At 40.2% G+C, this 67,266-nt stretch overlaps 1 protein-coding gene and 1 long non-coding RNA gene across 3 annotated transcripts; one reads left to right on the top strand and one right to left on the bottom strand.

Moving 5' to 3' along the window:
* Positions 1-15,095: 15,095 nt before the first annotated feature.
* On the bottom strand, positions 15,096-15,915 carry LOC131680627 (chymotrypsin-2-like). Its single transcript, XM_058961341.1, has 2 exons — positions 15,745-15,915; positions 15,096-15,685 (listed from the first exon to the last, which is right to left on the bottom strand). The coding sequence occupies exons 1-2, from the start codon at positions 15,809-15,811 to the stop codon at positions 15,096-15,098; spliced, it is 657 nt and encodes a 218-aa protein (XP_058817324.1). The 5' UTR covers positions 15,812-15,915.
* A 1,087-nt stretch (positions 15,916-17,002) lies between these two features.
* Positions 17,003-18,119, top strand: LOC131681377 (uncharacterized). Of its 2 annotated transcripts, none has more exons than XR_009303912.1 (3): positions 17,003-17,470; positions 17,637-17,839; positions 17,902-18,119. It is a non-coding gene; the product is annotated as an uncharacterized LOC131681377 (long non-coding RNA). The 2 variants fall into 2 exon arrangements; XR_009303913.1 differs by having other exon boundaries at positions 17,585-17,839.
* The last annotated feature ends 49,147 nt before the right edge of the window (positions 18,120-67,266 follow it).

Raw genomic sequence — 67,266 nt, 5'->3', positions numbered from 1 at the left:
GTATCTATAGGTATACATTGTTAAGTGATTAATTCACCTATAAGTAATATACGAAATTTATTTTCTGTACTGTTTAAGATAGAAACTCTGTGTCTTCGACAAAGTTGTAGAAACTATTACTACAAAATAAATTGCTGAAGACACTATATATCTAACTTTATCTGTTATATCAAAGACTCATTAAATTAGTTTTTTCATGATAACTTGTCTAGTTATGCTAGCACTTTATTGGAATCTTCCACAGAATTGTTTGCGGTGTCGAATCACATGTTTTTGCGGAATAAAGTTACTTTTTATGTGTTGTATTTGAAAATACATAGCAAATTTTGTGATATTTTTAGGGTAACTTTCACCTTAAATAACCCGTTAAGGAGCAACAAGTAGCAAACAAATGTTGCTAAGATGCGGAAAGTACTAGCTTTCTGCTCACTGAATCGCAGAAGCATTATCTCGAAAATCGATTCTTTTAAAATCTTACTAAATAACTTGAAATGCGATGCATTTACACTATTCGAGATATGGCGCGCTTCAGAAATAGACCAACACTTACAATTTTAATATTATTCGCTTGGATCGAGAAGACTCTTACGGAGGAGTACTTTTGGGGATCAAGTGCTATTCTTTCAATCGAATCGACCTCCCCTCGACACCAAGCATTAAAGTTGCATTGCTTCCACCTACATCCCCCCTAGAGCCACAGTTAGCAACCGACGGCCTTTCGATATTGCGGAACTCTTTCTTACACCGAGACTAGTTTTAAGTGATTTCAACTCCCACGGTACGGCATGGGGTTGCCTTCATGACAATAATCGATCTACCTTACTCCATGAGCTTTGCGACAACTTCTATATGACCATTTCGAACACGGGAGAAATGACACGGATTCCTGCACCTCCAGCGCGTCTGAGAGCCTTAGACCTGTCCCTCTGCTCGACATCGCGGCGGTTAGATTGCATGTGGAAGCTAGTCTCTGATCCCCACGGCAGCGGCCATCTGCCAATCGTAATTAATATTGCTAACGGTTCAGGGCCACCGAATAAAATCAATGTTTTGCATGATCTCACACGAAATATTGATTGGAAGAGCTAAACGTCCGCGATACCGGACAAAATCGAGTTCACTCAAGAGCTTCCTCCGGAGGAAGAGTACGGGTTCTTGGTTGGCTTGATTCTCGATACCGCGATTCAAGCTCACCCTTAACGCGTACCCGACGCGACCTCTCGAGGGCTTCCTCCCAACTCATGCATGGCGGGACAAAGAGTGCTCAGATAGACGTGTACGCGGAGAAGGCGTATAAGACCTTCCGGGACGACGGGCTACCAGCCAGCTACCGACAGTACGCGATGGCAGAAACGCGCATGAACAGTTTGATGAAAGCCAAAAAACAGCACTGGCTACTAGCACCAGTTCGTCGACGTGCTAACGAGAGAAACTCGATGAGCGCTCTTAGGGGTACGGCCCGGCGTTTACGAAACCGAAACAGTACTAACGAGAGCGTGGAATATTCAAACCGCTGGATACTCGATTTCGCCAAGATAATTTGTCCGGATTCCGCCCCGGCGCAGAAGATCTATCGCGCCGCGTCCACTTACGATAACGCGAACGAAACACCGTTTTCGATGATGGAGTTCTCACTTGCTCTCTTATCATGTAACAATAAACACCCAGGGCCAGACAGAATCAAATTTAACTTGTTAAAGAATCTGCTAGACTCTGCCAAGAGACGCTTGTTGAAATTATTTAATAAGTTTCTTTTAAATATTGTCCTTCAAGACTGGAGGCAAGTGAAGGTCATCGCCATCCAAAAACCAGGAAACCAGCCTCCGACCACAATTCGTATCGATCGATTGCAATGCTGTCCTGTATCCGAGGTTCGAGAAAATGATCTTGTTTCGCCTCGACAATTGGATTGAAGCAAATGGTTATCTGTCAGATACACCCAGGTTTTTCTACGCGGTTTTTTGCGCGATTTTTTCACGAGGTTTTTAAGGCGGATTATTACGCGTTTTTTACGCGGATTTTCCAATTTCCGCGGTTTTTGTAAAAATATTCTAAGTCCTTTTGAATGCAATAGACAATAGATGACAATAGACTAGAGATAGAATAGATGGAAGAGACGGGTCTGGAAAGACTCCTTATGGCCCGCACCCCTACAATATGGGTATTTGCGGAATGGTCTTGAAGAGTAGGTGCCAGAAATTGATTTTTGACGCCATTTTGAAATCAAAGATGGCGACTTACGATTTAGCTGAATTCGCTATAACCCAATCAATTTTCGGAATAGACTTGACGAGTAGGTGCCAGAAAATTGATTTTTGACGCATTTTGAAATCCAAGATGGCGATTTCCGGTTTAGCGAAATTCGCTATATTCTGGCACCTACTCTTCAAGACCATTCCGAAAATACTCATATTGTTGGGGTGCGGGCCACAAGGAGTCTTCCAGACCCGTCTCTTCCATCTTTCCGAAAATCTTCTAAGTCTTTTGCATTCAAAAGGACTTAGAATATTTTTGCAAAAACCGCGTTAATTAGAAAAAAAACTTTATTGCTTCGGCAAAAATGTGCATTTACAAAAGTTATAAAAACCTGTAGAATAAAGTAATTGCGAGAAATTAACACATAAAAAGGTATAAATGGAAAACCAAATTTTCAAGAACTATCCTACCTTAATTATTGCAAAAATCATAACACTTGAAGCATTAGAGATAGCCATATTTCTTCAGAAAAACTACTTCAATTTAATTGATTTATAACTTTGTAGAACATTATGCAGCTGAATTTTACATATAAAAAAAATGATACTTTGAACAACCAAACCACAAAGACCACCCTAATTCAACTAATTTAAAAAAATCGGCAAGAAAGTTCTAAGAAAGTTTGCTGAAGATACTATATATCTAAAACCAACGGTTTGGGCGCAAACAGTTTTATCTTCCTAAATACAGCTTTGGGAGCATAGTGCATTGCTAAACTGAGAGAGATAAAACAGCCTAGCCAGCGGTTTTCAGAGAGCGACTGCATATCGGGGCCAGCAGCAAAGGATAGCTTCAATTTTTGCATGACAGTCGCCTTCATGCTTTCAGTTATATGCGAAATACTGTAGTCGAACATGTCACGTGGCATTTCACGCGTAGCTTCTTCTATCTGCATTGAAGTGGCGGAACTATCATGCTTAAAATGTTCTGCGAACAAATTGCACTTCTCGCTTTCCAAAAACATGGAGCGTAGCAGGCCAATTTCCTTTCGCTTTGAGTTGACAAACGAAAAAAAATTGGGGTTGCGACAAAGGTTGTCTCCTGTGCGTTTCACATGTCGATTGTAGAGGTAGCGGTTGTAGTGACGGTGCCGGTTGCTTGTGATGTTCAACTGTTATTTGAAGTAGTGCGAATGAGAACTGCAATATTTCCGAAGGGAAGCCGATCGTGCCCGCTTGAGCGCACGTAATCGTGGATTTGACCACGGGGGTTTTTCCGGGGACGGTTCAGCTGAAACAACACTTAAGACAGCATTCTCCACAATGGCGCTGAAATGCTCTACTGCCTCATCAATGCCGGAAGACGATTCAATGAAGTGTCAATTGATGATAGATAACATAGCATTCAATGCGGTGTAATCGGCTCGGCGAAAGCCCAACAATTCGCTAGGCTCTTCATAGACAATTTGAGTGGACATACTAAAGGTAACAGTAAGAGCAGAGTGATCAGCATCGAGTTCAATTCAATAAGGTGTGAATCTGGATGAATGCCTGTAGGTTGAACCCGTCGATAAGACCGCAGCTGCCGGCCGGAATATGCGAGAGCAGTGGGTCAATGAACGATAAGTCTCTCTCAGGAGAACGCCATTGCAGGTTTGATTGGTTATAGGCGCCAAATAGAATAGCGGGGGTATGGATGCCAAATATACTCACCGCAATCATCGAATCTTCGGTCTGGTGGCAGGTATATAACGCCGATGAGTGTATTTTGCGGTATCAACAAGGGTATTAGAGATGGTTGCGGGATCATTGTAGGAATTTAATTACAGTCATACTGCCACCAAAACGCCCCCGCCGCGAGTCTTAGGGCTGCTCAAGAGGGATCGATCAGTTCTGAATACGGCGTACTGATGTCCAAAAAGTTGTGCAGTATAGATTTGCTCATTCAGCCACGTTTTGCAAATAGACTTTAAATTTTTAAAACCGATTTTTTCAGTGTAGGAGTCTATGAACAATTTTTTAAATATTTTTATTAAAAAATTTGACTAATTTTGTAAGAATCGGTCCTACAACCTTTTTTGTGGGATTTATCATTTATTTTGACTCTTTTCAAAAGACAATGTAGATCACTTTTGCAAATCTAAGTATGCATAGTGGCTTTTTGTGACAAAGTTTTCATGTACAAAAAGTTTCATTAAAATCTGAGGGTGCTGCTAACATTTGTTAGAGTTGACGCGAAATTCGTCATCACGGTAACGTGATGAGAAATTACGAAAATCGCAACAATGCTCCTGAAGTCATGGTCATCGATCAACAGTGCTCTTAGTTAATATGTTTTGTACAAACCAGTTTATCCCCACCTTATGAACAATAGTCATAGTAAAAAATTAACATGTCCAGGGAACAACCACAATAACCTAACTAAACATTAGAATATAGCGCCATGTATAATATACATTGTATATTTTTGGCACCAACTAGTTTTTTGAAAACCCAAATAGTTTCATGAATGACGGGCTTATTATCCATAATTTCGGGAGTTTGGTTACGATTTTCACAAATCCTTCATTCTCGAAATCGTGATATTTGATCATAAATTGTTGAACGGGTTTTTCCGTTCAATAATATTTAAAAAATACAAGAACAGTTGTTTCTTACACAGTACCCATTGTACAATAAACAAACAAATATTAAGTCATATTTTTTGTGTTTCTGATTCTCCTCGTCAAGAGCTAACAGCTGACTGGGCCACTAGCTAGACAATAGATCCAAAAAATGACACATACACTACCAGTTAAAAGTTTAAGTTCACTTCCTTTTTTTTAATTTCATATAATTGAGTGCGTTTCTCAGAAGACAGGGAAGAGGGTTCTAAGTTAAGCACGTGCGTCTTGACTTTATCATGTTGCTACACGTCACTGGTCAGATTATACGAGGGGGTTTGACGCCTTTGGGTGACGCGTAGATCACAAACAAACTTGTTATGACAGGTTATCTTCTTTCGATGCGTCAAGTACATAGTACGTGTAACATCTTAGTGCTACGAGAGCTGACTCCAAAAATGATATCCCAAATTTTTTATTTATATTTTTCTTTATTAAAAAAATAAGTAGAAAGTTTTTACCTTGCTCATATAGAAAGGTTATGCAATCACTCTGAAAACCGTCAACTTAATCCCGGCCGGAGGGCCGAGTGTCATATCCCATTCGACTCAGTTCGTCGAGATCGGAAAAAGTCTGTATGTGTGTGTATGTGTGTGTTTATGTATGTGCGTATGTGTCAAACAATGTCACTCATTTTTCTCAGAGATGGCTGGACCGATTTGCCGAAACTTAGTCTCAAATGAAAGGTACAACCTTCCCATTGGCTGCTATTGAATTTCGTATCGATCGGAATTCTGTTTCCGGAATTACGCGTTTAAGAGTGCGGCCACACAGAAATTTCCCATAGGAAAAATTAAAAATAGAATTTTAATTTTTGATGCCAAATGTCTTTCAAGTGCATAAAACGTCGAGATTTGATGCAAACTCGAAAAAAAATTTGACGAAAGTTCACTTTTTTGGATTTTGCACATTTTTGCCTTTCTCATATGGAAAGGTTATGCAATCACTCTGAAAACCGCCAACCTAATTTTTTTTACTGACGTAAGGATTCTGGATTTTTAACAGGGGCATAATTGAGGGTATACGGAGAGGGGTTACCCCCCCCCCCCCTACTGTTCACTCCCCTCCCTTTAAAATACCCTTAAATCATTCCTCAGACCACCACCCCATCCAGCCCGGGTCCCCCCCACCTTCCTCTCAACCCCATCATCTTTAAACCATCACTATATCACAAAGCATACCAAATTAAGCTGGGGAGTCGTTCGTTTGTGGGATTTTCGCCCTCCTCACACACCCACCCCCGCATGACAAAATGAGTTAGCAAGCAGATGACATTGAACTAATGCTGATTAGGCTAATTAAGTATGATATTTTTTTGTTTCAAGTGTTTCACCATCGACACGTAGCTCATCAAGTTCGTGGCTGGCAAGCCATTGTGTATAAGTGCAAAAAGTACTAAGAATGTAATGGGCATTTCCACAATTATGTTGAACATAACCAGCCACCGAACCACAGCCCAGTGGTCCCAAAGAGCAAAAAAGGGGGTTTTTTAGATTGCGTCAAATCGGTTGACTTTAGCAATATTATGTCTTTGAGAAAGTTTCTTGGAGTAGAGCTCCCCTTCTTTCTGTTTTATCGGATTGATGATTAATCCCCTTAATAGTGAGTTACGAAATTTATTTTCTTCAAAAATTCATATAGACAAATACTTACTTCAGCAAGGTTGTAGAGAAACTCGTTACAAACATTTTACCTGAAGACTTCAACTCTCTAACTTTTGAGCTTTTTGAGAAATGGGACATTATTTGTAAAAGGCTCCTTAAAAACTGTTTTTTCATCATAAGTTTTCTTCTAGATTTTTTCCATTATATAAATGTTCTAGAACATTGTTTGGACTATTAAACTGCTTTACTTTGCCGAAGACGGAAACTTGCTATCGCTAGTATGTATTTTTTGATTGAAAATAGCTCTTTTTCCAATGCCGATAACTTTTTTACGGGCAAACCACTTTGTAAACAAATTAAAGTGCGAGAAAAGTACACCAAATACTGGAAAAATCAGATCTGCCCAAGGCGGTCCTCTGTGGAAATACTAGAGCTGAAGTTTGTCTCATGTCTACGCATGGTTTAGAGAAATGAGAAAGGCACAATTGCACCGCTAGGTGGATTAAAACAGGTTTTTATATTGAAAATCGCAACTGCCCAAAAATATATCTATTAAAATTGACCTAATTCGAAGATTATCATTTCATTCATTGAAAAGTGAGAAAAACTACATATTCCATGTGTCCATCGTAGAGAAATGGGTCGAAAATAATTATAAATAATAATAATTAATAACAATAAATGAAGAAAACCGTAGCTTTTTGAATATTACATTAACATTGTTGGGTGAACTTAAACTTTTGACTGGTAGTGTAACTTATGTCTACAGTAAACGACTGATCGTTATGTGCTATTTTTTGGATCTAGTGTCTAGCTAGCGGCCCAGTCAGCTGTTAGCTACTGACGAGGAGAATCCGAAACACAAACAATATGACATAATTTAAGTTAGGTTATATGCACCTATGCACAGATACAGGAGTTTACCCTAATTTAGAATCTACATTAAACAAATATTCCTAAAATGAGATACAGCTCATGTTACAAAGAGGGAACGATATAATTAGAAACAAGATGCAAATGTACTGTTTGATTAAATATATAATATAATGATTATCATATAATCATATCAAAGTTTTTGTACTGCATTTAGGATAAAATCTTGATTTTCCATTTGAACAAGCTTCGCAACCAACTTTTAGCATATATGGGGCCTTCGGTGCCAGTGCATTGATTATACTGACTCGTGTTAATTTTAAGAAGTCTCGTAAAAAAAAGTTTTCTGATGAAGGATAACTGATTATTAAATTAATTTAAAATAAATAACCATTTCTTTAAAATATTCTCTCTATCTCTCTCTCTTGCTTTCAAATCTGAAATCAGACTGAGCTCTATGCAAAATAATGAAAATATTGTATAATTTTCTTGTAGACATATACAGGGTGTTTGGTTCATGATTAAGAACCTCTCGAGGGGTTATTGACTGTCATATTTGGAGAAAAAATTGTTCTACACATACCATAAAATCTCAACCGTTACAGAGTTATTGAACTTTTTGTGTAAAAAACCTTTTTACCTTAGAATAGATCTAATTCAAAAAGTATACTTCGTATCTTAAATCTTTTAGTTCCATTGGAAAGGTGAGATACATTTTCTATTGAATGGTGTTCTGGTGTCTTTCAGTTAATTAGTTTTAATTACCTTTTAATTGTAAAGTAGTAAAAAGATAGTGTTTATGATAAGGTTTTTTTAGGTCTTTGTCAAACAACTTTATTAAAAAACGGCATCTGTAAAACTTCGGGTGGGATATGAAATAATGAACTTTTCCCTTTCATTTGAAAGTAAAATTAAAATATTCTGTCGGGGGGTCTAGAACAACTTTTTATTTTAAAGTTTTTTGATTGGCAACTTAAGTTTTTTAATGAAATTAATTCGCATTTTTGTTACTAATTGGTACTATAGACATTCAAAAAATACTAAAAGTGAGAATCTGATGAACAATCTCATTGTCTACAACTTCGTAGAATGCTATAAATCGATGTAAAATCACCCAAGAAAATTATAAAAAAATTATCAGTTTTTAGGTGTGCCCATGGATTAAGAAGTTGATTAACAAGGACTTTAAAAAAAATGTTGGCTTTAAATAAACAGTAAATTCAAATAAATTTCAATGTCCCATTCTCAGTAGAAAAAATATATTTTCAGATTCCTCCAGTTCTTGGGCGAAAATGACACTTTATGAACAAGGAGTTGTGGATATCAAGAAGACAGAGTTGCCAGTTCAGTTCAGAATCTGGAGACATTAACAGCAACACGTCTTTCGAGTAAAGGTGATACTTTCTATATCTACTTTTATATTGAGATCGCTATCTTCGTACAATAGACAAAACCTTTTTTCACATTTACTATAACGATTTCTGTTCAATGTACAGCGATTCTCAAAAGTTAACAAACATGAACTGTCACTCAAGATTCTCAATCGAAATCAAATCAAATGATTGAATATATAATCGAGTTTGATCAAATATAAAGCTAAAATTTAGGCCAAATATATCCCACAAGATGCTAACGAGCAAAAAGGATGATTCAAGGTTACATCAAGCATACTCCAGAAAGAGTGAAGAAATAAAAAAAAGAAACAAATATATCTGTGACAGAAAAACAACTGATTCATTTTGCTGTATTACCCTGCAACTTTCAAAAGAGTACTAATTTCGTTCAAATTTTATCTACTCTTCTCTATATCCTCCTTGCTCCTGGTGCGCATAAAACGGTGGAATCAGGAATTATGTTTTTTCCGCTTAATGGTGAGACTTTGCTAGCATTCAGGTTCTTCTAAGAACACTTAAAATAAGGCAAGCTTTTTTTTATAAATGAAAATGTTTTTGGAATAAAGATTCTTAACCAATAGGCCCCGTGCGAATCTAGAAGCTTTGGTAAAAATTTAATAGCTTTCTCTGGCGATTTTAGATCGTGATGTAATTTTCTACAAAGTTGTACACAATGAAATTGTCCATCAGATTCTCACTTTTTGTAATTTTTGAATGTTTAAAGTACTACCTAGTGACAAAAATGTGAACCAGTTTCATTGAAAAATCTAAATTTTCAAACAAAAATAAAACTTTAAAATAAAAAGTTGTTCTTAGAGCCCCTAACAGAATATTTTAATTTTACCTTCAAATGAAAGGGAAAAACCCATTCCATCACATGCTGAAGTTTTAGTGATGCCGATTTTTTTCGAACAAAATTGTTCTACCAAACACACCGTGGTTTTTGTTAATTTTCTCAAAATAATGAATTATGATTATAGCAATATCTATTATCCAAAAGTTGGGTTTTGCGACGATTCATACTTTGTTCTTCAACATCAAATCCATATCTCTGCTGGTTTCTTTGTAATTTCATTACTAACCTTTTCCTGTCATCGACTTGCAAGTGCTTATGAGACTCTAATCTAAAAATATGCTTTATATCGTTATTTACAAGGCTTCATTATACAACAGAGAAAAATTCCTTTCGATGTATGTACACATATCTTTTAGTTAAGTGTACTAAATAACTTTTTACTAGTAAAATAACTCAAAATTAGCGTTTTGTAATTATTCTAATTATAATTAATCAACTAAAGTTATCGTTAGTGTGTATTTGATGCCCCTTAACATTCTCTTTAACTTGTTATTTGACACTTCATGAGTATCGCTTTCCATTTCACTGCAATTTAATAGTTAACACAGCATGGCCTCACCACAAATGTAATGGGTTTGAAATCGTTGTTTTGGCATATGAAACAAGGTGATAAAAATGATATAGCGTCGAAACAAAAAGAGATAATTGAATGGAGTCAAAGAAAGAATTGTAGAACTTGCTGAGATTCATTAATTCCATGATAATAATGGCGATGTTTATTATTTACTATTTCAAGAAAATAACGAAAATGCTAATAATAACAGTAACTTTACAACAATTTACTTCTAAAAGAATAGTAAATTTACTTAACTGAAAGGTATTAATACAATTTTCTCTGCAAAATATTCTTGGCTTTCGAATGAAAAGAATAAAAGATAGAATAAGTGCAATACTTTTTCAATTAGAGATAGTATTAGTAAAAATGAAATAAAAATATCCAAGCTCTATAACCCAAACGCATGAAAACAAGAAAAGATAAGTGTATCATGTCAAAGAATAAATTATGCAGCTCTTCAAGACTAACAATAAATTATTGAAAAGATGATGTTAACTATTAAGATATTCGAGATATTAGCGAAAAATCGATCAAAATTGTTTAATTTTAAATAAATTACTTTGAAAAGTTTAGTTAACCTCATTAACTAAAACATTTGAGGACATCATTCAATGTAAAATTTTCTCGCCTATCCAATGGACCTAAAAGATTTGAAATACAAAGTATACTTTTTGAGTTAGAGGTATTTTTTCACCAAATATGACAGCCAAAAAGAAGAAAAATATCCACAAAATGCTGAGACTTCCGACCAAACAGCTTTCGGTTCAAAAGCATACGGTCCAATGGCTCATTCGGCCGAAAGACATTCGACAAAACGGCATTTGGCCAAATAACTCATTTAACCAATTGACCCTTTTGGCCAAGTTGCCGTCGACCAAATAGCGTTCGACCAACTGACCGGATACCTTTGGTTAGTACAAAGCACAAAATACTACAATACTACGAAAATTAGTTGAAGCTATATATATATATATATATATATATATATATATATATATATATATATATATATATATATATATATATATATATATATATATATATATATATATATATATATATATATATATATATATATATATATATATCCAGAAATCCAGCTCTGCTAACTTGCCTGCGAATAAGCCTATTGAGTTTGCAGTGGCCGGTTAAAGCCCTGGTCAGCATGCCGCAGTGGAGCTTTGAAAAATGTAAGAGATTTTTCGAAACCACTGGGCATGGTTGTTCTAGAAACGCCTTTGTTTGGCGACACGTTTGTAGATTTCTGCAATAATTGCGGTGCTCGGACGAAGCCCAGGACCGTATTTTTTCCCTTATCCAACTTGTCGAAATTGGCAGCGTGGGCTCAGGACCAACGAAGTCAATCGCTGAACCTGCCCTGGCCAATTCGTCAGCCCATTCATTTCCAGTAATACCGAAATGTCCGGGCAGCCAGACAAGGTAGATAGTGTTGACAATGCTTAGTTCTTCGATTTGGGTTCGGCACGCGATCACTAGCTTGGACCGGGATTTGTCTGAGCTAAGGGCCTTGATTGCAGCCTGACTATCGGAGCAGAAGTTTATAACTCTGCCGGACAAACTCAGTTGAAGGGCCGATGGCACCCCGCACATAATCGCAAAGATTTCTGCTTGGAATACAGTACAGTATCTACCTAGTGAGTGAGATTGTTCCAATCTCATTTCACGACAGTAGACACCAGCACCAGCACGTCCCTCCATCAGAGAACCGTTAGTGTAACAAACCACTTGCGTTTGTTGTTATCTTTCCATAAAGCCAGACAACCACTCCTCTCGAGAGGGAATCTTCACATGGAATGTCCTGTAAGGAAAACTACAAGTGAGTGTAATATCGCTGGGAGCAAGAATATCTTCACCCCATGTAACCATTTGTGACCACAATCGTGTATGACTGGTAGCAAGATCAACATGATAACTGTTCCAAAGCCCAGTAACCTGCAGTCTGTATGCACATGATAGTGCTTCTTGTTTTAAGTGTATGTGTAATGGTTTGATATTTAGAAGTGCCTCAAGAGCAGCAGTCGGAGTCGTGGTGAAAGCACCAGTCAACGCCATGAGCGCCATTCTTTGCAGATGGTTTAGCTTTGACTGGATTGTCATCACCTCTCCCCTCTGCCACCACACAAGGCATCCGTATGACAGTATTGGACGTACAATTGTCGTGTAAATCCAATAGATGTATTTAGGTTTGAGACCCCAGGTCTTTCCAAAAGTTCGTCTGCACTGCCCGAAGGCCAAGCACGCTTTCTTGACTCTGAACTCAATGTGAGCAGACCAATTCAGTTTGGAATCCAATATGACTCCAACGTATTTGACTTGATCTGCACACAGTAGCTCAGAATCAAAGAACTGCAAGGGACGAACCCCGGTTGTTACTCGCTTCTTCGTGAAAAGAACCATTGAAGTTTTGCTTGAGTTAACTGATAGTTTAACTTGTCGACACCACTGTTCGACAGCTCTTAATGCCTGTTGCATTATGTCAAAGATTGTTCCGATGCAAAATCCAGTAATTAGTATTTGGTAATCGTCAGCAAACTCGTAGGTTGGAAATCCAAGCTCATTGAGTTTCTTCAACAAGCCGTCAGCTACTAAGTTCCATAACAAAGGTGACAGAACGCCGCCCTGAGGACAACCGCAAATACTCAACTTCCGTATCACAGCCTGTCGCAGTGACGGGCAAAGTATGCGGTTACTAAGCATTGCGTTTATCCAACCTGAGATACATGCAGGTATCCCATGACCGCGCGTCGCTTCCAGAATAGACTGGAAGGACACATTGTCAAAAGCACCCTCAATATCTAGGAATACACCCAAGCTAGATTGCTTGAGCAAGAAGGCTTTCTCAATGTTGTAAACAACATCGTGAAGCAGAGTGATCGTGGATTTCCCACACTGATATGCATGTTGCATTTCGTGCAGTGGATATTCTACTAAACTAACGTTCCTGATGCGATGATCGATTATCCGTTCCAAAGCTTTCAGAAGAAAAGAACTTAAGCTGATAGGCCTAAAACTCTTGGCTTCTTCATAGCTTGAGCGCCCCCCTTTGGGAATAAATCTAACAGTTATTTCTCGCCATGCTTTCGGGATATACCCGGTAGCAAGACTGGAAAGCAAAATCTTTTTCAAGACATGTTTAAGAATATCAAATCCCTTTTGCAGTAGCACGGGAAGTATTCCATCTTTTCCGGGTGATTTGTATGGAGCAAAGCTGTCAACTGCCCACTTGACGGATTCAGTGGAAACCAATGTGACCACGAGTCCGAATCACCAGAATGAGATCTGTGAACATTGTTCAGCTCTGGATCGATACAACCTGGAAAGTGTGTGTGTCGAAGAGACAATTAAGAACATCTTTTTCGTCCGTCACATAAACACCATCTCTGGTTTTTAAGGAGTTCATCTGAAAATCATTCGATTTGGAGATAATTTTATTTAATCTGCTAGCCTCGTTCAGACTAGAGACATTAGTGCATAGGCTTTGCCAGTCAGCCCGTTCTGCAGATCTAAGACATTTCTTGCACTACGAGCTGACCTGAAAGCCAGGAGTCATCACGCTGACGCCGGTTCCAAGCTCTTCTCATAACTTTCTTCATTCTTTCAAGCTCAGCCCTCCACCAAGGGGTTCCCCTAGTCGATTTAACAGTACGAAGTGGACAAGCTTCTTCGTAGGATGCTAATATGAATGTGTTTGTCGTATCTACGACGTCATCTAAGTCGTCTAGTTGACTAATTGTTGGAAAATATCCATGAAATTTAGTCGCCAAGTTTTCCAAAAAGAGGTCCCAGTTTGTAGATTTAGGATTACGATATGTCACCACATTGAAGGTGACATCAAAATGATCGAAAAATATATATTTATGATCAGATAGAGACGGTTCAGTTTCATTTGGAACCTGCCAATTTCCCAGTTCATGCAAAATTCTATCAGAGCAAAGTGTTATGTCTAACACCTCCTCCCTCCCAGACCTCGCAAAAGTTGGTCGGTTTCCCACATTCAGAATATGGAGATTTGTATTACTTATGGACTCCATCAGTTCAGAGCCTCTCAGATTGATGTCTGAGCTGCCCCAAATGATGTGATGAGCATTCGCATCACTGCCGATAATGAGCGGAAGCCCATTTCTGCTACAATATGATACAACGCTTTTGAAATCATCAGAAGGAGATGATTCGTTATGCGGTAGGTATGCTGAACAATATATTTATTTTTTGTCTACGTTTCCGACAGTCAGTGTAACTGTGACAACACAGATATCGCGAGTTGTGAGCTCCGATATGAGACACTATTGACGCCTTATTTGCAAGAATGCAAGCACGAGGCATTTCACGTGGGTTAGTCATGCCTGTCTTGTTGTAAGCAATGAAGGCAGTGTTAAGTAACTTTCCAAAATAGAAGTTTCCTTTATGGAAATACGGTTCTTGAATCAATGCTATGGAAGCTTTACCTTCCTGCATGAGTCGAGATAAATTCATAGTTGCTGTACTTTATACTGGATATTGATTTGTACTATTCTAACCATTGGTGATTAGAAAACTGTGCATTTCATTTCCAACATAAGTTGCACAACAACTAGAGGACACCAAGCAAATTGGGATGTTAACGCATATAACGAGGTTTAAATGGGACATGATCATTTGATTCCCACGATTTACGAAGAAAATAATGGTCCACTGTGTCAGAGATTCGCATAACACAGTAAGGGCATAACCCAAAATGCTCCGAGCGCGACTGGCATATTTTAGACCCTCCAGTCATTAAGTCCTCGGCACGGAACTACACCTTGACTTAGGGTCTCCTACTTTCAGTCGCCTCCTACGACATGGGAGCAGGACTGCAGTGGCTCAATTCTAGGCCGGATACCACACGGCCTGTCAGTACTCCATCAAAACTACAATCACCAACGTTAACTAAATCCTCACATGAAAACATCAATCAACTTACCCCACATGCTCCCTGTCCGAACCGGGTGAACGTGCAGATCTCAGTCGGATTCACTGGAAAACCTCGACTCTTGCACTCTTCGTTCGTAATTGTGGTAAGCTCAGCTCGCTGCAAATCCTTCGGTGTCCTTCCGATGCGTATGGGAATTGTGTAACCCCAACCGGTCAGCGAACAAGGAACTCCGCCAGCAACTGGATCAGCGGAATACTTAATCGGCTTCACGTTTGCACTGTAAACGAATTGATCCACCACCCGAATGAGGCCGATATCGCACCGATCCAGTTCCACATAATCCGGATGAATCTTGTACGATTTTACCAGGGTTCGAGTTCCCTTACTACCATCGTTGCGCAGATCCTTTGTCCCGTATATGATCGACATCCGTGGAGCCTCGATACCATTTAAACAGTGTGCTGCCGAAACGACGTAGTACGGAGCGATGATCGAACCTCCACAGTTGTGAGTCCAAGTTCGCGGGCCAAGTCCGTAGAACGAATTTATCAGCACCTGCAGTGAAATCTGGTATGGAACCGACTCTTTTGCCATTTCACCTCCAACTATTTTAGTCTGCTGCTCATCAGCTGGAAATTATGATTGTCGTATTACTCTGCCATCACATTTGCGTTGCGAACCAACTCACCATTGGCGGTCACTAGACCGTAAAGCGCCAGGACGCCAACCAGCGAAAAACTTTGCACCACTTTCATAACTGCCACGGATTTTATAATTACTATCCTGTGAGATAATGAAATAAAAACTACACTCTGACTGGCGTCGAAAATCCACCGTCACTAAACCGGCCGTCACCGGAACCACAATGACCGGCTAGGAAGCACCTTTGATGGCATTTATATTGTTTTACAATCGACCATCCGAGTCGGTTATCACTCCGGCCCGTCAGTGAACAGCACGGGCGGCACCGGTGACAGTGGGTTCGATTTATGACGGGTGACAATAGAAGGGAATGTTGCAGAATTATTTTGATTGTGAATGTTTCCCGGCTCTTTTTTACGACCAGCCCAGAATCAGACACCCACCGTGCCGAGGAGTATCCAGCCGGTTGCGAACACGAATACGGCCCCGGTCAAGGTTAAGGGAGCGAACGAAATATGCGGGTGCGTCTTTTCACATCTAATTAGTAGTTACGCGGAAGAAGCAACCGAGCTGTCGACCTGTCGATAAATACTATTTTGCGTTTCGTGCTTCGAATAATAATTGGTGTTCTAACAACCTGAGCTCGAAAATCAGCTGATCAACTATACCTCTAACACTAGCCTCGTTGGTATTTTTGTACTGACTCGGCAAGGTATTCCAATCGTAACTGCCAGCATCGCGAATTGTTCTGCATGCCAATCTCTGTTGCGGTGCTGGAAAATTCCACTTTCTAGTTACGATGATATGTGCAAAGCCAAACCGTAATCGATTTAGAATCGAATGCAATTTACTGGACTTGGCACATTCCGAGGTAAAGCCGACCAACGGTCGATTGATTTTCCACTAGCTGTGTTTAGTATGACTCGAATTGATTTACGTTTTCCACCGCAGCTCTGGATCGTGTCGACGACTGATAATTTAAAATAAAAACACGCGTTTAGTTAGCTCAGCGTGGGTGCAACCGTCACTGGCAGTGCTTTACGATTTCCACATGCAATAATTTGCATGCTTATCACTCATAACACTCATTCCGCGCTGGTTTCCACTTAACTTTAATTTGCCAATTTCCGAGCTACAAAAGACAGCTGTGAGGCAATTTTGGTGCATGGAATCGCAACCGGCACTCAGTCTGTCAATCGAGCCCAACACGAACGGTCCCTGTTGTTTCTCACGCACGTCAAACCAGCACGGAATGTAAACATTTCATTCAGAACGTTTGTTCGTTTTAGGAAAAAAAACCTGGTTTTAAAGTGCTTGTCAAAAAATCAGGAATAACCTGATTTTCGCTTCCAAGAAACCATCGATTTCTTCAAATTGGTCAAATCCTGAGAAAATATAGCCCCTCATGGACTACGATTAGACTACAACCCAATGTAGCCGGGAGGAACCGGTGTGACAACTAATGGCGGATCCTCATTTTTCAAATTGCACCTTTTTCGATTCAAGGACCGACCGATACTTGGCCGGGCAGCGCAGAACAGGTTTTATTAATTTTTGGTAATGTTTTGTCGATTTATCATTTTCCAGGTTTTTTTTTGATGCCGGACAACTAAACGGCACCCAAATGAAGCGAAAGGATTGCAGCACGCAGAAGGATTAGACGATCCTTTTACGACCCCTGTTTGCTGCAGGAGGTCATCAGTGTCACTACCGGTCACTTTTTCGCTCGAACCGTCAGGCTCAAAGGCTAAAGAAGGGAAAGGGTTCGCCTTGTAAGTAGCAACGAGGTTTTTTTTGCTTTAGAAAATAGTTTTTTTTTAATTCTGCTGAGGCGCCGAAAGAGTTTGGTCACAACATTCGGCCGATTTCTTTTCGACCAATTTCAGCACTCATTAATTGTACCAACAACCGAAAAATGAGAATTTTCCCATCGAACAGGAATTGAAGGGCCATTGTTGGGAGGACTCTAGTGGATTTTTCATCGGTCGGGGTGACATGACGAAGGAGAACCCATTTTTTCCCGTTACCCGTGGCCCCGCTCAGTTGAGAAACGTATACGACATGTTTCGAAGTGCTACAGTTTGTGTCCCATGTGTAGGTAATCAAATATTCAGATTGCGGAAATCGTGTGAATATGAAAGGTAAAGGTGCTGATGTACGTTGAATTTTAAACAGGAAACGAAATGTATGGAATTTCTTACAGTTCCCTTATTCCTTCGCCAACCACCGAATGCTGACACTGATTGGAACATAGGCTGTTCTGTGGTCAACGGAAACATATTGCGTCAAACGCAGGCAAATTGATTTCTAAATCTAGGCTTATCGATTAGCGTCTGACTCAAATGGCACGGCAGAAAGTTGGTGTCTTCGACAAAGTTTAAGAAATGCTCATAATGAAGAATTTTGTTGAACAACTTGAACTTGTAGGACTTAAGATTATCGATTTATAAAGGGTTTTCTAAGGCAACACCCTTAAATTTAGTTTTTTAATATAACTTTTTTCACTTTGACTTTTTGTGCAGACTATGTCCCAGACAAATCTTGAGGTATTTAAACCACATAATATTGTTGAAGACCAGTGCTGGGAAAATCACCAAAAATCAAAAATCATCAGTGATAATTATCACTGCTGATCATGCTGTGCTGTGATCACAACCATAAAAAATCGCTAGTGATTTTCTCTGAAGCGATAATGTGCTAGCAAAAAATCATTGCAACAAAATCACCGCCTGTGATCACGGCCTGATTATGATTTTTTTTTTGATCAGGATTATGAAGTTGAGAAAATCAGGTACGATAGAAAAGATGCAAAATCGGGGTTGATGGTATTGTACATGATTATTGTAAGAAACTCCTTATGATGATGATTTAGCCAAATGATTTTGGGAGTAAGAGCGATCCAGCACACATGTAGGGATGCAAAATAATCCAAATGCTAACGTTTTCAACTTTTCGGGAAAGTGTTTTATATTGAAGGACAAGTTGTTGGTAGTTGAAAATCAATAGTTTTGGACAGTTTCAATGCACAAGGGGTCCGCCGATGCGTTAAAATTGAATTTTTTCCGGCCGCCAAAGCTCGTGCCCGAACAATAGGTATTTTCAGTTCTTTTTGGTACTGCTTTTAAAAAAATATATTTTTAAATTGAAATATGAAATTTTACAAACAGGACATTGCCAAATTTACAATGAAAAACTGATTTTGTCAGCCCCAGATTTTGTCTGCTTCCGATTTCGTCTACCCTCGATATGGTCAGCTTTTTAATCCGATTTTGTCAGTCTCATACGAAATTATGTTTGATGGGCTCCAGCGGGCGAATCGAGTCAAATTAGGGTAAATCCTTTCTCGAGCTTGTTTTTATTGCCTTAAAGATACAAAATATGCAAAAAAATCAATTTATTTAAAACTCTGCTATGTTATACCCCCCTAAGGGAAATTTATACCAAATAATCAGAAAGGGTTCTGTGGCTACGTCTAGGGGCTATAAAAATATTTTAACAGCTTCGGTCTATTACAAAGAGAAAGAAAAATATTAGTACATATTTTTCTCTCTCTTTTTAATAGGCCGAAGCTGTTAAAATATTTTTTATAGTCCCTAGACGTAGCCTAAAATAAACAAAGGGGCTGATACAACGGATCTTCGCTGTATATGGATAATTCCGCGCAAAGTGACAAAAAACCAAAACTTGAAACCCACCTTCACGGATTAAAACCAATTTTAAAGAAATTGTTAATCTGGAGCCAATATATAATATCCCAAATTATTGTGTCGATCTAACCACCCCTCGCTCCACGTGAACACTCCAAATTATAACAAATTGTTGAAAAAATTGTTTATTTTTCTGATTATATCTCTGGCACTGTTTCACTAGAATCAATCAGCGAGATGCTTTTTGAAGGAAATTGTTCAAGGAATCTAGAAAAAATACTAGTTTTAAAGGGCAGTGTTGCCAAATATGCATCAGTTTTAAAACTTAAAGTAAATTTTTCTCGCAATACATATATTGGATACTGCAAGCATTTGTGACACATAAAATATCAGTATATCGACTTTGCTCGACCGGTTTCAGGCACTCTCTTAGGATATTGATTGCATGCTTCTCAGGATTCTGTTTGGATCCTTTTCAGTATTCTGATCGGATTCCAATGGAATCTATCTCATAATTTCGATTGAATGCTTATCCGTATTTCTACGTTTTGTTGCTCTGAATTTTGATGAAGGATTCTAGAGAAAAGCTTCTCAGAGGTCTGGTGGAATCCTTCTCAAGATAGATATCCCTTGCAACATTGTGATGAAATTTTGACGTTATGTAGCTTGAAAATGTCCAAAACTATTGATTTTCAACAGCCCTCAACTTGCCTTTCAATATAAAACACTTTCCCAAAAAATTTTAAAAAAATCCATTTTGGTGCATCGGCGGACAGGGGGGTGCATTGAAAATGTTCAAAACTATTGATGTTCAACAGCCCTCGATTTGCCTTTCGATATAAAACACTTTCTCAAAAAGTTGAAAAAAATTACATTTTGACACATCGGCGCACCCCCCTGTGCATTGAAAATGTTTAAAAATATTGATTTTCAACAGCCCTCAACTTGCCCTTCAATATAAAACACTTTCCCAAAAAGTTGAAAAAAATTCCATTTGACACACTGGCGGACCCCCCTCTGCACTGAAAATGTACAAAACTATTGATTTTCAACAGCCCTCAACTTGCCCTTCAATATAAAACACTGTCCCAAAAAGTTGAAAAAAATCCACTTTGACACATCGGCGGACCCCCCCCCCCCGCTCTGCATTGAAAATGTCCAAAACTATTGATTTTAAACAGCCCTCAACTTGCCTTTCAATATAAAACACTTTGCCAAAAAGTCGAAAAAAAAAATCAGCTTGGCTCATTGACACCCCTAACATATGCATAATGTTCGAAAATAGATAATGATCATTGATCCAAGAATTAAATCAAATCGCAATCATGGCTGATAATGCTCACTTGTGATTTTTTCCGAATTGCTCGCTGCAGATAGAATCATGCCGTGATCACCCTCTCAATTATCAAATTCAACCACAGATCAAAATCACCACTGATAGAGGGCAAGAAAAATCGGTAGTGATTTTTGTGAGATGATATTTTGATAATTAAGCGAGTGATCATGGCACGATTTTATGGGCAGTGAGAATTTTCCAAAAAATCATAAGCGATAATTATCAGCCATGATTGCGGTTTGATTTTTTTTATTATAATTTTCCCAGCACTGATAGACTGCATTAAGACTGCATTAAATGAAAAATTAAATTATTGTTGAAGACTGCATGTAATTTTTTACCTGAAATCGGCGGCGCGGCGCACACCTCTTGCAAAAATACTCATTCATTTTCGAGTTATTGAAGAATTTTAAATTTTTTTACACCAACTTCAACTGCGTATAAGAGAGAAAGGTGCAAACCAAAATGGACGAGCAGGCACTATTGTCAATGTCCAGACTACGCATAAAAAACGTAAGAAGGTTTGATGCATGGCACTCTAGAACCCTATGAATAGGGTAAGCGCACTTTGTAAAGTTTTTTTTCTACTTTTTCCATATAAAAATAAACGAAATTTTTTTTTCGGTTTTTTCGTGAGATTTTGTAATTAATGGTATAAAATGCTAAAATCTTCAATAACTTTGAAACGAATGAGTATTTGTACTTACAGTCTCCAATAATATTATGTGCACACAGAAAAAAAACCTGTTTTAATCCACCTAGCGGTGCAATTGTGCCTTTCTCATTTCTCTAAACTATGGCACGGAGGTTTTTTATGTTCAACATAATTGTGGAAATGTCCATTACATTCTTAGTACGCTTTGCCAGCCACGAACTTGATGAGCTACGTGTCGACGGTGAAACACTTGAAACAAAAAAAATATCATACTCCATTAGCCTAATCAGCATTAGATCAATGTTATCTGCTTGCTAACTCATTTTGTCATGCGGGGGTGGGTATGTGAGGAGGGCGAAAGTCCCACGAACGAACGATACAGCTTAAATTGGTATGCTTTGTGTTATAGTGGTGGTTTAAAGATGATGGGGTTGAAAGGGAGGGGTATGAGGGCTGGATGGGGTGGTGGTCTGAGGGGTGATTTAAGGAGATTTTTAAAGGAGGGGAGTGAACAGTAGAGGGGGGGGGGGTGTAACCCCTCTCCGTAAACCATCAACTACGCCTCTGTTAAAATCCAGAAACCTTATGCGAGTCGAAAAAAAATTTGGCCGGGATTAAGTTGACGTTTTTCAGAGTGATTGCATAACCTTTCTATATGAGAAAGGTAAAAATATGCCAAAATCCAAAAAAGTGAATTGTCGTCAAATTTTTTTTCGAGTTTGCATCAAATCCCGACGTTTCATGCACCTTGAACACATTTAGCATTAAAAATAAAAATTCTATTTTTAATTTTTCCTATAGTTTATATGAGAAATTTCTGTGTGGCCGTACTCTGAAACCCGTAATTCCGGAACCAGAATTCTGATCGATCCAAAATTCAATAGCAGCCGATGAGAAGGATGAGACTAAGTTTGGGCAAATCGGTCCAGCCATCTCTGAGAAAAATGAGTGACATTATTTGACACATACGCACATACATACACACACACATACACACATACACACACATTCACACACACATACACACACATACATACACACACACATACAGACTTTTTCCGATCTCGACGAACTGAGTCGAATGGGATATGACACTCGGCCCTCCGGGTCGGGATTAGGTTGACGTTTTTCAGAGTGATTGCATAACCTTTCTATATGAGAAAGGCAAAAATATTGGTAAAAGTAAGAGTGTTCCGCTCTTAGCAAAAAACAACCAACGCCAACTATTAGGTTGAAAGTAAAACTTTTAAATTAATGAAGAACAATAATCAAAATAAAAATTTTCCTTTCAAACAAATGAAGTATAGTACTCAAAACAAAAGTTTTATTTGTAAACTAAGAGTATGCGTTGGTTGTTTTTTGCTAAGAGTGAAAAACTCTTATTTTTACCAACATTTTTTTTCTGTGGTTTTAATGCCTTCACATCCAAGTCACAATGGAAAAAAAAAATTAAAAAACTAAATTTTAGGGGGCTGCCATAGAAAACGCTTTAAGGACGATTCAGACGATACATCAGCTTCCGTCAACGTCAACGGAACGTCACCGTTTCGTCAGGATAAGTTACATGCAGTTAAATGGAGGCATTCACACACAACATCAACGGCACGGAACGTTTTGACGTACGGCACGTGTGAACGGGCGCAAGAGAAAAGTATTTAACTTATCCTGACGGAACGGTGACGTTCCGTAGACGTTGACGGAAGCTGATGTATCGTCTGATTCGCGCTTTATAAATCAATAATATTATGTCATACAAGTTCAAGTTGTTTAACAAAGTTCTTCATTACGAGTATTACTAAAACTTTGTCGAAGACATCACCTTTCTACCTCGTCAGCATAAAAAGTTTATTTTTTTAGTTTGATCGTAGTAAGCCATGCCTAATTTAAATTTTTATCAAGTTGTGGGGAATATTCTTACGAACAATTGGTCGGTGTTAAGTCAGACCGAACTAAGTGACAAAATATTAATTTCGAGAAAAACGGGTTCGAAGTTTGAATTTCAGCATCCTCTACGTTATAATTGGAAATTATTTTTTTCCATAATTCTTGTTTATGGTTACATATTTCAAATCTGGCAAAAGTTGAATGTAGCTGAAGAAATTCTTTCTTTCTTTTTTTTTTCTTTTTCTCATTCTTTGAAGTTTTGCGACTTAGTCCGGTCTGACTTAACACCGACCAATTCGTCCAAAGACACCCTGTGAATATATTCGATCGTTGGGCCTCTAGTGAATTAAGTTTATGTTTTTGATGTTTCCGACCATCATGCAGCGGTGTCCTTTGATAACTCCTCCTCGATAACAAACATTTACCCAATTTGTTGAGCTTAGTCATATGGTTCACAAGACCAGGCCCAGCCTTTGAAAAAATCTTCAAAGTTTAAGGGTTTCTGTACGTTTCTTTTAAAATAAACGTTATAAAAGTCAAACCTTGACCCCCCCCCCCCTTGAGAATTTTCTGCGCACGGGCCTGCCGACATGCGATTACTAATTTCGATCTCGAATCTGCTGAACTGAGTACTTTCAGGTAGCCTGACTGTTAGAGCAAAAATAGATTCTTTTACCGCAAATTCCCTGTTGAAGTGCTCATTGTACGCCACACAGAATGCCCAAAGATTTCTGCTTGGAATACGGTACAGTATCTATCAAGCGAATGAGATTGGTTTAATCTCATTTCATAACAATAGACACCGGTACCGGCTCGGCCCTCCAACAAAGAACCGTCCGTATAACAAACTACGTATTCTTCAAGCTGTCGCTCCATCCAGCCAGACAGCCATTTCTCGTGAAGAGGAATTCTCACTTTGAAATTTTTAAAAGGAAAACTACATGTAAGTGTAAGGTCACTGGGAGCAAGTGTATACTCACCCCAAGTAATCATTTGGGGTTAAAATCTTTTGTGGCTAGTTGCACGATCTATTGGGTTACTGTTCTAGAGCCCAGTAACCTTAAGACGGTATGCACAAGAAAGTGCTTCTTGTTTCAGAAACACATTTATTGGTTTTAGATTCAAGAGTGCCTCTAGAACAGCAGTAGGTGTTGTCGAAAAAGCACCAATCATCGCCATCAGGACCATCCTCCGAAGATGGTTTAACTTTGATAGGATTGTCATGACTTCTCCTTTCTGCCACCAAACAAGTCACCCGTATGCCAGTATTAGTCTAACAATTGTTGTGTAGATCCACTGAATGTATTTGGGTTTGAGTTCCCAAGATTGGCCGAAAGCCCGTCTACATTGGCCGAAAGCCCGTCTACATTGGCCGAAGGCAATGCAAGCTGATCCTGAAATCGATGTGAGCTGTCCAATTAAGTTTTGAGTCAAGAATTACCCCAACGTACTTAATTTGATCTGCGATAATAATTTCCAAGTCAAAGAACTGCAATAGACGAGCTCCGGTTGTAATCCTTCGTTGCATGATAGCCCAACATGAGGCCACCATTGCTCAACAACGCATAAGGCTAGTTGCATCAAATCAAAATGTTTGTCAATGCAAATCAAGGTGATCATTATATAATAATCATCGTCGGAAACCCAGGCTGATTAAGATTCCTCAATAAGCCATCGGCGACAAGGTTCCATAGAAGTGGTGACAGCACACCACCTTGAGGACATCCGCAGACACTCAGTTTCCTTATCTCTACTTGTCTTAACGATGAGCACAGATGTCGGTTGCTAAGCAGTGCGTGTATCCAGTTCGTGATGCGCAGTAGCGACATCTATAGTGATTTTGGTGGGGTATTAGGTCATCCACGTTACGACGTAATTTCAGGTGTTTTGGTGGTGTCGTTTGTACAGGAGCACGTTTGTTCTTTTTCTGATGCTGATGAGTAAATTTCTGTTTCTCTAGAGTAATATGTGTAACGCAAATCAATTTACATCCGATTTCCAAAAACTTGGTACCGCTGGAAAGGGTATTTAAAACCCAACAAAATAGTATAACGGTTACCAGTGTAACTCTATATTTGTTTGTGTAAATCGTGATTGTTTTCGAAAATATCCATTGAGGTTGGTTGGCCGAGATTTGTGCGGGGCTGGTTGGCGCCGAGTTGTAAATTTAGCGTAGAGCAATGTGCACTTTGATATTTGTGAAATGCCAACCTTTCCACAGTGGGAAAAAAGTATCAAAAACGCGACTTTACTCAATAGCTTGAAAATGTCCGGGGAATCGATTTTAAGTATTTGAAATGACCGTAAAGTATGCTATCATGCCCGTTTGAGTTTATGTTCAAAACTGAATATATAATTCGGAAAAAAGTTGAAAACGGCTGACAAAAATTAGTATTTCTTATGTAAAAAATTCCAGAGAATCGATTGAAAAATAATCTCACCTATTTTACCCCAATTCTCCGCAAAACTAAAATTTGAAGTTAATCCTGGCTTTATATTTCGTTTAAAGGTAATATGCGGCAGATCAAAAGCTATGAGGAGCTATGGGAGAAATTTGGGGTAAAACGTGTACACATATTTTGTCCAGTCATTCGAACTATCTTCAATCGATTCCATGAACTATATAACACAAAAGAGTTACTTCTAATCAGTCACTTTCAGCCTGTTTTTGAAATGATGAGTAAGACATGACTTCACACTTACATTATGTGAATAATTGAGGTAAAACAGATACAAACGTTTCGTGCGTTCATTCCAACTATCTTTAACTGATTCTCCGGATTTGGCTACATAAGAACTACTACTTTTCATCATCCGCATTCAGCCTCTTTCTGAGAAGTACAGCTAGGTTTAACCTCACACTTGAGTTATGGGAAGAATTTGGGGTAAAATGGATATACCTGTTTTGTCCGGTCATTCGAACTATCTTCAATCGATTTCCTGGATTATTTGGCATAAAAAATTACTTTTGATCAGCCGCTTTCTGCTTCTTACCGAAATATTGAGTAAGGTGTATCATCACACTTGTGTTATGTGAATTGTGTGAATAATTGGAGTAAAACGGATACAAACGTGTCGTACGGTCATTCCAACTATCTTCAACGGACTCCCCGGATTTTTCTACATAAATCACTATTTTTATCAGCCACCTTCAGCCTTTTTACGAGAAGCATAGCCAGGTTTAACTTTCCGCTTGAAATATGGGAATATTTGGGGTAAAACGGGTATACATGTTTCGTGCGGTCATTCTAACTATCTTTAACCGATTCCCCATATTTTTTTGCATAAGAAATACTACTTTTGATCAACCGCATTCAGCCTCTTTCTGAAATGTATAGCCAGGTTTAACTTTATACTTGAGTTATGGGAGGAATTGGGGTAAAACGGGTACATACGTTTTGAGCGACCAGTCTAACTATATTCAAACGATCACCTGGATTTTTATACATAAGAATCATCACTTTTGATCAGCCGCATATAGCCTTTTACCTAAATATAAGTCTAGGATTAACTTCAAACTTTAGTTTTGCAGAGAATTGGGGTAAAATGAGTGTATACGTTTCGTGAGATTATTCTAATTATCTTCAATCGATTCTCTGGACTTTTTTACATAAGAAATACTAATTTTTGTCAGCCGTTTTCAACTTTCTTCCGAGTTATATGTTCAGTTTTGAACATAATCTCAAACGAAAGGGGGAATTGGAGCAAAACGGGCATGATAGCGTACCGTGCGGTCGTTGTAAATACTACCAATCAATTTTTCAGACCTTTTTACATAAGAAAAACCTTTCTTTGTATACGACATCCAGCCTTTTCAAAAAAAGTCGCGTTTTGGGTCCATTTTTTCCCACTGTGCTTTCTCAGTGCGAAATTTGATATTATGCTAATATTGATCGTAATAAGGTAAAATATACACGAGAAATAAGTAATAAAAATAGCTTAAAATTTTTATGAAATAGAAACAAGAGATTAAAATTATTAAAAGTTGGAAATTGTTTAACAAAAAGATGATCCCAATATTTTATAAATAAAATGGCATCAAAACTTTTTGCATTTAATTTGTAACGGCCTCGTCCCAATTAACCAAATCTATTCGTTAGTTGGGTCGGCTGACAGATGTCAAAAAATCTCTACAGGGGATAGTAGTAGTGTAAAATGTAGATGTAAGCCTCCCAGAACACGTCAGACCTTACCCCAAGGCAAGTTCACGATCTGATTCGAAGAAGCGGCATTCGATTCAGTTCGTCGAGATCGGCAAATGTCTGTGTGTGTCATTTAAACTCACACAATTTTCTCAGAGATGGCTGAACCGATTTTCGCAAACTTTGTTTCATCTGAAAGGTATAACGCTCCCAAAAGCTCCTATTGAATTTTTAGTTGATCCGACTTCCGGTTCCGGAGTTACGGGTTGAAGAGTGCGGTCACACAGCAAATTCCCATATAAACTGGTACCAGCATGATGTTCAAATGATGTAAAACATATTAAAATTGATGTAACATTACTCTAGTTTGCGGGTCTGGATCACTAATGATCAATCAAAGTAGCTTTGATCACATTGGCCACCTATGACGGTTCATGACGCCCCTGGGGAACCCGCCAAGTTCCTAAGCGAATATCACACCCATTCCCCAACGAATTCTCTACCGATTTTTACAAACATGATTTCAAATGAAAGATACAGTAATACCATTGACTGCTGCTGAATTTCATTTCGTTCTGACTCTTGCTTCCGGAGTTACAGGGGTGTTAGTGAGGATACACTGGAATTTCCCATATAAATCGGTACAATCGTAATACCCCAGAGGTTAAAAACTATTGAAATGGTCACCAAATTACTTCTAATCGCAGATCTAGATCACTGATTGCCAATCAAACATTCTTTGAATATATTGTCCACTATCGACGATTTCGGAAGTCCGGAATTCCGGGCATATTCCACAATTAAAGTCAAATCGGTTCATCGGTGATGACTGAACCGATTTTCTCAAACCAAGTCTCAAGTGGAAGGCAAAATATGCAGTTGAGTATTGCGTCGCCGCCCCCCCCCCCCGCCTTGCCCTTACACCAAACTCCTTCATCACTCTCCTTCCCTTGGACCACCCTCACGCCCGCATTTCCTTCATCCACCCCATAGACCGAAATAAGATGAAGGATTTCTGACACATCCTCCACTCCCACCACCAACATTTCAAAATATAATCACATGAAGATAATATTGAACTCATGCTGATTAAGCTAATTAAATATTATTCTTTTGCCTTTCTCATATAGAAAGGTTATGCAATTGCTCCAAAAACCGACTTTCTAACCGAGGCCCGGAGCGCCGAGTCTCATATAACATTCGACTCAGTTCGCCGAGATCGCAAAATATCTGTGTGTATGTATGTGTGTTTGTATGTACGTATGTATGTATGTGTGTGTATGTGCGGATTTGTTAACAAAATGTCCACATCGGTCAGGGGCGGATCCAGAAAAAAATTTCGGGAGGGGTCCCAAATTTTGATTTTGTAATGAATATTTTACAATACGTCATACGACAAAACCTCATTTAATTAAAATCAGTTTTGGTGGTCAAATTTAGTTTGAAATGATTTTGAGTTTGAAACTATTATAAAATTGAAACTAATGTAAAATTTCTTAACAAGTTAAAAAATTTCGGGGGGGGGGGTCCGGACCCCCACGACCCTCCCCCTGGATCCGCCACTGACATCGGTTTCTTGGAGATGGCTGAACCGATTTTTACAAACTAAGATTCAAATGAAAGGTATAATATTCCCATAGGTTGCTATTGAATTTCATTTTCAACCGACATCTTGTTCCGGATTACGAGTTGAAGAGTATGGTTACAAAACAAAATTTGTTGATTTGTCCACATCGGTTTCTCGGAATTTTCTGAATCGATCTTGACAAACTTGATTTAAAATGAAAGGTCCATTAGCTGCTGTTGAATTTTGTGTAGATCCGAGTTCTGGTTCCTGAATTACAGGGTGATACGCACGATCACGCAGCAAATCCCGATTCTAACGAATTCTGCGATGAATGTAAAAAGGTGAAATTTTTCCAAAATGTAAACACAACTGTTGAATTTGTAGATCTAGGTCACCAACAGTCATTCAAAGTCTCTTTGGCCACACTGGCCACCATCGACGGATCCGGAAGCATCCAAATTCAGAATAACGGTTATATTGGTTTCTCGAAAATGGCTAGACCGATTTGATCAACTTAGTCTCAAATGAAATTTGATCAACTTAGTCTCAAATGTTGCGTCCCCGGAAACTGATATTAAATTCCATCTCCATCCGATTTCCGGCTCCGGAGATACGGGTTGTGCGATCACATGGAAAACTCCGATTCAAACCGATACCGCGATGAATGCAAAAAGGTGCTCGTATATATACTTACCAAGTGTAATAAGAATGAAAGACATTTCCATAATGTTATATTGTACGAACCAGCTATTAAATCATAGTTTGGAGAAATAAGAAAGGCACAATTGCACCTCTAGGTGGATTAAAACAGGTTTTTTTTAATTACTAAAGGTTTTCCACTGATACATTTGACGTGTTTCACTTATTTTACCAAACTCGGCCAACCTACTCCAGCCCTGGGGTTGGTTGGCCGATTTTTCTTTTCGCATTTGTTTGCTAATAACTTTTTCCCTGATTTTTTTACGAATGAGAAAATTACATATGTACTCAAGGGTTGTACCTTTATGATAACGTAAACCGTTTTTCAAAAAGTCAAACCAGAAAGAGTACAGAAATTCCGAAAGCAAAGCTCGGCCAACCAGCCCCGGTCTCCCCTACTTGAATCATTATTGCAACGAAACGGAAACAAGTTTTTATTGTTTTGCTTAATAATAATTATGTTGAAAATCGGCATAAAACTGCGCTTTTTAGGTTGCGTAGGAAGTTAGATGTCAGTTACAACAGCCTCAAATTTTTAGTTAAGAAATAGTTGTTGAAACAAAAATTACTTCTTGGGGCTAAAACACGAGGTCTTCGAATGCCCCAGGTTCGAAGAAGTTCGAACGGGTATGCCGCCTGGTGTTACAGTGGACAATATCGGCGAAGAAATGTGTCACGACGAGCATATCTGGGACGCTATCAACAGAATGGTTACGAGAATACTCTCTGAGCTGCTGAGAAAGTGGCAAAGCGACCAACAAAGTAATAGAATTTGATGTGTAACCGCACTTTTTGATTTTTTGCAGAGGTAGAGAACATCGTTGACGGCTGTCATTTCGGCTGTTACTGTGTATCGCAGTATCTTTTGTTCTCAGTACAGTACATTTAATCAATGTAAAAAACGTCAAGTGCATTTTTTTAACGAAAAATCAACATCGGACATCAACATGAAACATACGCTTTTGAGCACGATAGGTCAGTCGTTTGGGGACACTAAATGTCACTACTATAATGTAAATTAGAATTATTTTGAAAGGAAAATTGTGTGTAATTTCTTTCGAAAAACGCCAAAACGAAGAGGATATAAAGAACACAAGTTCATCTGTTCAAGATGGCACTAGTATTCGATCAGCCTCTAAACAATTCAAGGTTCCGTTCAAAACATTACGTGCTCGTGTGAAAGGAAAATGTGCTCGTTATCAATGAAAGCGCTTCAGATATTTCGCGAGAGTTAACAATATAATTTAAGGTATTGTTGAAGTAGATAATCAAAAAACCTGATCGAAAAAGAGAAGGAAAAAGAATCCAAACCAATACTCCGAGGCGCAAACGTGATCGTCTCACAGCTAAGCAACAACGTGAGCCGGAATTCACAAATTCAATTCCACACTCTGGCTACGACGAGGACACTGAAGAAGTCGTTCGCAAGTACAAAGCCAGAACTTGTTTTTTTCAACATTTTTTCAACATCTCCTTCCGCGGTTTCATGATTTTTAATTTCATTTGCCACTTCCTCATTTGCTTACCAGAATGACGTCAATCGATTGCATGTATTATTTGTGTTATTAATTTTTAAATAATCTGCAGTATTCATACTCTTCAAATAAAAGGTGAACCACTATTTTTCTAGTCATGTACATTGTTTTATTTAACCTCAAATATAATGACCTGGGGTCACGACTATTTAAAAATACCGCATCATATGTGTTTCATTGGATTTCCATGTGAAATTTGCAGCAAAATTATGAGGTTTTTAAGCGTTATGTGAACAACAGACTACCCCCGTACTTTTTCACATTTCAATCTATACTTATACTTCTAAAGTTCTTTCCAAAGCTAGAAATTATTACTTAGAGACAACATAGAATATCATCAAACATAGCTTTGTGAGATAAAATCGATATGGTAATAGGGGTTTAAGGGTGGAAACTTTTAGAACAATTTAAAATGAACCGGATGGTCCCTGAGTCTTCGAAGGTGTATTCCAGTACTGTGATTCTCTTTAGATATTTAATGAAATTTCAGCAATATTGGTGTCAAACTGCAGTGTTCATACACCTGCGAGTATATGTAAAAAGTGTTCATAATTAACATGGCTCTCGAACAGCTGATGCAAATACTAGCCAAAACAATAGTTTGCAATAGTTGTATACTTCGCTTTGCATGTTTCGTTCAAACTAATTGAGTAGAAAAACGTGATCCTCGAACTAGACCACGTGGCTCAGTCCTGACTAATCATGCAGCGCGGATCGATCCCATTCACTCAATTTTCTCTCGTTCCGTTCCCTACCCCTGCCACCCTCCACCCGTTTCGATTGAAAGGTTATCGTGCTCATAATTAATCATTTCCCGATTTCGTTTTTCTACAGTTCCTGTGTGCACCTTTCCAGCCACAGTGAGCAAGTTCGATTTTCCACAATTTTGTTCCCTGCCGTCTTCCATGGTCCACGGCAAGGTAAGTACTCTACTATCGATCGAGCACACTCCCACAAGCGCGCACCACTTCCCTGGTGCAATTCGCTTATCTTTCGACTCCAATCTGCGGCCAATTTCTCTCGTTCGGAGCTGGCTCCGCGGGATGGCCACAAAGCAGTCCCATTGTTCCTACGGCTCATACGGCGTGGACCGCTTGTTTTCGAACTGCATATTTGCACCATCTCGCCAAGAGTTGCATTCCCGTGCGCTTTATATCTTGTTTTAATTTTGATAAATTTAGCGTGAAATTATGTTGAGTGGTATGATGAACCGCCGGCCGAGCCGGGAGAGACTCCGGCCGAGAGGCGGACGAAGAAAGTTACAGAGAGATAAGAGATTGTGATCTATGGGGATTGTCACAGCAGGCAGCGTCACGAAAAAGTGCATGATGGGAACGAGAATAACCTTGTTTCCCGGCTTGTTCTGTGAACCTTCCATTCTTTGGCCGTCTGGACCCATGTTACGGGACGGGGACGCGCCATCAAACCCCGCTTCGGTGCACCATGCCTTCAGCGCGGTTTCGTGTACTGGAGTCACCAGACCAGTCTGTTGACAATTGCTGCTTACCGTCGCAAACAAAGTAAAGGCACCGGAATGCTCTCGGGAAACTGTTATGCAACTGCACCTGCCCCGTGGGAAATGATCTGAGGGTTGTTGTTTTGTTTGCGATCACATCAGCATTGCAATTGGCGCAAGAACTACTGGGTTCCCAGAATATTTCTGTTTCTAGGGGAAATGTTGTGGCATAATAAGTGAATTGTTAAAATATTAGTCAAATTAGACATTGCGATGAAATGAATTCAATTTTTTTGTGCAATCTTCGCCAAGTTTGTACTCTAATATCAACGGGTAGTAAACCGACGACTCAGTAAACACATTCCACATCCAACAACACTTGCAGCCAGTTGATTAACCTCTGTGTCGTAACCACATTAACCCTAATTTGTTGGAGCACGTGGACTCTGATGGAAGCAGGCGGCTGCGGTTCACAGCACCCATTCCGGAAGCAAATGTGTTTCGGGCAGGATGCATGAATAAACACCGCACTGCTCCAGTCGCCAAAATAAAATCCTATATCGCATAACGATCATAAACAGAACGATAAAGAAATATGAAAACCTATTAAATTAATAAAAAGAGTTAAAATAAGACACGCTTTTTTGGCTTTCCTGAAAGAAAACCACATCCCCTCTGTGCTGCCTGCTCAAACCAGCCACCAGCGGGCAACGGTTCGTCGGTAAGATATCACACTCCAGAAAGCATGAGATATGAATATCGTTCGAAGGAGGGGTTGACGGTTTCATCGGTATGGCTAGCAAATATCATTTTCGAATGAGTCGCACCTGCCGGCTATAAAATATCCGTTGCAGCGCACCGATTAACAATATGACAAACGATCGAAAATGACTTTTTCAAAAACGTTGACAACATTCTTGGCGAAAGGATTTGGGAGTCTTCGAATATTTATTCGATGTTGTTTCGAGTGGCTGCGAACATATATTTCGTTTTTTGTCTCTCCAGGGAGCACTTCTTTTTATTATTTACAATGTTTTGCTGTTTCCGTTGTTTGAAATATGCATTTAGTTCAAAGTTAATGAGTTGTTTAATGGAAGGCGGCATCGAATTTTTTCGGAAGGGTATTGTACGGCACTAATTAGTTTGATCAGCAATGAATGCTTGAGGGTGAAGTAGACTATTTAATTTTAGTTAATTCTTCCTTCAACTGCAAATTGTGATGTTTGGTTAGCAGCGGTCAGCATGCGCTCGAAAACCGCATTATTGCGCAGCTTGTGAACACACGATACATCAGGCTTCCGTCACCGGTAAGGAACGTCAAGATTAGTTAAGGACGATTCAGACGATACATCAACTTCCGTCAACGTCAACGGATCGTCACCGTTCCGTCAGGATAAGTTACATGCGGTTAAATGGAGGCATTCACACACAACATCAACGGCACGGAACGTTTTGACGTACGGCACGTGTGAACGGGCACAAGAGAAAAGTATTAAACTTATCCTGACGGAGCGGTGACGTTCCTTTGACGTTGACGGAAGCTGATGTATCGTCTGAATCGGGCTTTATGCAACCAAATTAATTTCACGTTGAGGGGAAAATGTTATCGATATTCTGCAGCAATATCGAAGCCTCAAACGATCCATGAAATGGCTCGACCTTTGAGCCTTTGAACTGTCGATTCTTCAATATCAACTGTAATACCGCACCTATTATTTGATTTTTTCCTCTGTTGTGGCAATCAGAATTGCGTCCAATTTTCTTCAATACCTAAAACAAAGTGTAACAAACATTTAAAAACACTCGTACAAACTAAATATTGTGTGGTTGCGGAAATTTCCTGTCCGAAACATTTGAGGTGCGGTGCAGATCGATCCATTATGGCGCTTTCTGACACTGCAGCTCTCTGGACAAGTTATCTACGTAACTACATCATAGAAAACACTCAACATTCATTGATCCCTTCGTGATGAGTAGGGGAAACTTTTACGATTCACAGTTCCCTGAAAAATACCACAGGAACCGTAATTTCCTGTCCGAAAGTTTTTTTTAAATGCATGTTTGTTTACATGCACTTCGGCAACACTATGGCATACGCAAAGATTTGTGTACACTGTGTGAAATTGGTTGAAATGTGGTCAATATTGAATATCCAAAGTTTCGAATGCCAAATATTACATTATAGTCAAGAGTGCATGTGAGATAAATTATCGAGAGTAGGGTTTATTTCGGAAGAAAAACAATACAGGTAAGAATTTTCCTCAATTCCATAAAATAAAATAATGCACACATGCGAGTAAAATTGACCATTTGTTTTCGATCGTTTATTACAGTGTAAAAACATTTTGCACAAAATCAAATCCCATGGCCAGCTAGCTATAGATTCGCTTGTTTTTGATAAAAATGACATGACTTCCCTTGGCGTCAAGCTCGATATCTAGGAGGCCAATTGAAAAGGGTTTACATCAACTTTAGAAAATCGATGCGGTGGAAAATGAAGAAAGGTTGAAGTTGATTTTTCAAATCCAACTGAATGTTGAGTAGACCACTAACAGTAATATAAAACAGCAAGCATGAGTAATAGGCACCTTTTATATCCTGTCTGGAAAACTGCTCGTAACAAACGAGAAGGACTACAGTGCTTCCTCGCAGTGCAACTTCGACGATTTTGTCCGTATACCTTATGGATTGTGTGCATGAGCATGATGTACGATTATGCTCCTCTGTCGTATAGTTGACAGAAGAAACGTCAAAACTGGTTAGCTTAGCTATGATTTGGCTAACCAACTCGACGAAAAACTCTGTGCGAACTGTTTGTCTGAGCGAAGTGAACGATCACATTTCGTTGCGGTATGGTGTACGGATTTCAGCTTAGCGTATGATGTACCTACTGGAAAAATAATGGTTGTTTGCAGATAATCCTCCAGAAGTCGCGTAGTGCACTGAGTGCACAGCGTTCTGAAATCCAGGTGAAATTGTCTTGGAGATTCATTTGGTCCAAAATATATACAATGACGCGTCAGCTATAGGGATAAGGAAGAAAGCTTTAACAAGAATGCATTCTTTTTCTAAAATTTAATGCGGTACGAGACTTCCTATTTTCACAGACTTCCATGCATTCCAAGCGTACAGCGATTTATGCTTATTGAATGAAAGAGAATCGAATAGAACAGGGGACCTGGAATTGCCAGATATCCTCGAATTCTCACGAGGTTAGCAAATCTAATTCCAAATGAAAATCAATTTAGTTCCTTTATACGATGCTTGATGCAACTGGCCAATATTATTCCGGATCAGGGCCGGCGGATTACGTGGGTAGTATAACTAGTACTAAGCACTCGAAAATAACCGAGGGGGAAATTACCCACTCGAGAGTTTCGAACAAACCTAAACCTGAAATTAATCACGTCTGTGTCTCGCTCACAAATTGCATGCGTCTGAGATTCTTGATGTACAACTTTTTTTTTTGTTCAGAAGCAAATTTCTTTGCTTTACCATTCAAATTTCGTGGAAGTATGGGATAATAATTGAAATTTGGAATTATTCTTTATATTAACACTTTGGTGAGTACCTATTGACATATCTACATATTAAAAAAAAAGGAATTCAGTTCAATATACAAAAAAAATGAATGCTATTTTATTCAGACTGATGCGTGCAGTTAGAAATAATTTTGAAAGATTAGATAAACAATTTTTAATTTTTTAACAAGAACTATTATTTGATTAACAATTGAAACTAGGAGAAACACTCTTAGGCTTTTTATAAGGAAGGAAAAAGACATAAACAAGAGGGACTGATAATACTAGGCGCACGACCAGACAACGTGTTTAATGTCGCGATAACCGTCACCACAAGCGCAAATACTGCTTTCCACGACCACAATATGCCGGAGATGCGCATGCAACGTATAATGATTGAACTTTACCCTATCACGCGAATGAAGTCACGAACTTCATTCATCCCCTTGAACCAAGATTTGTTGATACCTTTGGGATTAATAATCTTCCATTGTTTCACGAAATTCGACAATTTTTGAACGCCCTCTGACAAGAAATATTGAAAAAATCGTTGAAACAACGCGAACTTTTTTAAATATCACCTTCTAATGCCTAAGTGCCGCCTTTTAATTACCATTCTAATCTGCTCATTAACTTGAATGGAGTAACGCGAAAGAACTCAAATTAAGGTAGTTTGATATATTTTTTTGGATTAATATCTCAGGAACTCCTATGTTTTCTGCAGAAAATACAAGGAGTGCTTTCCATGTCCCATCGACCGGAGAGCCTCTTGAAACTATAAAGATGTGGTCATGGTCGTTGATTGATAAATGTAAAACCATCTGTTTTGTGGGGAGAATGTTTGCAGCACAGCCTCTTTTATGATTGCCCTTCTCACTACTATCATAATAATTAGCTCGCATCATCTGACGAACGTGTTGCGCTGATGTGCGCTCCACAATGCTTAGCGCGAGCATCTTTGCTGTCAGATAATATTGTATTTTTAAAGTGCAATCATTACGTTTATATACAGCATTATCATTTCATTGAGAAACGTCTATTGTTGGAATGTGGAATTCTTCTGTCGCCGAAAAAGGATTTGGTTCCGTGTATTCCGATCGAAGGTTCAATCGAACACACAACGTACGCCGAAACATTGTTTCTCTCGTCAATCTGTCGATGAACCGGTACCAATAAGCGCGTTTTTCTATCATACCGTGAGACAGATCGGCAATTCCTTTAAGTCTTTGACTTTCATTCGGACTTGACAAGCGACAGCTTCAATACCTGTTACCGAGCAATGGTTAATCTGATTGAAAAAAAGGAATATTTAAATTTTTCCCCGCATTATTTATATGCGGGGTATATCGAGAGATCATGGAGAATTTCCACGGTATGAGAATTTTCACTGACTGAAGCAAAACGTTCAAGAAGGAGCCAACCCCTTACTTCGTAATGATGGCCCCCATCGGAGACTACACCATCAATCTCTACTTGCCGGACAAGTAGGTAGACAAGATACTTCTTCGTACACGGCTAAGTGTTGTTCATTTAGATCACGCATGATGCTGAATGGGTTATGTTTGGTCCGGAAGTAGACCCTCCAGGGACCGGTTGTATTAAATGGATATAATTTGTGTCGAAAATGAGATTTATCAGCATTATTTTTGCCATCGGAGAAATATTCCAATCGACCTCTATTGAGCTTGAAGGGATGTGGGTCGTCGGAGATACCTTCCCATTAGCTTACACAATCATGCGGGTTTCAGTAGCCGCGAAAAGAAGGTTTTATGGGAGGCAACGGAAAATTAATGCAACGAAAAATTAATGCAACAAAATTTAAAAGAATGGAATAATTGGTACTTATCTGTGGCCCACTTGTATTATCAGTTTGCTGAGCCGTCGGTCATACAGCCTGTTAACAAATGGTGTTTCATAATAGCCACCAGCTATTATTCGGGAATTTTCATTTTCACTTACTCACGCCATGTCTGAGCTTTCATTACTACGGGTAGAAATAATTCAGAATCTTAGTACCCACTCAGGGAAAAAGTGTTCTGCCGGCCCTGTTCCAGATAAATCTGTAAGTGTCAGATATACGATATTTTCATGCGAGATGATGAAATATTCATGAATATGACCCGCGAATAGTTCCAAAGGAATTTTCTCGTAAATCAGGAACCAGTTCTCTAGCCGAACCAACATGCTTATGGACCTTGAAATAAAAGCCAAATCACTTACAGGTTGATTCGCAAAAATCAGTTGATTGAGTTGATAATTGAGAAAACTATATACAACTTCATAAGTGAAAAATATCTCGAGTGCGCAAAAGAAAACCTAGACTAAGTTGATAAAGGACCAAAATTTTCGAGCTGAAGATATTGTAGACCGTTTATGGTGGAGTTCATTGATGACGAAACAAGGAGACGGTGTATGATCAACGAATCACGATAACCGCTTGGATAACATCCCCGTCCGTCTCTGCAATGTGCTGGAAATGTCGAGTAAGAACCGCCAAATGGGCTCCACAGGTAAAAGGTGCAGCGTCCAAGAAAGATTGACCAGATTGAATGACTTTTGCAAAACTTTCAAGTTATTTGTGTTTGAAGACATAGGCCATGAGCCGAGTTGTTGGGAGACGACTTCTTGAGACAGTAAAGGACATCAGCACCTTAGACTTTAGGTTTAGCAATAATCGGCTGCGAAGAAATTAGAAAGAGTAATTCTGGTATAGCACTGATCCCATTAGCCAGTTGTCATAGCTTCGAGACGTGAACAGGTAGAATTATAAAAAGGAGAATCATAGAACTTGCCCTGGAATTGTTCTGTATATTTGCAGCACCTCCATACGATGTTGGATTTCTATATCTACCAACAAAAGAAAATGTCAATTATGAAGTTTTTGTCCTAGCATGTACAACATTTTCATTTTTGCTGAGCATCCAGTCGGAAAATGAACCGGAATTCTGGCTGGTTCTAGTTAGTATTCCGGGTCCAGTGACCCAACTGATTCTAATTGGAAACGGTTGTGTCACTGGAACCGACATATTAATTGGAACCATCCAAAATTATGTCTTATCTTCCGGCTGAATTTTGCTTGGATGTTATGAATATGGATTTTTAAAAAAGACATTTTCAAAAGTAACCGTTGATTTTGTACTCAACGTGTCTTATCAAGATCCAACAGTATTCCTAGAATGGTTTCGCTGTCAGTGTATGTTTTTCATTGAAGTGGTCCCTTAAATACGTCGCCATTTAGCTCTCGTCTCTGTGAGCCGATTACCTGTTGATTCCATAAGCCATTTAGCTCCTGTTTCCATGAGTCATTCAGCTTTCAGTCTTATCACGATCTACTCGGATAGTCAACGGCGATGAACTCACCTTACTCCGACTGCGAGTTCCCCGATGGAGAAATTTATTCCGATACCCATACCATCTTTATTGAGCCATTTAGCTCCCCGCATTATCGAGATTGATTCGGATCTTATCCGGCGGCAAAACTACGCTACTAAGACTGAGAGTACCCCGGTGGCGGAATTTCTCTCGGTACTGATGTATGTTTCGTGAGCCACTTCATCCCGATTTACTCGATCAAGTCCCCGGCGGTGGACCTAGCCTACTTAAACCACCAGCCAGTAGATGCTGAGGTCTGTCCAGGGATTCCCGGTGGAGCGTAACTTCCAGTTTACCGGCACACCAACGACTCGCTATTGCACGGAAAATATCCGTTCATAAATTCACGAACAACGAATCGCGATTTCATGAACTGAACGATTTACGCACGGAAAGCCCAAAATCAGCTCTAGTGCTAAATCCGATTTCTGTTTTCAAATTAGTTGAATTTAACAAGAAAACCGCTGCTTCTTAAATGGTTCATTTCCGGGTCAACTGAAAAACTTCATTCGATCATTTTTTCTCTCATTATTTAGGGCTACTTTCGCGCAGTTGTGAAAGACAGTATTTCGGATTTAATTTAAACTATTTTTAAAACCCGAATCAAACAAAATAACAGACAACAACTCGTTCGCTGATTCAAGTTCCTGTTTAGCAACATTTCAAAATCTACTTGCTTCTCAACTTGTCATAGATCAACGCTTGATGCGTATGCCGTTTCATTCTAGATTTTCTAGATCTCTCGGCCTAGCCACAATCATCGAAACCGGCTTCAGAGGCATCTTACGAAGCCCCTGACCGAGATCGTAAAAAACAACAAACACTTTTTCATCAGCATCTACAACAGCTTCACAAGAGAGCGTCAATTAACCAAAAGGTGCAACCTCTGAACCGTTAATGTTTACCAGTTCAAACGGTCAACATCGGCATCTCCCAGCGGATCTTGCCAAACTGGTCCCTAGGAGGATGTGTGTGCATGCAAAAACGCGTAAGCGAAGGGTCATCTTCGACATTTGCATCTCCCTGTCTGGTTGCGTGAAGATAATGCGCATCCGGAAGAAACCAGCAAATTTCCATATTTACTCGACTGACCGATGCATCTTTTTATTAAAGGGACACAGTTTCTTATGAACAGCATGACAATACCAGTTTAGATTGGTCGTTTAAAGGGTCAGCCAGTCGGGAAGAGGGCATACAATGAAACGACTATAGGCAGCAGGACCAGATGCTGAGATCCTGTAAGATGTTGGGCAAAGATCAATGGGCCAAAGCGTTCACTGACCATCGACTGCTGCTTTTGCTCATATGAACAGTACCTACCTACAACGGCGTACATGTTGATGGTACTGACCCCTCTTGCGGACAATAGAGGATCGCTGTAGGAAAAATAAACATAAATAATATTCGCAGCGTCGTTGTGTTGGAAAGGATTCCTTTGAAGGGAAGTGATTTGATTCCTAGAATAGGTATGGTTGTGTACGATGAATATAAATTCTGATTACGTACAGGTTCAGCGATATTACATCACACTACAGCAAGTTAAAAATAAACTTTAGCAAACTGGGTAAAGATACGAGGAGTTCGATTAGCCGATAAGCAACAGCTGTGTGAATTTGGTTATTGCGAACCGTTGCTACGTACCACATTAAAATTAAAATCCGGTCCAATCACTCTCCGATCGGTTCCACTTCTTAAGCCAAGACGGGGACAGCGGGCTATAAATCGCCGCCGAAAAATCTACACGCCAATTTTGGATGCATCGTTTCCGAGGCGCATCGAATTCGAAAACCATTGCCTTGGTAAGGCGAGAAAATTCTTTGTTCCCCGATATTTACACGCAATTTTTAATCCTAAAACTACATTCCACACAATGAATGAATCGTCGCTCGTTGTCCATTCGGTTCGAACTGTAGAACATCGAAGAAGCTGCTTCTTCTTCGTCGTCGTCGTCGACTTCCTCGCCAGAGTTTGCCTATTAGATTAGGAAGCGATAGGACGTGAAGGAATTTTCTCACGATCAGCAAAAAGGGACACTGGCCGGTAACGGTTTCGTTCCCCTTGTTGCCGGTGCCGATGCGCTAGGCACAACAATGCACACACGGCGTATCGGTTGTGGAAAGGAAAACAAAACAACAAAACCGGCCGATGGTCAATCAGCTAGCCTTCGATGAGGGAAGCTTGTCTTGCAATCAGACAAAAAAAAACCTTCGTCCTTTTTCCCTGTCCGATCGGTTGCATTGCGCAAAATGTTACGCATGTGAATGAATAACCTGGTGAGGAATTAGTTGGTACGATATGTACAGTACTCAATTTGACCAATTGTTTTAAGCGGATGAATTTTGGAAGACACTTTTTAAAGGCGTCGAATTTGTTAACTCCGACAAATTAATCAATGTGAACAAAGATGAATCTGAGCGCTATTCAATGAATTCTGCGAAATAAATCGTGAAGGAAAATAAATTTTGCAAGTTTGACCAAAATCTAAATTTCAAACAGTTTAATCCATCGCGTTTCGCTCATATTTTTTATCGAGCGCTCGAAATATCAATATTATTCAAGTGCAGCTGATTTTGATAAAGCTGCCGGTTTCGAATGTGGAATAATGGAAAGTTATGCTGACGATATGTACTTTATTTATATGTATTGATGTCAAAAGATATTATTTTGTTTGTTTATAGAAAATGACAATAACTTTCACGGTTTTGTAGCAGACGGTTCCAATCCACATTTTTGTTAAATTATTGAAATACTTTTTTTGTCCAAGTATGTCCACTATGTTTCAAGGCAATTTATGGTCCTTGAACGATTCTCCATTTGAAACATTATAGAATTCTTGCCCGAATTTGCCCGTTTTTGAGTAATTATTGTTTAAGTGGAGACGGAGACGGATTATAAGATTTTCAGTTTAAAATTTAGACTCGTACTTTTAATTACTGCTGCATCTTTGGTTGTCCTAGGTAGTCGTACAATACTGCATTTTGATCAGGAAGAATTGTGTATTTAGTGGTGAAAATTTCATCAAGATTCATAAACATATACAAACGTTATCAAAAGTGGAATATAAAGGACGTAAATAATTCTGGTCGTATTGGTATTGAAAACCAACGAGGTCTACAGAAGTGATCGTCAAAGGATCCAAATTTCAAAAATCGATTTTGAATACCATGCTTAAACGTTTCCAGGAAACTATGACGTTGGATCATGAAAAGCAAAACAAATCTGGAGGTGGAATATATGACAGGATACTACGTGCGAAAATCAGTAGAATAGTGCAAAAGAATACTGGAATCTCCGGCCAAAAAGCTCACTTTGGCGTATACTCCAGCTTGGCGAATTTGTTTGTGAGAAGTTTATCAGTCGTAGTATGTCAGCAAGCATGACAACAAAACGTGGTTGCTCAAAACTATACCAGGAAGCATTACAAGCATGTTTAGACCAAGCATAATCCATGAACTTAAATGGACGCTTCATCGTAGTAATGGACTTTGGACAAATCCTCGGTCTAACAATTTAAATAACACTATGAATCTCACTGTGAATTTCACTTGTTTTCGTATTTTTGTCATATTCATTTTTTAGTTACTGCAATTAGCATGAAACTTGTTGTCAATTTTCACTCCATGCATTTCGTCGCAGAATAGGCTTATTATTTAATTTAGAAAAATATTTATTGGCATACACTGGAACCATTAAATCTTCATTCGTGAAAATTTACTTTTATTCAGATTAAAATTTTGGCCATTTTGTATCCGCCATTTTGAATTTTGAAAATCTGATTTCAAAATCGTAATTTGCGCCCCAAAAAACCGTGGTATGTACCTTTGCAGGTCAATCAAAACCATTTTAGTCTTTTGGCCAGGTTTTTTGAGAAATCCGCCACTGTGCAGCGGCAGTTTGCATGGCCTACTGTCTAGTTCCTTCTGGTAGTTGGATTTGCTATGATGTTTGCAGTTAAAATTCCTTAGTCAATTCAAGCATGTTGAATCTAATCTGCTCAGTAATTGGTTCGTTTTTAATAAGCTCAATTTTTTATAAAATACAATAACCTTGTTAGAAGAGATGCTTGACTTCTTGAAGAAAGCTGTAATGCTTTTTGGTTTGTTTTACCGAAATTTGGGAAATAATTTCAATTAAAGTTGTTACACTTAGGGTTCGTCGCGTTGCGGATGTGGGCGGTAAATGGATTGTCCGCACCGCAACCGCAAAAAAATAATAAAACCGCACCGCTTACCGCAACCGCACTTTATTTACCGTACCGCACCGCGCGGTAATGCGGTAAATTTTTTATAATTTTAAAAAATAGTGTTGGAAAATTGTTCATTTGTGTAACAGTATATAATAAAATGATATTTTTATTCACACGAAATTTAACTTTAAGAGACTCCTTAGAATGTAATGTTCATGAAAAAATCGACTTTTTCATTTTCTTTTAATAAAATTCCGTTAATTTTAAGGCAAACATTATACATTCAAAACGTTCTACTGCAGTAATAGGAAAACTTATTTTGGCAACCCTTCAGTTAATTGAAAAAAGTATAATAAAAATGTAATAAGAAATGAAGTTGCATATTTTTTTTTTAAATTTACATATTTTCAATGCTTTTGACATATGAAAATAAAATGTATGATTTTCGCATTTACGTAGTAAAACCACCTTTCATTCTTAAAGGAATTTTATTAACAAAAATTTAAAGTCGAAATACCAGTACTTCTATATAGTAGCGCATATATTCCAATACAGTGAAATAAAAACATATTGTATTTCATCAATAAGAACGACGCCATATTTGACGAAAAAATTGCTCTATACATTACATCTAATCAGGTGTCCGGTCTCAACCGGTACAGAATTATTGAACATTAGAAAAACTGCAAAAAATGAATGATTTGTAGCATACAGCAGAAAAGATTTTTAAAAATAGGGGGTTTTACGTACAATATATCTCAAAACTCTAACTTCCGCATTCTTCAAGAAACAGATGTATTCTCATTCAAAAACTAAGATTGCATTAAAAATGTATGAAGTGTAATTTTCCTAAGGCTAGTTCGAAAGTTCTAGCATTTAATGTATTTTCCTCTAATATTTTGCCAATAACCCGATCAGAATGAAATAAAAAGATTATAACAGAACACAATTTTTGTAACATAATGTGTTAAAAATTAGGTCTCGTTAGTAGTTAAAATAACAGAAATTTATAGCAAGTAACAATGCGAAATATAGTTTTGAAATAATTCTGTTATGTGTTTCTGATCGGGAAGTCAAGCTATGTGGTATTTGGCAAAAAAAGCTTCAAAAAAGCTACAAAATAGTCTTAACTGAAAAATATTAGGACTTAATTTGGTAGAAAATTATAGTAAATTTGAATGGAAGTACGCGAAAAAAAGTTATGTAGCATACTTTTTGAGAAAGAGTCCATTAAAATTGACTGTAGAAAAATTCACATTGAATTTACATAGCAATCAAAGAAGATAGAAATAGAAAATTTGGATCCCTCCTTATTTTGGACGCTTTCATACATTTGTATCCTTTACTGCCAATTATTGCAAATTCGTTTGGTTTGACGAAGATAATTATATTCTTTGGGTTGTTTTTAAGTCCCAGCATAATTAGTTCATCTCTAATTCCTTTAAATTAGTCAAAATTCGCAATTGATATCGAAAACGATTCATAATTCCACGATTACCAACAGAAATCGGGAGAAGTGATACACTTTTAAATTGGATTTAAGAGTACAAATTTATTGTTTTTAAATGATCTAATAATTTTGTCTCTATTGGGATCTTGCATTTTATGTATTTGAAATGGTTAGTTTGTGAATTTTTACTTAGAAGTATCAAATAACTAGTCCAAAATATGTCGTAAAAATAGGCCATTACAAATATTTTTTAAAAATTATGTTAGCCCCCCCTTCAAAATCGCTGAAAAAAATCAGGGGGCAAATAATTTTTTTAAATTAACCAGAATTCAAAAAATTGTCACGTTTTATAGAACAACAATAGCTTCCATAGAGTTTTGCTTTTCGTAACTGAAAACTATTATGGTACTTTTAGAAATTACCATCCCATGATAATTTTTATTTTGACCATTCTCGGGTAAATGTGAAGTTTAAAAGAGATCATCGATCCAGTCCAACACCAAATGAAACGTTTGCTGGTCGCGGAAGGAAGGACCCATCTGTGTATTATCAAACAAACATCCCGAGCAGAGTCTGATAACAAATTGAGAACTAAACTTGATGTTGTGATGTAGTAAGGAACGATTGCTCAGGTTGTTATCATTTTGGTCGTTTTAACGGTTAAAAGATCAAAATCGAAAGCAGAAAAATTGCACTATGACATCAAACAGAAAACTATTTATGCTATCAGTGAAAGCAAATTGAAAATCATTGAGATGGTGAAATATTTCATGGATAACAAAATAAGTAATCAATTTGATGTTTGTCAAAGAAATAGAAACAAAAAATGTAAGCACATCAAAATGAGATCAAAATATGATGTTATATCTGAAAAAGTTTAAACTGATATCAAAATAAGATTTCAATTTGATGCTTGATATCATAATATGTTGTCTATTTGCTGTAATTTTGATGTTGGACTTTGCTCGGGATCTCATGGAAAGGCTAATACAGACCGACTTCTGAATCGATTCCATTTTAAACACAACAGTCGATAGAGACATAATCGATCGTTGCATTCGAAAATAATTTCGATAAGGAAACAATCTGAATTCAAATCAAACTCCTGGAGATTTATATGTGGTTCAATATTCAATATACATGAGCTTTACCGAAAGGTTTTTGACATTTAAAAATTTCATATGGGATCGTAGTATTCATACCGTATATCCGCAGCCATATGTGCGATTCTTATGAACTTGATCAGATCAAAATCTGCTACTAAACCTTCCATTTAAGGCTAAGCTTGTGAAAATCGAATAAGCCGTTTTCCAAGAACTCGAAGAGACATTAATTCTGAAATATTCCATGAACCAGAAATATGCGAAATTTTCGAGATAGACGCTGGAATCAAAAGAACTTTGTCTGGCCATCAGCGATCAAGAATGCTCTAGCAAAACTAAATATAGATCTTACAAATAATGGTATCATCGGCACTTACCGCAGGAAGAACCGGGAATCCATTATCGATGTCAATTTTTGTATCCTTGGAGTAACCGTAAAGATGGACTGAAAAGCGTGCGAGGATATATCCACAGCGACCACCAAGCGATTTGGCACAGCATTGATAACAGGACTATGAACTACACATGAATATGAATATGTAGGAGATATATAAACGAGTGAAGATGGAAAACAGCGATTTTTCACGGGAACGTGTCCGTCGAAGAACTTGAATTTAAGGGTATCCTCTTCAATCTAAATGCGAACGAGTTCACGGCACTACTAACAAAGGCGTGTAATGCGACCATACCAAGGGATGGGAAACTGAGAAACGGTCGCCGGGTGCAATACGACGATTATCGATCTACGTATAAGTTGCCTCCGAGCTTGGAGAAGAAGTCGGAGATCACTTCGGTTTCTCATCTCGCTCAGTTCAGAAGCTAGAAATCGCTCCGCTGCAATAGCAGGGCAAGTAATCAAATTTATCCGCGCGACGCTTGGCAAAAATTGATTCCTTCTGCCTAGTGTGTGATACGTGAACAAACAATGAGTGATAATGCCAAGCAAAAGTATATCACGATGCGGGCAAACTGTGTTGCTGTTGACTACACGAAATATCCGGTCAATTCATGAAGGGGAGCAAATGTTGAAGGTGAACTTGAAGTTCAACGTAGCTTGCGGTACTTTATGCGGTGCAATTCCACCATTTACGTCATGCGGTACTGAATATGTTAAAAAATATTAGTCAATCAGAATCATTCGCCTCCCAGAACAACATGAAACACATCATCGAATGTAATAACATTTTATACAGTATCCCAACGTATATAGATGTTGACAGCATTGAAATAAAGATACATGACCTGGCACCACGTACTAGTTCCTTCGCTATCAAACAAATCCTGTCAAAATACGGAGAGGTGAATAGTGTTAAGGAAGATAGTTGGAGGAACTACTTCCCAAGACTCCGCAACGGAGTTCGTGTGGTGAGAATGCGTCCGACAAAACCTATTCCCTCTTACTTGACTTTCACATGCAAATCACCTCATGGTGTTGAATATTCTCAACGAACACTAGTCACGCACCCAGGACAGATTCCTACCTGTCAATATTGTGATCATCCGCTACACGACGGGAAACCTTGCGCAGAGACTGCTAAAGAAATTCCACCTGATACGACCAAAGCCGGTATACAATCATCGTATGTTAAACCACAACCAGTTGGTAAACCAAAGACTGCAGACCGGAAATTCACAAACACCCAACAACGATCGGCCCCAGTACCACTAAACCAACTGCCATTACCAACATCGAAGTAACAACGATTACAGCAAATGTTTCCAAACCAACAACCAACACCACCAATAAGGAATCTAATACCGATGAAGAAGGATTTACAATAGCGACCCGTAAGCACAAACAACAAATAAGAACATCCGACGATGAGCAAGATGAATGCAGTACCGATGATGACATGGACGTAAACGAAAACGCGAGAGAAGACGGACCAAATGACCCCCAAGGAGCGCTCCACGGCTCAGTTGTGCTCACGCATTGTTCCGTGTCAAACATATTTAAAATTAAAAAAGAAGTCAGAAAGCTCGAGGGAAGCGAGCTGCAAGAACCGCTCTCAACAAAGCAGTCAAGCTGTACAAGAAAGCCTTGCCACAAAGCCAACGCGAATTTCCTTAGGAGAGACCTAAAAAGTTGGCATAACAAAGATAAAAGGCTCAGTTGCACCACCTGAAATGTGCCCGGAAAAGATGGAGGTCACCATCGAAAGGTTTTCCCCCACAACATGAATCTATTTACGCTGTACAGTGAGGAGGATGATCACAAAGATGAAGATCGATTTACCAACAAACAGCTTATCGAGATGGCGAAAGCCATAAAAGTGAAGCGATACATAAGAGCCCGGATATGTTCAAAACGATCCGATAATTGGAAGCGACAAAAGCTGATGTTGCTTCCGATGCCGGGACAACATGGAAATCTTTCAGCGTAGTCAATATATCCCTTGGTAATGTTAGAGAGAAGGAGTAATCCTGAACAAGCTAACGAAGTACGCGGACCGTGAGAACGGCATCTCATGTAATTCGGCTTCCTTATAGACAGGTCTACAGTGAAATCCATCCAAACGGTTGTGGGAGCTGTGGAGACAGCAGAGATAAGGATATCTTTTTTGCGTGATGGTTCCCTTAGGTGTGAAGAATGCTTCAATAGTACTAGCTGGGAAGCAATCGCCCATTCGCTGTACAGCATGAGTAACTCTGCAGGATATTATAGAACTACTTTCAGTACCGAACACTGATCTACGAGACAGATAAGGGGGAATCACAACTACAACTGACGTTCCTCGACTCGACGCTGTGGAACGCAGTGTATGATGGAGTATTGAAGCTGAACCTTCCCAGAGATATAACGATTTTCGGCTTCACGGATGATGTGGTGTTCCAAGTAATCGGACAATCGCTAGAAGAGGAGACACTCGACACGGAGACGACTGCCCATCATAAAACAGAGTTGGTGATGACTAGCAGCCGAAAGACAGCGCGGTCGGAAAATATATCATCGACTTGAACTTTTAAAGTCACGACGATTATGTTAAGGGGAAGGCTGTGAGAGCAACCACAGCTTTGCTTGAGGCGCCAGTGTACTGGGCACCACGAACCAGCGGAAATCGCTGGACCGAAGCATGTGAGCAGACTAGTTTCACCGTCAGGGACAAGATCGAGTAGGTCGAGTGAAGCACCAGCGGTGGGTCGTCGAGTTTTCAACGAACCGGAAGCAGCGAACCAGAAGCTACGCTCCATCCGGTATCGCCGAACCGTCCTCGCCAAGTACTGGTTGGCCCTTTGAGTAGGATTTATGGACTATGCGAGTAGATTGCGACAAAACTGGGAGCTAAATGACTCGCGCAACAGGCATCGGTATCGGGAGAACTTCCGACGAGGAATTGAGATGGCTCGCGAAAACAGGAAGTAAATGGTTCACAGAAACGGGTGCCAAATGGCTAACGGAAGTTCACCACTGCGATTAGCCGGATATGTGTTCGGAGCTAAACCGCTCTAATGTATCATTTTGTCTTAAGACTGAATCAGCCTCCCCACGATATAACGCTTCGATGCAGTCTCGTGGAACAAAAGGAAGGAAGAAAAGTGAGGACTGCTAGTAGTGGTTAGGCACAAAAGTGAGTCCCACCTAGGGCCAAAGCAGTTTTGAAGCTATTTAACCATACTATAAAACATACAGACATTTTCAGATATCGACGAACTGAATCTAGTGGTATATGACACTCGACACTCCGGGTGTAGCTTAAAAAGTCGAGTTTCAGAGTGATTGCACAGTCTTCCTTATATGAAAAACCTTTGACCGATTTTCATGCCTTGTGTGTACAGTCGGTCCTTGTGCCGCCACAACGGAACGAAAACTATTCAAGCTACCAAAAGTTAATACCTTAATGTACTCTTAAATGTTTACATTAAGTTCATAGAGAACTTTCAAGCTTTTATTGGGAATTTAGAAATTGCACCGTTCGGAAAATTATTTAAAACGAAAACTTTAGCATCCCTTTCCTATGTGAACTTTTGATTGATTCAGTAATGTTTGCTTGAATTTTTCTAGTAAAACAAATAGCTCAACCCCGCTATACGAAATCACCCTGCGGAAACGTCCACGAGAACAATGGAAAGAAAATGTAAAAAAAAAAATTTGTGTTTATTAAAATAAATATTTATTTTTTGTTTGCCCCCCCCCTTCAGAAAAAAATTTGTACTTGGACATAATTTTTAAAAAAGATTTGTAATGGCCTAATAGCGTCAAATTATTTCGGACACAACTAGATTTTCTTTTGTAATAGCAGTCTGTTGCAGTCAGGTTGCGGTAAAACCGCGCGGTAAAAGATCTTTCCCGCACCGCATCTGCGGGAAAAAGTGTCTCACCGCACCACAGATCTTGCGGTGCGGGTGCGGTAAATATCGTGCGGTTGCGGTAATTACCGCAACCGCGACGAACCCTAGTTACACTTAACGTTGGACATTGTGTGGGTAACAAAGACGTAAGGTGCTTTCGACAATGCCGTTTTATTCAAACCGAATTGAAAGGATCAGAGCGCAATTCCGAAAGAACTCGTTCTGAGTGGATAGCAAAGATAGAAGAGATGATATTGAGGCGACTTAGATTAGCTGATTCTTTTTTTCCTCGCCCGTGACTTCTGATCATCTCTCTCATTTTATTCCAAATCGTACAAAAAATAGACCAAGAGACTTTCATATACTGAAGACATGAAATCGGAATTATTGGACTTAAAAATACAACCAGTTCAGAAAATGTTCCTAATCACGAATACTCGGTCTTATGCGAGTCATCAATAATAACAGTATTTGTCCGGAGCATCACCTCTTGCTTCTGCGACTCACTCATCTCGACAGATTACTAGTACAAGAAGTATAGCAGCAGTTCTCTTTGTTCTACAGACAAGACACAAATAAAAGTCGTTCACTGCACACTGGCTCGGACAGAAGCATAAACCACTCTGAGTTTCGTGACCATTGTTTTTGGTTTGTGGAAACAGCAATCTTCTTTAACTTTTTCTCAATAATTAGTTCACACCAAACGAGCTACAAAATTGTTAAAAGTCGCTGATAATCATGTTTTTGCCTTTCTCAATAGAAAGGTATTGCAATTGCTCTGAAAACCGACTTTTTAACGGAGGCCCGGAGGGCCGAGTGACATATACCATTCGATTCAGTTCGTCGAGTTCGGCAAATGTCTGTGTGTGTGTGTATGTATGTGTGTGTGTATGTATGTGTGTGTGTATGTGCGTCTGTGTGTGTGTGTACGCGAACACAATCTCACTCACTTTTCTCAGAGGATGAACCGATTTTTACAAACTTAGTCCCAAATGAAAGGTGCAACGTTCCCATAGGCTGCTATTGAATTTCTAATGGATCCGACTTCCGGTTCCGGAATTACAGGGTGATGAGTACGATCACGCAGAAAATGTCGATTTTAATAAATTCTGCAATGAATGTATAATGGTGAAAATTTTTCCAAAATGTGACCACAACTGCTTCGATTTGTAGTACTAGGTCATTAACAGCCATTCAAAGTCTCTTTGGTCACATTGGCCACCATCATCGGTTCCGGAAGCCCCGGCGGAAGTATCCAAATTCAGACTAACAGTCACATCGGTTTCTCGGAGATGGCTAGACCGAATTAACCAAACTTAGTATCAAATGAAAGATGTTGCGTCCCCGTAAATGGCTATTAAATTTTATCCCCAACCGACTTCCGGTTCCGGAGTTACGGGTTGTGGCGTGCGATCACATAGCAAATTGTGATTCAAATCGATACTCCGATGGAAGCAAAAAAGGTAAAAATTTCGCTAAAATGTCTCTCAAATAACTTAACTTTGCAGTTCTAGGTCACCGACAGCCAAACAAACTTTCGTTGACTACATTGACCACCATAGACGGTTCCGGAAGTGCCCGGGAAAAGCGGCCATCTTTCAAAATTTACGAACTCACATCAGTTTCCCTGAAATGATTGGGCCGATTTTCACAAACTTAGTCCCAAATGATAGCTATAATATCCCCATAGATGTCTGTAAAATTTCGTACGGATCGCTTATATGGTTCCGGAAATATAGACTAAATCGTCCGGTCACATATGAAATTCCCATATAAGCCGGAACTCAAAAAATTTTTCAAAGGGGGGACCCCATGAAATTTCAGAAATCGAATTCGTATTTTTGATGCCAAACATCTTTAAAATGCATGAAACGTCGAGATTTTATGTTATCTCGAAAAAAATTTTTTTTTATAAACATCGACTTTTCGGGACTTTGCCGATTTCGCACCTTTTTTTTCAGTTCAATATTACCGTGGCTGTTTTTTCTTTTTCAAAATTTTAGAACTCGAATAATGATTTATTTTCCTGTATATAGTTGTCATGTGATGTATAATAATAAAATGTAATATATGCATTTGAAAGTTTTTAATGAATATAAACAACGCACACATTCTCGTGATTCATGATTGAGAAAGGCACAATTGCACCGCTAGGTGGATTAAAATAGGTTTTTAAATTTATTTTTAAAACATTTCAGGGGGGCTTTCTCCCCCTTGTCCCTCCCCCCTACTCTCTAGCTACGTGCCTGGGGTGTCCACTCATCTTTGCAACGAAGGGGTAGAGAAAATATTTACCAACCAATAACATGAGTTTTATTTTGGCGCACATTTTTGCCCAGTACCTAAAAGAGCAGAGAGAAACCACATTCTCTCATTGCTGAATCCTCTTGCTTGCGACAGAGCAAAGCTTTATAAGATGCTCTGTTGTTACCTCATCATTTTCTGGTGGAGCTACGGAGCTAAATTGCTCAGCTGGCAGATGAGAATAAATTAGTTTAGGAAATCAAATTCAGTTCACTTCAAATCAGGGTACGAATATTTCACTCGGCTTTCACGATTAATATTAATCCATGTTTAAATTTAAATTGGGCAATTCCTAGTTCAAAATTGCAGAATAACATTAAGGGGACACACCATTGTAAAGTTCGCAAAAATGGGCATATTTAAGGACTTTTTGTTCGCACAATAAAGTGATGAATCGAAGTATTGTTGAATGGGATTTGTAACATACGCATAGAATCACAAAAATATTTTTTTCGAGTAATTTCATAACAGAGCGAAAAAGAACTAATATCGAGAGCAGTAAGGAAGCCTGTTTGGGACATGGATTGGTGAAAAAAATTTCGGGAGGGGTCTGAAATTTCGATTTTAAAATGATCATTGTACGATTCGTATTACTTTTTAACCTTATTTAATGGATATCAGTTTTGTTGGTAAAAGTTGGTTTGAAATGATTTTGAGTTTCAAACTATTATATAATTGAGACTAATTAAAATTTTTTCAACAAGTAAAATAATTTCAGAGGGGGTCTACCCCCAGGACCCTCCCTCTGGATCCGCCGTTGTCTGTAGGACAGATATTTTATGTCCAAAAGGTTTAAACACCAAATCGGTCATAAAGTCGATATTTGTCAAAAAACGAGATGACATAAAATTTCGATGTTTCATGCATTTTATAGTTATTTCCTATAGATCCGTATGAAATTTTATACACGTCTATGGCGATATATACTAGAGTAACAAGAAAAAAAATTAACCCTATCGGCCCACCCCTGAGTAGATTCCTAGTCCCACGAGGAGTACCTGCTCCAAATTTGAGGCAAACCGGACAAGTCTAGCTATAATAATTGATTTGGGCCTTTAAAGGTTAATATGTTTAGAAATAAAGCAATCTTCCCAAATGAACATCGTACGCAATGTTCGCACTGGTTCTGTGCTCATATTAAGTTTCGTGTACGAACTCGAACACGCTATTTCGTATCAAAACACATGCACATGTTCGCCTGCACAACCGAACCCCATGTACGTACACGTGAGCGTACACAAAGGTTCGTGGCACCAGTTTTCTCTTTCTCACTCTCATCATCACTAGCGTTGACTCTTTTTGCCTTGTACGAATCGTTCTCGTGTACGCACCTGATGTACGTACACGGATGTTTGAACTAGAGTTTATACATCGTGCGCTTGTGTTCGATATTCGAGGCGAACCTGTACATCGAAACGAAGCATGTTTGAGGTTGAACGCGTGCATGAAATTTTGCACACAGGTACAAACTGGTCGATGTTCATGAGAAGTCTGAAAGAAAGTCAAATGTGATATCAATTGATGCAAAAAACTATCTATTGCACATTTTTTAAAAGACTTACTATGTACAACGAGAATATTGTCAAAAACGAAATGTGTCAAAAAGAGAGCATGCCGAAACGGAACGTGCCAAAAACGGAACCTTACTGTAATTCATTTTCAACTACATATAAGATCATGATTCGAGTTATAATTGGCAAAGCAAAAAATGGCAAACACGATATTTTTTTAATTTCAGACAAGTTTCTTCCATAAAAACACTGCCGGACAGTGGGAAATAGATTGTACACACACACACACCAGATGTACCCAAAAACGTGAGACGCTTTTCGAGTTGAAGGAGGATCCCGCGATTAACATCGAACATGGACTGTAGACTTTGCGAGAAGTAGACGTATAACGACCACCAGGCGATTTGCTACCGTATCGGCCAACAAAACCGTGCAGAATCACGGAGAAGGATGGCCGGAGAGCGAAAGTGGAAGACAAAAGCTTTCAAAAAAGACCTCTTCGTTAAGGCACTTGGGCCGGACAGCGGGACCGAGAATGTGGATGCGGGTGATCTAACAAGAAGAATTCTAGCCAAACATGTCAAATGGTCCTAAGTGAAAATGACAGTTTCACTTTGTTTACTTTCTCTTTCGCTAATAACTCGTCCGTTTATACGTTTGTTCGTTAACTCTTAGCACAATATGCTAGTCGAAATCAGCGTTTTTCGATATATCCTGAAACAATATTGAAAAGTTTTATGCTGGCGCCGTAATAATCGAAAGAGAAAGTAAATAAAGAGAGGCTCTCATTTGCACTTAGGACCATTTGACATGTTTGCCGAGAATTGTGACGGCTTGAAACGCCACAATGCTGCGAAAACTAGAGCCACGGAATAAACGGCGTCCAGCTTACTGGTAAAACGAGACACTTAGTACGGGGCTCAGAGAGCAGTATCGGATCCAGATAGAGAAGAGCGCACGGTAGCGTTTTTTTTGGAATCTAGGGACGTTTTAAAACGGGAGATCATGCTTAGCAAGTCAGTTTGCTAGAAGGAGTTATGCCCGATAGTAGACGCCAATTCCTGGGGGGACGCGTAGTGAGTCGTGATAACGAAAATTAAGAGCCGTCGACGTTATCCGAAATGTGCCCGAGTAAGCAGAAGAGGGTCTCTTCCTGTAGCACGATCCAACTATCTGGCTACCGATTCCGTACTATGAAGAAGAAGGAGCAAACACGGACGATCGGCAAGTGACTAACGACGTGTTTGTAGAAACATTGAAGCTATTGAAATCCAAGAAAGCCCCCCGGTACGAATGGAATACCAAACATGATGTTGAAAATAGTAATCCTGGCATACCAGTAGATGTTCAAGATGGTGCTACAGTAGTGTCTAGATGAAGGCATCTTCCACGAAATGTGGAATATACAGAAGCTGGTGTTGCTTCCAAAGTCAGGGAAGCCACTCGACGATCTGGGCTCGTATAGGTCTATATGTCTGTTGGATACACTCGGAGAACTCCTGAAAAGAATCATTCTTAATAGGCTGACGAAATCCGCATAGGAATAACGACAGTGGAGGCAATTCGGACAGCGCTCGAGAGTGCTGAGAAGTCATCTAAACAGAAGCGAAGAAGAAATCAATACTACATTGTGGTCACGTTTGTTATTTTCAATTACTCAACCCCAAGGAGGTAGTTGGGGTTCCTCCAGAGAATTGTCTCTGGATTACTGGGTCGGCTCTTAGCACTGATCAAAAGTCCAAAATCACTAATTTTTCACTTTTACTTAACTTTATTTGCTTACGGTGTGTGGTGTAGGTGTGTATGGCGCCGGCTGGCGTTGGGGGAGGAATTCGAGAACTCGTGCTGGGCGTACGCTGGGTGACGATTGTAGACTGCTGACGGCATGCGCGCGATGTGATAGTCACATGCGGTTTCTGGGTCGCTCGCTGGGTGACGGTCGACGGCGGTTGTCGGTTTTTCGCGCTGGGCGGTAGTAGCATGCGGTTGTCGGATGACTTGCTGGGCTGCAGGAGGTAGAATGGCGACTTGCTCGTTCAGATTATCCACGTGGCCTACGAATCCCAGCAGAAATGTGGTCGTGGCCTAGGTTTAGTCCATGAACTTTGCTGACTCGTGGTGTCGCGAACTATGTTCCCCACGTCTTAGGGTATTTCCGAAGTTATCGGTGGGACTTGGCCACATAAACTTCCAGCGGAAACATAATGGGTCCTATTGTTAATAATGGGGGAGGTATTAGGGTTTTTGATGCCACTGGAATGTTGTTCCCAATTAGGTTACCTGACTCGGTTATAATATTATTCTCCAATAAAATCTTCTTCACGAAATCTTCAGTCGCTAGTTTGGAAATATTTCACAAGTGACAAACTCGAACTGATAAATTGCTCTGATGACTTAGCACGTTTTGTTTGATTGGTGTCTTAAGCGGAAATGATCGCTTAAATCTGCTCTAGTAGTGGCAAACCCAGCTTCATACTTCACCTACTCCTTCCGACCTAATTTTCCGCCTTCTTCGTCCCACATTTACGAATTCCATCCGTTAATTCCATATCCAATTCCTCCCGTTTCAATAGCTTTGTATGTGTAGTGTGTCATTTGTTATGTGCGTTACATTTATTATTAATTAATCATTTAAATTAACCGTTGGTGAAGGGAGTGGATTATCTTAACGTTAATCTACTAATTTTACACAATATTGCTTACAATTTTTATTACATAAATTCAAGACGAACAGTACTATACAATACATACAAATATTTACTTACTACTTATCGTTCGCTCGGAATCAGATCCTAGGGTAAAGCATCCTAAACAGTAACATGTTAGATGTAAAGAATTCATTTAACAGCGCCAGTTATGGAGCCATTGTTGCAGTGCTACACAGATTGAGGGTGTCCGAATATCTATTATAGATTCTGAAGAGCTACTTCCAGAGCAGAGTGCTGCTGTACGAGATAAAACAAGGGTAAAAGTAAATGCGTTTCACAGGGGGGTTCCGAAGGGCTCCATTCTTGGTTTAACTCTTTGGTACGGGATGTACGATAGGGTCTTGACACTGCGGCTGCCCAGGAATGTGAATATCAGAGGTTTCGCGGGCGACGTGTCACAAACGGTGATGGGTGAGACAATTGAAGAAGTGGAGGTGCCCATGATGTAGGCACTATACGCGATCGAGAACTGGATGAACGGGGTCATGCTACAGATAGATGACATCAAGACGGAGGTGTTGTTGTTCAGCAGCTGCAAAGCGGTTTAGCGGACGCAGATCGACGTCGGAGGGAACGTGATTGCATCCAAGTGTGCACTGAAGCAAATGGGAGTTAAAATCGATGACCGGTTGAGTTTCAACGACCACGTCGCAGTGGCGTAGCAGCGGGGGGGGGGGGGGGGGTTGGGGACGAAACCCTTCTCCCCACCCGAAATATTTTGGAGAATTTTGAAAAAAATCAATATGTTAAACAAAAATATGCCTAAAATTTTAAATAAAATTCTCAACGTTTCATTTGCGAAAGTTATCTTGTGAAAATATTTCCTTGTAGTGAAAATTGGCTGCAGACTCGACACCTACCTGACGGCACGTTGTGGAGGCTAGCTCAACCGCCGAGGACTATAACAAGTAGATCGCGGCGAAGCGAGGAGCTGGGAGCTTATTGGTTCACGAAACGGATATCGGTACCGAGAGAAATTTCGCCACATTCTGTAGTCCTTGACTGACGGCGAACATGGACTGGAGAGTGTGAGAGAAGTATCCCCATAGAGGCCACCAGGCGATTCGCTACCGCATCGGCCAATGGAACCCTGCTGCAGCACGAAGAAGGACGGGCGGCAAGCTAAAGTGGAAGACGCAAGCCTTTAACGAAAACCTCTTTGTTGAGTTACTTCGGCGAACAACGGAATCAAGTACGTTGATACGGCTGACGGCTGACAAGAAGGATTGTGACGGCTTGTGACGTTACAATGTCACGAAAACTAGGGCCATGTAGTAGACGGCGTGCAGCTTGCTGGTTAAATGAGTAACTCAGTACGCTATACGCTGCTTGTCTTAGATCCATACTCTTTAAAAAGGGAGATCAAGCTTAGCAAGCCAATTGCCATAAGTAGCTGTGCTGAGAAATAAACGCCAATCCCTGGGGGACGCGTACTGAGTCGTCATGACGAAGCCGTCATGTCCGTCGAAACCAGCTGAAATATGCCCGGGTACGCTAAAGATAATCGTTGAGGATCTCTTCCCGAATCACGATTCAACTACCTGGTCACCGACACCGTACGGCGAAGAAGAAGGAGGTAACACAGTCGAGTGACAAGTGACTAACGACGAGCTCAAGGAAGCGTCGATGTGACTAAAATAAAAGAAAGCCCCGGTCCGGATGGAATACTAACTCTGGCGCTGAAAGCTGCGATCCTGGTGTATCCGGACATGTTCAGGATGCTACTGTTGAAGTCTTTAGACGATAGTAATCCCCGAAATGAGGAAGGTGCAGAAACTGATGTTGCTGCTAAAGTCAGGGAAGTCACCGGGCCATCCAGCCTCGAATAGACCAATGCCGCAGCGTGGCATAAAAGAATGAGCCAGATCCTGAAGAGCCACTTCCAGAGTAGAGCACTGCTGTACCAGACGAACAAAAGGGCAGAAGGCAATGCGAGTCGCAGCGGGCGTTACTCAGGGCTCCATTCTCTGTCAAACACTTTGGAATGGGATGTAAGATGCACTGATAATATAAATTCGTGAATATAATAAATCATGCAATGCACGAATTCATTCGTCGTTTTCTGCAACGAAGTATTTTCGTGCATTGTAAATAGTAAGTTTCGTTCATTCCATGAACAAGAATGGCCGTATGGTGAACGAAAGCTTTCGTAAATTTTACACATTTAATGTACACTGCACGAATGTTATCGTTGATAACGACATTATTTTCCGTGAATGAAATGAAATGTTTTGTTTATTTTAATAAACGTTTGTGTATATTACAAACGATTTCGTTGGTCGCATTCGATCTTTTAGGATCGATGTTTGACAGCACCGATATCGCTCTGGCAGAGAAAAACTCAAAATTATTCATACAAAATCAACGAGCAGTTCGCGACGGCTCAACTGATTCTGTACTGCTCCAGATTCTGAATCAAGTGGAAGCGAAAGAGGTTCAGGAAATCTTCCTGGAACCGGCGGACACGGATACGACTACTAAATAGTCAGACAACAACAATTATCTGACGAATAGCAACAATGGCTCCATATTGCTCTTTTGACGTGGACGGTTTGACGAATGGTGCTCGTAAGTATTATAAAGATATTCGTATATAACAGCGAACGACTCGTTTGCTGAATGAAGCTGTTTCGTAATAAGCTAACGAAAGTCATTTCGTGGTTTTTACGAAAAACTCGTAATAAAAAATAAGTGTTTCGATAGAACTACGAACGATTCATCATATGTACGAAAAATTCGTATATTTTATGAAAGTTGTTTGTACGAAATTAATTCCTAGCGATTTACGAATATATTCAATCAGTGTGGGGTCTTAATACTGCGGCTGCCCAGGAAAGTGAAAATCGTTGGTTTCGTGGACGATGTGTCACTAACGGTGAGGCACTTGAAGAATTGGAGGTGTCGGTGACGGAGACAATCGATGCGATCGAGAGCTGGATGAACGGGCTAAGCTGCAAATAGCTCACTACAAGACGGATTTGTTGTTGGACAGCAACTGCAAAGCGGTTCAGCGGATACAGATCACCATCGAAGGGCATGTGAATGCATCGAAACGTGCACTGAAGTAATTGGGAGTGATAATCGACGACTGATTGAGCTTAAACAACCACGTTGATTACACATGCGAAATGTCGGGTCTTTATCTAGTGTTTCGGCATCGATACTGCGATATGGGGCTCCTACTTGCGGTGCTCAATGGCACCGGTTACGGAGCCAAAGGGCTCAAGAAGTTGTAGTACTGAAACCAAATAAGAATCGGTATCGGGAGAACTTCTTTCGTCTGGGACGACGACGTCGACGATACACCACCAGTCGCGCCGGGGCTCCAGCAAACCGGATGCCCTACTCTACCGGAATCGCCGAACTGACTGCAGCACCTGGCTGGTTGGCTCGCTTTCGAACTTCTCTCGCCGGGGAACTTTTCGTCGCCGTAGGCTAGATCTATCGTCGGGGACTAGACCGAGTAGTTCGCGAACCAGTCGGAAGCTCAACGAGGAAGTGGTACTGAATGGCACAAGGGAACTGAAGGGCTCAGTAAATTAGACAGTCTGAAGTTTGCCGCCCAGATTGTCCTCGTAGGGGAAGAGCATTAATTCTATACCAACAGCCGCTTTCCTACCTTGACTACCCAAACCCGTTCCCTGAGTTGGTTTTTGAACATTTTTTTTCCTGCTCAGAATGTTTTTGAACATTTTTTCATATCTATACAAAAAAAAATTCATATCCCCCCCCCCGAAAAATTTTCTTACTACGCCACTGTTGTTTGTTCACGTTTCACACTAGGTAGAAGGAATCAATTTTTGCTTTTGCAAATAGACAATGCGGCAGCGCGCGGGTAAATTTGATCACTTGGCAGCGGAGCGATCTATAGCTTCTGAACTGAGCAAGATGAGAAACCGAACTCGTAGCACTCGGTTGAAGGGAGATGGAGAATTGTGAACAAAGCGGATTTTTACATATTCTTGAATGTACATTAAAGTGAATTGTGACGCTCCGTTTATGTGCATCCTGCGAGATGTAAATATTTTTAAGTGTGATATTTACCCATATTCGTTACAAGTTACATTTCTCCTAAAGTGATATCGCAATTAAAAAACCTCATTTCGCTCTCCATCAAGATAGTGTTATTTTTACTATTACTTCGCAATAAGATTAATTATTCTCCGCCGAAGTTGAAAACAAGCAGTGTTTGTGTTAATCGACGTGCCATCTTTCGTACCCGGCTTCGCCTCCATCAACAGTAGACAATGATACCATTGTTTTCAGTATGACGAAAATGAACAAATGTGATGTCTGTTTCGGTTCATCCGGATCGCGAGGTGAGAAAATAAACTGCATGCTTTGCCCGATTAGCCTACATCTTAAGTGTGCTAACATCAACAACACCCTCGCCAAATCAATCCGCGACTGCCCCGGTGTCAGCTGGCTGTGTCACAAATGCCGAGTGTCGACTAATCAGTACTTCTTGAAGCCATCAATCTTATCCTGCAACGTATTACATCAACGCTAAAATTATTGGTGATAGGACGAATACAATGCAAATGCTTTGCCGTAGGTGCACTAATTCTTGTGCCAGAACCATCTGCTGCCATAAATCTGACGATCGTGCATAATCTGGTAATTCGACGACCGCTGGACCTACTTTTCATGATCGTTTGGACAACCTACAACTGGACCTGACTAATCTGTTCGATTCTCCTCGGAGATAAAGGCAAACGTCCTCGGACCAGTGGTACTTCCAGGCCCTCACTTTCGCAACCTGACAAAGTTCCGCGAGTTGACGTTCCAATCAACTAAGGACATTAAGGAAATAGTTCTCAGAGTCCAAAAGGCACTAGGATCTACCGTGATGGAGTACGACACGGCAACGCTGAGAGCTGATGTAGCTGAGCGTGCATTTGCGTCGGCTAAGGCTACTATCTTACTAGCCTCCCAGAAGCGGGGGAAGGATAAGCTGGTTGGAATGGAGAACACACCAGTTTCCGTGACTACCAAAAAGGCAAGAACCTCGCCGAAAGACGAGAGTCCAGGCGGACCCAAGGGGTCGACGCGCAAGGACGCTCTAACTGCCGAAAGTAAAGATGAAACTCAACCGGGAGAAAGCTGGTGTACCGTTGTAGGTCGGAAGGAGAATGGTCTGAGAGGATTCGGAGCTAAGGGGTTTGGGGGAAAACAGATAAGGACCAGGTGTACCCAAAAAGGTGAGACGGTTTTCGAGTTGAAGGAGGATCCCGCGATTAACAGCGAACGTGGACTGGAGGGTTTGCCAGAAGTATACGCATAGCGACCACCAGGCGATTTGCTACCGTATCTGCCAACAAAACCCTTCTGCAACGTGGAGAAGGCGAGCGAAAGTTGAAGACAGATGCCTTCAAAAAAGATTTCAATGTTGTGGCACTTGGACTGAACAGCGGGACCAAGAACGTGGAGGTGGCTGATCTAACAATAAGGCTTGTGATGGTTTGTGACGCTGCAATGCCGCGAAAACTGGAGCCTCGGAATAGACGGTGTCCAGTTTACTTGTGGAACGAGACACTCATTACGCTACGCGCTCCGAGCCAGAAATAGGGCTCAGAGAGCAGTATCGGAGTCAAATGGAGAAGAGCGCATGTCGGGAAGCTAAGGTCACTTTAAAAAGGGGAAATCAAGCTTAGCAAGTCGGATTGCCACAAGGAGCTGTACCGAGAAGTATATGCCAATCTCTGGAGCAACGTGTGATGGCGAAAACGAAAAACGCGCCGACGTTAGCCGAAATGTGCCCGAGTAAGCTGAAGAAAATCATTGAGTGTCTCTTCCCGAAGCACGATCCAACCACCTGGCCATCGACACCGTACGGCGAAGAAGAAGGAGCAAACACGGTAAGCTACCAGTGATAAGCTCGCAGAAGCGTCGATGCGATGCGAAGTTCTACGAGAAGCTGAACAGTGCGCGCAAAGGTTACGTTCCGCAAACCGATATGTGCAGGGACTTAGGCGGCAATCTTCTTACGAACGAGTGTGAGGTGATTGAGAGGTGGAAGCAATACTATGACGAGCACCTTAACGGTGAAGCAGCAGAGGACGAAGGTGGTATGGCAACGGATCTAGGAGCACGCGCAGAGGACGATAGGCTGCCGGCTCCTGTTCTCCAAGAAGTCAAGGAGGAGATCGGTCGGCTGAAAAACAACAAAGCTGCCGGTGTAGATCAGCTACCCAACGAACTATTAAAATACGGTGGTGAAACACTGGCTAGAGCGCTGCACTGGGTAATCGCCAATATTTGGGAGGAGGAGATTCTTCCGGAGGAGTGGATGGAGGGTGTCGTTTGCCCAATCTACAAATCTACCGCACGATCACACTACTTAGCGCCGCCTACACGGTCCTCTCTCAAATTATCTGCCGCCAATTGTAATTGTAACCATTTGCAAGGGAGTTCGTGGGGCGCTACCAAGCGGGATTTATGGGTTCCCGCGCCACCACGGACCAAATATTCGCGATTCGGTAGGTTCAGCAGAAGTGCCGCGAATAAAACGTGCCCACACATCATTTTTTCATCGATTTCAAATCGGCGTATGACACAATCGATCAATATCAGCTATGGCAGATAATGCACAAGTACGGTTTTCCGGATAAGCTAACACGATTAGTCAAAGCGACGATGGATCGGGTGATGTGCGTTGTTCGAGTATCAGGGACACTCTCGACTCCCTTTGAATCTCGAAGAGGGTTACGGCAAGATGTTAGTCTATCGTGCCTGCTGCTCAACGTTGCGTTAGAAGGTGTAATAAGGAGAGCGGGATAGACACGAGTGGCACGATCTTCAGGAAGTCCGTCCAGCTTCTTGGCTTGACATAATGACACGGAACCTTGAGGCGATGTCGGAAACGTACATCAGGAAGAAAGCTGAAACCAGCAGGATTGGATTTGCCATCACTGTTTCGAAGACAAAATACATGAGAGGAAGAGGTTCTAGAGACGACAATGTGAACCTCCCATCCCGAGTTCGGATTGACGGTGACGAAATCGAGATGGTCGACGAATTTGTGTATTTGGGCTCACTAGTAACCGCCGACAATGATAACAGCAGAGAAATTCAGAGACGGATCTTGGCGGGAAATCGTGACTCCGGAGGACGCTCCGGTCGAACAAAATTCGCCGCCGCACGAAGTTGAATATCGACAAGACCCTGATTAGACCGGTTGTCATCTACGGCCACGAGACCTATGCTCGTGGAGGACCAACGCGCTTAGAGTTTTCGAACGAAAGGTGTTGCGTACCATCTATAGTGGCGTGCAGATGGAAGACGGAACGTGGCATAGGCGAATGAACCATGAGTTGTATCAGCAGCTCCATCACACCGCAAAAATAGGACGTTTGCGGTGGGCTGGACACGTCGTAAGAATGTCGGACGACGACTTGGTGAAGATGGTTCTTGAGGGCGACCCAATAGGAACAATAAGACGGGGTGCACAGCGAGCACAGTGGATCGACCAGATAGAGGACGACCTGCAGACCCTTCGAAGATTGCGAGGCTGGCGACAAGCAGCAATGGACCGAGTGGAGTGTAGATAGCTGCTGCATACAGTAAGAGACAACAAGGCTCTAGCCTGAACGGCAAGGTAAGGTAAGCGTCAATGCGACTGAAATCAAAGAAAGCCTCGGTCTGGATAGCATACCATACGTGGTGCTGAAAGCTGCGATCCTGATATACATGTTCAGGATAGTGCTGCAGAAGTGTCTAGATGAAGTCAACTTTCCACATATGTGGAAGGTACAGAAGCTAGTGTCACTGCTAAAGCCAGAGAAGCCACCTGGCTTGATTCACTCGGAAAACTCCTAGAAGGAATCATTCTTAAGAGGCTGACGAAATGCATGGAGGGCGAGCGCGGACTGCCAAGATGTAGTTCTGGGAAGTTTCGCAAAGGAGTATCGACAGTGGAGGCAGTTCAGACAGTGCTCAAGAATGCCGAAAAGGTATCTAAGCGAAGAAGATACTGTGCTGTGGTCACGATAGTTGAAAAGAATGCATTTAACAGTGCCAGATGGAAAGACATTGTGAAGCACTACACAGATTGATGGACGCCGACTATCTATGTCAGATCCTGAAGAGCTACTTCCAGAGCAGAGTGCTACTGTAGGAGACGTATGAAGGACAGAAGTCAACGAATCACAGCGAACGATTGAAGAACGAGTAACAGCGAGCGTTTCTCAGGGCTCCATTCTCAGGTCTGCGGCTCTCATGTGAAAATCGTTGGTTTTGCGGACGACGTCTCACGAACGGTGATGGGTGAGAAACTTGAAGAATTGGAGGTGTCGGTGATGGAGACAATAGACGCGATCGAGAGCCGGATAAACAGGGTCAAGCTGCAGATAGCTTACCAAAAGACGGAGGTGTTGTTTGTCAGGAACTTCAAAGCAGTTCAGCGGATGCAGATCAGAGGTCGGAGAGCACGTGATTGCATCGAAGCGTGTACTGAAGCAATTGGGAGTTATAATCGAAGACCGGTTTAGCTTCAACAACCACATCGACTACGCCTGCGAAAATTCGGCTAAGGCAACGTACGCAATAGCGAAGATCATGTCAAACGTCGGCGGTCTGAGAAGCAGCTCGAAACGTCTGCTATCTAGTGTTTCGTCGTCGATACTGCGATATAGCGTCCCTGCGTAATCGCTGGGATGATCCCCATCTGCATCACCCTGACGGAGGACATCGAGTGCTACGATCGGAGAAACACCAGAAACATGAGGAAGACGGCGAGAGCCGATTCGACAGTGAGGTGGCAATGGTAATGGGACAATACGTAGAAAGGAAGGTGGAAGTACCGGCTCATCCCGAAACTGTCGACGTGGGTCAACAGAAAGTACGGAGAGGTGCACTTCCATCTAATACAGCTATAGACTAATAATCACTACTCTACTACCATGACTTGTTTATACTTATACTGCGTTGTTCCACTGATTAGTCTCTCAGTTGACTTCTGGAAACGATGACATTTTTGTTTTCGTCAAGGTCTTGTGACGTGACCGATAAATATCAGTTCTGTTAAAGATCTACAACAACAACAACTTGCTAACGTTGGAAGCTTGATACAGCACGACTACAGTGAATAGGGCAGTTAGCGCGTAGGGAACCTGGAAGAAATTATCGACTTCGAGGGAGACCTCACATTCGCTGGCGGAGGGAGTATAAGGAGACTGGAAAGTAGCTATGAAATTTTGAAATGGAGTTTCCTATATTAATTAACAGATAAGAAGGCCTGGTCAAGGTTTGAGCCATGAAAAGTAAGTTAATTTTTTTGTACCTGTACCCTTTATTATTCAATGTCCTCTAACAATAATTCAAAAGTATGGTGAACCATACTTCGTTAAGTAACTTATAGAGCTAGGAAAATCATTAGAATTTTGTTAATTTGAGCTCTCACTGTTTCTTGCATCACGTTAAAATCCTCCGGGACAAGATACCCATCAAAAAAGCGATGCATCAATCTCCTTCACTCCATACGCAAACCACATGCTGAAGTGCTTCGTAAACAAACCCAAACTTCCTAATTACAATTTTCTTACCCGAGTACTTGAAATTGATTATTCTTTCCACTTAAATCAACAGTAATATTATAGCACCATGTCAAATGAACTCCCTTGGCGGTGGCAGCAGCAGCGCACACAAAACCGTAGAGGTAAAGGCCTATGAAAGGATGATGGCGTTGGCGTAATGTTTCAATTAGCAAACAGCCGCCAGAAATTAACACCAACCCGGAAAATGCAGATGAGGCACAAACTTTGTCAAAGTTTAATTTATAATCTAGACAAATTTGCTCCCGATTCGAGAGCTACCAGAAAAGGGTTAAAGAACATCCACCTAGCGGGAAACCTGCCCTTTCGCATCCATCGGCTAGAGAGTCCTGACTAGAAGCAAATTATAGATTACAACTCTCTCTCCGGGGACCGATCCGAGTTCCCCGTTCAAGTTCACTAGTACTAAAGAAAGCACGCGAGAGGTGACAGTGATAAATTCATAATTTAATACTCCCACCCGAAAGTGAACAGCCCTCTCCCGGCCGCTGCCGAAGATTTATATGGGACACAGTATCTCCGACCGATCTCAGACAATTGCAACTACTTAATATTCCGATTCTAATTTATGTCCGGAATCAGTGCGCCCGTTTACTCACCAGCCCTTGATACCGCCGGAGGAGGCATTTGATACTTACAAATATGCCCGAT

This window comes from Topomyia yanbarensis, chromosome 2 (assembly GCF_030247195.1).
Source record: "Topomyia yanbarensis strain Yona2022 chromosome 2, ASM3024719v1, whole genome shotgun sequence".
Taxonomy (NCBI): domain Eukaryota; kingdom Metazoa; phylum Arthropoda; class Insecta; order Diptera; family Culicidae; genus Topomyia; species Topomyia yanbarensis.
This window is presented reverse-complemented; position numbering and strand designations above follow the sequence as displayed.

Coding starts and splice junctions, on each gene's coding strand:
- LOC131680627 (XM_058961341.1), bottom strand. CDS start 15,811: ATGAAAGTGGTGCAAAGTTTTTCGCTGGTTGGCGTCCTGGCGCTTTAC. Junction 15,686..15,744: donor CGGTCTAGTGACCGCCAATG/GTGAGTTGGTTC, acceptor CATAATTTCCAG/CTGATGAGCAGCAGACTAAA.